At 33.5% G+C, this 72,089-nt stretch overlaps 4 protein-coding genes, 1 long non-coding RNA gene and 2 pseudogenes across 14 annotated transcripts; 5 read left to right on the top strand and 2 right to left on the bottom strand.

The window, feature by feature from the left end:
- The first annotated feature begins 9,258 nt into the window (after positions 1-9,258).
- On the top strand, positions 9,259-19,256 carry LOC121215530 (protein FAM91A1). 8 transcript variants are annotated; one of them, XR_005911436.1, is made up of 13 exons: positions 9,287-9,461; positions 9,563-9,719; positions 10,482-10,599; positions 11,336-11,432; positions 12,459-12,565; positions 13,221-13,343; positions 13,484-13,637; positions 14,732-14,792; positions 14,866-15,248; positions 15,966-17,598; positions 17,706-18,107; positions 18,570-18,634; positions 18,949-19,256. XR_005911436.1 is itself a non-coding variant. In XM_041090271.1 (11 exons), the coding sequence occupies exons 2-11, from the start codon at positions 9,592-9,594 to the stop codon at positions 17,950-17,952; spliced, it is 3,051 nt and encodes a 1,016-aa protein (XP_040946205.1). In that variant the 5' UTR covers positions 9,259-9,461; positions 9,563-9,591; the 3' UTR covers positions 17,953-19,256. The 8 variants fall into 8 exon arrangements, 3 of the variants coding, with proteins under 3 accessions (XP_040946205.1, XP_040946206.1, XP_040946207.1); XR_005911438.1 differs by having other exon boundaries at positions 18,555-18,634; XR_005911434.1 differs by lacking the exon at positions 18,570-18,634.
- Positions 19,257-35,380: 16,124 nt separating this feature from the next.
- Positions 35,381-39,219, bottom strand: LOC121203178 (serine/threonine-protein phosphatase PP1 isozyme 2-like; annotated as a pseudogene).
- Positions 39,220-41,192: 1,973 nt separating this feature from the next.
- On the top strand, positions 41,193-43,087 carry LOC121215529 (uncharacterized). The gene is made up of 2 exons (XR_005911433.1): positions 41,193-41,439; positions 41,612-43,087. It is a non-coding gene; the product is annotated as an uncharacterized lncRNA (long non-coding RNA).
- An 11,147-nt stretch (positions 43,088-54,234) lies between these two features.
- LOC121215528 (metal tolerance protein B) lies at positions 54,235-57,556 on the top strand. 2 transcript variants are annotated; one of them, XM_041090270.1, is made up of 3 exons: positions 54,235-54,525; positions 54,773-54,849; positions 56,246-57,556. In XM_041090270.1, exon 3 carries the CDS (start codon positions 56,250-56,252, stop codon positions 57,477-57,479), a length of 1,230 nt encoding a protein of 409 aa, XP_040946204.1. In that variant the 5' UTR covers positions 54,235-54,525; positions 54,773-54,849; positions 56,246-56,249; the 3' UTR covers positions 57,480-57,556. The 2 variants fall into 2 exon arrangements, with proteins under 2 accessions (XP_040946204.1, XP_040946203.1); XM_041090269.1 differs by having other exon boundaries at positions 54,333-54,849.
- Positions 57,557-58,909: 1,353 nt separating this feature from the next.
- On the bottom strand, positions 58,910-62,018 carry LOC107950240 (ras-related protein Rab11C). 2 transcript variants are annotated; one of them, XM_016885049.2, is made up of 3 exons: positions 61,715-62,018; positions 61,452-61,634; positions 58,910-59,755 (listed from the first exon to the last, which is right to left on the bottom strand). In XM_016885049.2, exons 2-3 carry the CDS (start codon positions 61,614-61,616, stop codon positions 59,270-59,272), a joined length of 651 nt encoding a protein of 216 aa, XP_016740538.1. In that variant the 5' UTR covers positions 61,617-61,634; positions 61,715-62,018; the 3' UTR covers positions 58,910-59,269. The 2 variants fall into 2 exon arrangements, with proteins under 2 accessions (XP_016740538.1, XP_016740539.1); XM_016885050.2 differs by having other exon boundaries at positions 61,409-61,634; positions 61,715-61,936.
- Positions 62,019-65,185: 3,167 nt separating this feature from the next.
- On the top strand, positions 65,186-65,996 carry LOC121215527 (copper transporter 6). The gene has a single exon (XM_041090268.1). It carries the CDS (start codon positions 65,355-65,357, stop codon positions 65,832-65,834), a length of 480 nt encoding a protein of 159 aa, XP_040946202.1. The 5' UTR covers positions 65,186-65,354; the 3' UTR covers positions 65,835-65,996.
- A 2,753-nt stretch (positions 65,997-68,749) lies between these two features.
- LOC107950238 (elongin-C-like) lies at positions 68,750-70,435 on the top strand (annotated as a pseudogene).
- The last annotated feature ends 1,654 nt before the right edge of the window (positions 70,436-72,089 follow it).

Here is a 72,089-nt window from a genome sequence, read left to right as displayed (position 1 = left end):
TCCCAAGCCAACATTGCCCAACCCATGTCTTTGCCATTGTTGGACCACCGATATCTACGAATAGCACCAACGATGTCATCAATAATGCAATTAAACAACATAAAAGGTACTTTAGGTATAAGTGAAAGATCTTGAATGATAGATTTTTAAAAATCTCTTTCCCCCTTTTTATAAGAGCTACTTAGATTAGTCTTGGCCTTTGCTTTGCATTTGATCCATGATAATTTTGAAAACATTCTTCTTGCTCTTACCAACCACCAATGAGAGTCCCAAGTAAGGCCCGATTCTTTCACCACTCAAACGTCTAAAATGTTACTCAAAATGCTTATTTGCCTTAATCTTTGTATTAGGACGAAAGTGGAGCAAAGACTTGTCCAAGTTTACTTTTTGGCCTGAGCTCCTTTCAAAAGCTTCCAACAAGTGCTTATCGCTTCAGCCTCATACCTTTTATCGTAGATGAACATGATACTATCATTTGCAAAAAAAGAGGTGATTCATCCTCGGTTTGTTTTGGCTGACAAATGTGCCTTTCGCTTTAACCTCCTCTGTTACCTTTAACAACATCGTTGACAATCCCTACATGCATAATAGAAATAAATATAATGATAGAGTAAGATCAGAGGCGATTCTAGGGGGCTGGCATGGGCCTTAACCCCCCTAAAATGAAAAATTGCCATTTAGGCTCTCTATTTTTTTTAAATGTTAAATTAGTAAAGGTAAAATGGCACTTTGGCCTCCTTTAAAATTATAAAAATTCGATTTAATCCTTTAAAAATTATAAAGATATAAACTATAAAAAATTAAAATTTCATTCGACCCCCCTAAAAAATTGTTCTGGCTTCGCCCCTCAGTAAGATATTGCCTAACTATACAAAAATACCAAGGTATATATACATTACAATATTTAAAACATATATTAACTTATTTGATTGAATTAGTAAAAAGATGTTGACTTAGGAATACAAATTTCGAAAAAGCAAAAGGATTAAAAATATCAAATTGTAATAAAGAAAAGAGATGTACCAAAAGAAAAAAAAATAAAGAAAAGAGAATAAATTTATAAAAGGAAAACATAGTACAGGGACCTTATGTAAAAATTTACCATTCGTTTCCTATTCTATTTATTCGGACCATTTTACCAATAAAGGTCCATTTCTAACTTTATTTACGGAAATGGGTCATTTTTTTCATTATTTACCGGAATAGGCCGAAAACACCCGAACGTATCCACGTAGGAGCATTTTAGGGGAAAATTCCAGCAAACATGTCCTTGAGAGAGCGATTTTGCCATGTCAGCACAAAACGCGCTGACGCGGATGTGCTTTGCTAAAGTGGCAAAATCGCTCCCTCAGGGGTGCATTTTATCCCGTGTTTTTCTAGGGTTAGGGCTATTTGCATGTTTAGTGCCTAGGGTTTGTGGGTTTAGGGTTTGTGGGTTGTAGTATTAGTGTTTTGTTAAAATAATTTAGGGTTTATTTATTTAGAGTTTAAATTTTTTTTAAAAAAGCAGGGTTTAGAGTTTTTTAAATAATTAAATTAGGTTTTAGGGGTTTTAATTAAATTAATTAAATTAGGGTTTAGTTTTTTAAAAATAATTTTTGTATTTAGCTTTTAGGGTTTTTGTAAAAGGATTTAGATTAAGGGTTTAGAAAAAATTATATTGACAAGAAGGACTTTGTTTTTTTTTCTACAGTAGTTTCAGAAAAATTAATTTTAAGAAGACGGTTCTGAAAAGATAATGTCAAAAATATTTCAAGCAGGATGCACTGTCAACAAAATTACTGACAAAAGCTCCCATGTGGACGCTTTTTTTCTACAGTAGTTCTTGAAAAATAATTTTGAGAAGACGGTTCTAAAAAATAGTGTCAAAAACGCTTCAAGCAGGATGTACTGTCAGCAAAATTACTGAAAAAAGCTCCCACGTGGGCGCTCTTTTTCTATAGTAGTTCTTGAAAAAATAATTTTGAGAAGACAATTCTGAAAAATAGTGTAAAAAATGCTTCAAGCATGATGCACTGTCAGAAAAATTACTGAAAAAGCTCCCACATGGGTGCTCTTTTTCTATAGTAGTTCCTGCTTGGGCTATAAATGAGTCAAATTTCATTCTCATGTTGCATAAGTTACAACAAGAAAAATTAGAGAGGCTAAGCAGAATAGAAATTAAAGATAAGTGAACGTATTAGTGCTGTTATTTACTATGACGGTGAGGTCCGTGACACTGAGAACGGCATTATTTTTTTATCGGAGAATACAACGCGACTGGTTTTTAACCAAAACATGGATTTAACTGAGATTTCTTTCTTTCTAGGTTAAGGAGGCATGTCTTCCCTCAACCTGATATTTGCGTTATATCGGATCGGGGCACTAGAATACTAGCCGCAATTGAGCAATAGAGAAGCCTATGGGATCGCACACACTATCGGTATTGTCTAAGGCACGTTACGTCCAATAACTATGGGTAATATCGGTCTACCACTGAATGACGACAAGTGACCAACATGGGTATTTAATCTCTATTAATATAATTTTGTTTATAATAATCAATTTATTCTGAATGGAAGAGTGGTATGTAATTTTCACTATCAACTTATATTGACAGGGTACGAGATCAATAAGGATCGTTTTCATGAGATGTTGGCGATTTTGCGGTCAGTTAATGATCAAGGCGCAGACTACCTCTGTAACATACCTTTTGATCAGTGGACACAAGCATACGACAACGGCTTACGATATGATCATAATGTAATACCCCGAAAATCTTTACAGTAAGATATTATCTTTGATATAATAAAATAAGAAAATAAAGCGTCAAAAAGGGGAAATTTTGGAGTTATGTCAACATTGGGTCGTATATTATGACATATTAGTTCAAGAAAGGATTAAATCGTAAAAGTAAGAAAAGTTTTGTTGCCTAAGAGTAAATACTCAAAAATTAAGGGGTTAAAGTGTAAATATGAAAAGTTAAAGGACCAATGGTGTAAATATTTTAAGGGTGGAATAATCTAGAAACTAAGAAAAATGGATGGATTAGGACCAAATTGAGAAAGGTGAAGAAGTTTGAGGGACTAAATCACAATTTTACCAAATTAAGTGATGACTCAAGATGGAATTTTAAAAGATCATGAAGGGAAAAATGGTCAATTAGAAGAGAGAGAAATCTAGAAGATAATGATGATGTTGGAGATATTTTAGATTAATTAAATAAATAAATATTAGTTTATTAATATTTTGATTTGATTTTTAAATGATATGTTATTATTTTATTATTTTAATATTTAGTATATATATATGTGGAAAGAAAGATGAGAAGGATCCAACCCACCATCTTTTCCATGCAATTCACGTTAGAAGAGAAGAGAAGAAAGAAAGTTTTACTTTCTTTACAATTTAGTCCTTCCACCAAAAATTCATCATTTTTATCTAGAAATCAAAAGAATTTCCATATCCATCAAGAGAGAAAGATAACATGGAGACTATGGGGAGCTAGAATATCAAGTTAGATTCAAGAAATAGAAACTGGAGGAGAGATAAAATTAAGTTAAAGATTGAAATCAATATGACAAGGTAAGTACATCAAGATTTTAATATATTTTTAAGTTTGATATTATTGAAAAAGCATGGAAATGATGGTAATGTAAAGTTTTTGTATATATGGTACTATGTTCTTGATATGTTAGTGAAGAGAAAATAAGAGAAAGTGATAAGAAATAGTGTAGAGAAAGAAAATAAGGGTGTTATAAACATGTTAATAAACATCTTGCACTAAAATGGTTTTGGACAGTAACAGTGGGCTCACTTTGAAAAATCACCATAAATTATGAAATTGAATTAGAGTATGAATAAAATATGGAATTAAAGATTATTGAGTCTAGTTTCTCATAAAAGAAACGGTGTAAGTAATGGAATTGTAAATTATGAGATATAATAAATTTTGTGAGACAAGGTCAGAATGAATTCGGGTTCCCCTGTTCTGACTTGGAAAAATCATTAAAAATTGTACAAAAATAGTTATGGGTTAAAATTTATATGTTTAAAATCCTTAATGAGTATATTTTCAATAGAAATAAATTGGAACATCATCCGAATTCTGAAAAAAGAGATAATTAATTTTTAGTGAAGAAGGGTCGGAATTGTCAGACAGTAGAACAAAGGTGACTTTAAGAATAAACTGTACTTATTGGCTAAACCAAAAATTCTGAAAATTTTATGGTAATAAGGTATGTGAGTCTAGTTTCAGGTAAAATTAGCAGATCCTAATTTGGAGTTCCGTAGCTCAAGATAAAAATAATTTAGTGGCTATGACTCAAATGGACATCTTTGAATAAATTTACAAGTAAATTGTGAAATCATAGATAATGTTACTTATAAGCATGTATTATAAATTAAGGATGTGGAATGGAGAGGAGGAGGAGGAAAATATATATATGAATATTCAGTTAGCATGGATAACTTGCACGTTTTAGACTCAAGGACTAAATTGAATAAAAGTAAAACTTTAAGGGTAAATTTGTAAAAAGTCAAAAAGTGACCAAATTGCATGAAATGAATTGTTTTGTTACTTAAATTTGTAAATGGAATGAAATATTAATTTAGATCAAGATTGGGTGAAAATTTGAGAAAAATAGAAAACTTCCAAAATATCCCTGAATTTTGGTATTTCTGCAATTTAGTCTGGTAAGTCGAATGAGCTATATTCTGTAATAATTTTAATTGAAGTGAATGCTATTTGGTAATGAAAATTATATATATGTGTGTATTATTATTGGAATTAAATTATTATTGGTAATATGTATAATTATTTGATACATTTAGCTGATTATCGGAAGCTAAATTGAGTTGGAAGCTTGTTGGAGATAGATCACAGTATCCATTGGTTCTATCGATAATTTTGGATGATTTGATTCTGGTTATAATGGCATGTATAAGTTAAATTGGTTAACATTAGCTCATTAATGTATTGATTTTGATTGGTTATAAATATGAATGCTAGATAAAAATGAAATGTCTGAAAATTAATTAGTAAACTCTGGTAATGCCTCGTACCCTATTTTGGTGTCGAATACGGTAAGGGGTGTTACACATAATGACCTCAAACCTGGCTAAATGCATAAATTTTGTTCTAAAAGGAATGTGTCATTTGCTGATAACATCGGTTGTGCGAGAGACATATTTCTATTTGGTAGCACTATTTCCAAAGCGAGCAGCGAGTTATAAAGACCAAATGCAGGGAGGCTATGTATAGTGCCGGAAGGTATTGCAAGAAATTGACAAGGAGAAGGTGCGGGCCAACACCATACACATAGTGTGTCCCGATCGCGACAACCTATGGTTTCCTGTGACAGATTTCGACAGATCGAACCAAGGTATTACCGGCGGGCAATATCGTGTACACCTGAGAAATAGGACTTGCGACTATGGGACGTTTGACGTACTTTGTTATCCATGTGCTCATGCAATTGCATCTTGTCAGAATCTCCGTTTAGATCCCATGAGCTATGTCGACGAAGTGTACAAAATAAAATACATGTAAAATGTGTGGAGACACGTATTCCCACCGGTCCTAGATGAACGTAAGTGGCCGTCTGTATTGCTTGCTCCGTTTAAGTTGTTACTGGATAGAGAATTATGTCGTAAACCAAAATGTCGACCTTACTCGAGAAGAATACGTGATAATATGAATATCTGAGAAAGAACGAACCAATAGAAGCTGTGCGGATGGTGTAGGAACCTAGGTCATACAATTCAAACATGTCCAAATCGAAATAGTTGATAATTGCTTAAATGAAACTATGTTGCATTATTTCTATTGCCTTATTCAAAAGAACTTCTATTTTATTAAATAGGACAAAATATAAAAATAATTTACTACTAAAATATTCAAAAAACTTTTATTTTATTAAATGAAACAATATAAAAATAGTTTGTACAAATATATTAAAAAATTTAATGTATGTGCCTATCAGAATTAGTGCCACATGGGGGTGGTCGACGGTTACGCGCTGGATTCCTTCTTGGTTCAGCTTTCGGCGGGGATTGTGGTTGTTCTGGTTGTGGGTGTTAGGAGGATGACCCACATTGATAGAATAAAGAATGCAGAGGTGTTTGCATCACCCACGGCGGAGGTGTTTGAATCTCATAAGGCGATGAGGATTGGAAATGAGATGAGCTCCTCGACGGAGCCTCGTGCGATCCCTCCTGTGATGATGACCTATATATCGTCGGTTGAGTCGGAGTTATCGGGAAAGGAGATGCACCGGGCCATGCATTCCAACTTGGCATCGAACTGGGAAAAGGAAACATATAAAGGTTAGAATACATATAATGGCTAGGATACGCACCTAACATAATCTGAAGGGGATGTAATGTGGGTGTTATCGCTTGAGGTGTTGGGCCTGGTGATTGTGTGGCCGCTGTTGATGGGCCCGTTCCGTCATTCCTTCTCCTTAGATTTAAAGGGCCCCGTTGTTCTCTTTCGACACGAATTTGCCGACACCTCTATTTTTTTGAGAGCAAATATGGCTTGCCATGGATCCTAAACCATGGCATGTAATCCGACTGTTAGTCTAATAGAAGTCGTATATCTTCAAGAGCGGTAGGTATTCCAACATAACTCGCCGAATGGTTCCACCTAATTAAATAAATTTTTAGCATAAAATTATATTTTAAATCTATGTAATAATTGTAAAATCTAATATAAATTTTACCTCGTTATGACTGAGAATGTATATGGGTGGTTCACTCGAGGACGTAAAAATGGAAAGCGAAACTGAGCCCATGATTGTAATAGTGATAGACAACCTCCGATTTTAGCTTTATTTGGTTTTGTCGCCCCGCACATCTCCTGGTACAATGTTGCCAACATGGCAGACCCCCAACTAAGTTCGCCAGCTGCTCTAAAATCAACGAGTTTCAGCAACCACCTCAGATGTATGAGGTTTCGTGACAAGTCCGGCATCAGATAACCTCCAATGATCTTAAGGATGTATGCCCGAGCATATCGTATTCTTTCTACTTCAGTCGAATCATTCCTTGACTTCGGGAATGTGTTTCGTAACCAGCCCATCTCGATCCGACCTCCGTAAATATTATCTGGAATCACACCCAAAAGATTGTAGCATATGGCTCCCCAATCAGCAAATTGAACAGACCCGGTGAGTATGGACTCATCCACCGGCAATCCCAATTGTAACTGCACGTCCTCCAAAGTGATGGTACACTCTCCACATGGAAGATGAAATGTGTGCATCTCGGGTCTCCACCTCTTTTTGAACGCGCTATGAGTTTCGGGTCCAACTTGCACCCTCGGCCTATATCAGCCACGGGCCAAAAACCCACTTCTCTCAAGTAATTTTCTCTCAACGATGATGGAGGACCAGACATATTACGAATATAACATTGTAACACCCGATATACAGGCTGTTATAAAAAATTATAAAATAAAAATTAATTAAAATTATATAAATGAAAAAAAATATTAAATAATATTCAAAAATTGAAACTAACCCTTACCATTTTCATTTGTTCGACGGAGATATGTTTATGATTGAAACGAATTAATTCCCCAGCCATTGTTAACATGATCAAACATTTTTGAAATTATAAAAAAATAATACTAATTTAGAAAAAAAAATAAAGGAAATAATTAATTAAAGAGAGCTTTGAGAAATTTAGGGAGAAATTTGAGAGCTTTTTTGAGAATTTTGGAAGAAATGTTTGTGTGAAAAAAATAGGAGGGGGTTTTTATATATATATTTTTGACCGTTAGACCCCAACGGTCAAAATTTTAAATGACCGTTGGGGGTCAAAAACACTGGCTAAAATACGTCCCTGAGGGAGCGATTTTGCCACGTCAACAAAGTACGTCCATGTCAACGTGTTTTGTGCTGACATGGCAAAATCGCTCCCTCAAGGACACGTTTTGCTGGAATTTCCCCCTAAAATGTTTTTACGTGAACGCGTTTTGGTGTTTTTGACTCATTCCAATAAGTAATGAAAAAAAGTGACCCATTTCCGTAAATAAAATAAAAAATGGGGCAAATTACACATAAAAGCCTTATTTTTTTAAAATTTACCGAAATGGGCCCGATATTTTATTATTTACGGGAATGGATCATTTTCCCCGAAATCGCGTCCACGTCAGCGCGATGTCAGGGGACGTGTCAGCAAATCACGTCCACGTTAGCGCGATTACTTATGTGGAAGCAAATCGCGTTTACGTGAACGCGATTTGCGCCGCACGTGAACAGTACCCACCGGTCAAAAAATTGACCATTTATGCTTTTTAGCTTGGAAAACTTTGAAAGGCCATAACTTTTGGCTCGGTTGTCCAATTGAGACGATTTTTTTTATTTCGAATAACTTTTCGAGATCTACGCACTGAAAAACTGCCGAAGGCGGTTTGCCACAATTTTCGTAAAAAAAAAAATCCTTTTTTACCTCTAAATTTTGATTTTTTCGGTTTAAAATTGAATTTTGAAACATTCAAATCATTATTTTCCTTATTTATTTGAAGTAAACACCGGATTTTTTTACAGAATTGTTGTATTATTTTTCTGATTTAACACGTGTATGGAATAGGTCCGATAAATTGTTAGAACGTAAGTAATAAAATTAAGATAATAACAGTATTTTTATAATATGTCAATTAATTAGTTTAGTTTAGTTGGTTAAGATGCTTGCTCTTTTCCCTTAGTACCTTGGTTCAAATCTTGTTGGTAATAATTTTGAATCTTTTTTGTAGTTGTTGCATTTATTTTTTTAATCAATTAAATCTTTAATATTACATTAATATATATTATTAGTACAATAGTATAGACGGATTGACAATTTGAGCTACAATATTATGAATATTAATTACAATACATAATTTGAGCTACATATTACAGTAATACATATTAGGGTAAAATACCAAAAAAGCCCTATTTTTTTAAAAATTTACCGAAATGGGCCCGGTATTTTATTATTTACCGGAATGAGCCATTTTCCTCGAAATCGCGTCCACGTCAGGGCGATGTGTCAGCAAATCGAGTCCTCGTAGGCGCGATTTGTGTCCACGTAAGCAAAGCGCTCTGACGTGGACGCGATTTGCTGACACGTCTCCTGACATCGTGCTGACGTGGATACGATTTCGGGAAAAATGACCCATTCCAGTAAATAATAAAATATCGAACCTATTTTAATAAATTTTCAAAAAATAGAGCTTTTTTTGATATTTTATCCTAAAAATGTACCTTTATCGGTGAAATGCTCATTTAATTTGACTATTTATTTTTCCAACTTCCAGTTTTGGACATTTACACGCAAAGGGGCCACAGTAGTAGCAGCAAATTCCAACATTTTTGCATTTCTGAATTTTCAATTGTTTAGATTTTAGATCTCCTTTTACCGCGAATTATCAAAACCCTAGCTGGATCCGCCATCGCCACCGTGACCACAGCTCCGTTTTATTCTCTCTCTTTCAGGTTCGATCCACGCTAATGCTCATTTTGTCCTGCGAAATTTATTTTGCCAACCATTTAGGCATTTACCATTACGCTAGCTTGATTGATTTATCTATGTGCAGAGGGGGAGGTGATCGAGTGATCTATAAAAATGCAACACATTCCGTCTACGGTCGAGGAACAGTTGTTTTTGAAAGCAATCAAGGAAGAAAGTCCGTGGGAGAATTTGCCTAAACGGCTTCAAGCCAATCTTAATTCTAAAGAAGAATGGCACAGAAAGTTAGTTTGGATTCTGATGCTCACTTTTTGTTTTATTTTATTTAATTTTTTAAAACTGCAGTTATTAGGATCATTTGGTTTTTAACTTTGAAGAAGTTCATTGTCTTGTTTTAGAGGACGGTTTAGGATCAATTTGACAAACAGAGCAGATTTTAACGGTTACTTTGAAGAGGAAATACTTATTTTATGCTTAATATATGGATATGCTTAAATGGGTTAGGTAACGGGGGCTTCTGTGAAATAGTTCAGTGAAGCTAAGTAGAAATTTGAGCAGGCATTGCTCTTCTATATACATTGCAAGAAAAACATAATTGCAACTCGCGCAGATTAGAACTTGTGCATCTATGGTTTGGTTAATTGCTTTTATAGATCTTCCGAGCATAAAGGTGTTACCATGTTAGTAAAGAACTTGTTTTGTAATATTCATCTGTAATTTGGATGCTTTCTGGTATTTCTTTAAATAAAATTAAATTGGTTTGGGATGCTGACATGAAGTACCTCTACAGAATCTTAATTCATTGCTGTTTTCTCAGTTTTCACTTTCTATTTTGCAAATATCACTTCATTTTCTTTGTTAAGCTTGGTTGTAATGGTTTTTGGTCAGTTCTAAAAAACATTTTTAGTTTTAGCCCCAGGTTGAGCTGAAGTGCATTCTTTTTTATCCTGATTAGTCTTTAAATGCTCATTTATTTATGTGCTTTTGGGATTAGTTTTCTATTGCTGGATCATACCCAATTTTTTTCTTTTCATAACTCCATTTAGGATCATTGAGCATTGTATCAAGAAAAGGCTCCAATGGAACACTTCTTTTGCTCGCAAAGTATGTAAAGAAGGCGAATATTATGAGGACATGATGCGTTACTTGCGAAGGAATCTAGCGGTTCGTGCTAAAGAATGTATTTCGAACTTTTTTATTTCACTTTGTATGATTTATTCGTTATGTTTTTGGAATTTTTTTTCATATGGTCAGTTATTCTTGTTTCTCAATGATAAAGGAATACGTTTTTCAACTCTTGGTTTCAATCTCGAATAAAATTACCCTTTTGAAGTAGAAGCAAAACTATCTGATGTGGTTTAGGGGAGAAAACTGCAGTAAATAAATGAAACAAATAGGAAATAAGATGGAACTCTAGAAAACTTAGGGTTATAGAAAACCTCAGTTTTTTCTATTAATTCGAAGAAAATAATAAGAATAATAATATGGCTGCAAATATTTTACAGCCTATTTATACTAAAACTCTAACAATCCTATTAACCTTCTAGCAGACTATTTAAACACTAAGAGTCCTATCCTAATCACATAGAGTCTTAACCCATTCACATAGCTCATTAAATATTTAATATAATACAAATATAAGTAAATAATTAAACTAATTTAGATGCTCCTGCATCACAATCGTAGCAAGAAACTGCCTTTTAGTGCATTAGAGCAATACTAGCTACATTTCTTGTCATGCCGAATGGGTTTCATTGCTTGACTGCTTGAATACGTAATAAAAACTATTTCCCTAAGTTGCAGTTTGTACAAGATGTTGCATGACTCTGTGGTTCAGAATTTCCCCCTGATACATTTCTAGTGGTTCTTTGCGGCTCACTTTTTGAATTTCTAATTGTAGTTATTCCCTTACCACCTTGCGGAGTATGTTTGCCGTGTCATGAGGGTCTCTCCTTTCCGATATTACTGTGATATGATATTTGAGGTTATGAAAAATGGTAATTGCTCCCTCCTATTTGGTTTTCTCCCACAACCTCCTTTTTATGTGGTGTATCATTGATAATGGACAAAAAGAAGTTTGGTTTTCAAAGATTTCATTTCATAATAAGCTTATCATGAAATTATTGAATCCCATTATTGAAGTGATAATTCCTAAATTCCTATATTCTTATAGTTTATGTAAGGATGGGTCTATTTTTATTGGCATAGAAGTTTATTATGTGCAAAAGACTGATCTCTAGGGTGCTAAGGGGGCAAGAGACAAGATGGTGCAACTGTAAAACTATCCTATATTGTTGTGTAATTGAGCTTTATTTACTAGGTAACTGGAAATTTATAGATAGCATCAACTGTTTAGTACAGATTTCTTGGGTGGTTGAAAGTTGAAACTCAAAGCCATGCACTGATTACTGATGAAACAGTAGCAACTTAAAATCTGGACATGAATTAATTGCTGGACAAAACGCTACTCATGATGAAATGATTGCTTGAAGAATTGATCAGCTAGAGATGATTTAAATAAATTACATATGTAGTTGTCTCTTCTCTTCTCTTTGCCTCCAATTTTTATCCTTGTAGAAAGTAGCACCTAATTAAGAATGATAGTGGCTATTAATTTGACCACATGTTTTTGACAGCTCTTGAAAGATTCCTTGTAATCTCAAAGAAGAAAAATATTAATATATGGCAGTTTGCAGTGTTGATTTATGCAATCTGTCTATAGGTTTCTTTTTAAATTAAATTATATATTTAAATTCGTGTCTAATATGTCAACCTTGATTTTTAGTGTATCGATTTACTATTTATAATATGTTTGATTTGTTCTTTTTGAAGTTTTATTTGATTGGTTGACCAATCCTATGGTATTGAGTGTTTACATTTTGTATTGTATACAAATATGTGTGCATTTGGGCCAATTTTGTGCAGCATTGACCTTTCAGCAATGGTTACTACTTTGTGGATCGATGTTGGCTTCATATTTAGATAGGTACTGACCATCGGCAGGCATTTCTTATTGTTGACAGAGCAACCTTATGACAGTATACCAAATTTCAGTGCTGCTGATGCCTTGAGACTTACTGGAATAGGAAGAAATGAATTTATTGATATCATGAACAAATGCCGGTCTAAGGTACTTGATCAGATTTTTTTTCTTACCAATTAATGTGTTTAACAGTGTTCCAGTGAGCACCATTGTGATTGTTTCTGCTTTTCCTTGCTCCTTTATCATATGCATGCATAAGTGATCCAAGTCAAATTGCATGCACGGATACAATGATTAATTCTCATCATAAAGCTTTGATAATTGGCAGTTGTAACATGAGTCATTCTTTATTCTTCTTTTTGTAGGCAGATTTGCAAATAAATTTTTTTGGGCTGCATTGTTTCATTAACTTTATGTTTAAAGCAAAACTAGATTAAAGAATAGAACTTGAACCTCTTTCATTACTCTTTACTTGAAAGCAACTGAGGCAATAATAACATTATCTTAAGCAGTGAACTGCTGCCTGATTAAGTAAAAAATAGAGTTGTTCTGCAAACTGTTCAAGCTCCAATAATTCCCCTGTATATTTGGTTGTAGTTACGTTTGATTAACTTTTCATTATTTTGGTCAAGTTGAGAGAAACCATTCTAATAGAAAAAATAATTTAAGTTGCTTATGTTTACCTTGTAAACTCTTGATGGTACCATTTCCTCCACATTATGCAAACTGATCATACTTATAAATCCAGTATAGTACCTTTGTTATCATCTTACCTATTGTTTACCTCTCTGGAGCTATCCAGAAAATTATGTGGAAGCTCAACAAGTCGATTGCAAAAGAGTTGTTACCTACCCAACCTGTGGACTTCCAAATTGAACCTTGGTGGGGAATTTGTCTTGTTAACTTTACTCTAGAAGAGTTTAAGGTAAGGTTTCTGACGACCCTTTGTCTTATTATCTAAAGAGTGTCATTAGATTAGCTCGATATTGTACCCTGTTCAGATGCTTCTACTTGTCTTTTTCTTGGTATAATTTGCATCCTCACAGTTCTTTGTTTCTTGTATAGAAACTTTCAGAAGAAGAAATGGCAACAATAGATAAAATCTGCAAAGAAGAAGCTAATGCATTTATCCTGTTTGATCCTGACATTGTAAAAGGTCTTTATCGACGGGGGTTGGTCTATTTTGATGTTCCTGTCTATCCAGATGACCGGTTTAAAGGTTAGCTTTTTGCTTTAAGACTTTCTTATAAACTAGAAACTCTAAATTCATTGATCTTTACCTCTTCACTAAACTAATCAAAATTTCCCCGTGCTTTCTGCTGCAACCAGTAAAAATAGATTTACTCTTCTGCTAATTTCTCAAAGTTTATCATTTATGCATGAGCATTAGTAACATACATGAGTATTTTCTTTTTGAATTAATATTCTCTGAAGCATGGAGTAGGTGACTGACCATTGAAGTTGGCTTTTCTTTTACAATCACAAACTATTTACATCAATTGTGAGAATCTTCTTCCTGTCCCAAAAAAAAAAAAAAAAAAAAACTTCTCTTCTTTGAAACTGCACTTGGTTCAGGAAGATATACTTAGTGCCATTACTCCTTGTCTTTATAATTTAGGATTGCTCTGACAAGTCCGTTTATCACCTTTTTCCCCAACAGTTTTCATTTGATGTTAAAATCTCTTCGTGTTTGGTTTTCATACTGGTATCTTTGTGAGTGTTAGCTGGTGCTAACACTGAAGTATGCATTGTTTGGGCCAGAAGAACTGAAGTATACTCAGTACTCTGCCTTATTTTATTGATTGACCTTATCGAAAAGGAATATCCTACCTAACTTTCAGGTTAAATTCTACTCCCCCCCCCCAAAAAAAAAAAAAAAATTGCACAAGCAGAGCAGTCCTCATGTGCTTGTTCCCCCTTCTTCCTTAATCTTTACCATGGCAAGTATTTTTGAGATAATAAAGAATTTCTATTGGAATAGAAAGAAGGAAGAAGAAGAAAGAGACACCCTTGGCAAACCCTAACCACTTGAAAATTCATTTCCATATGTACTTCCATTCTGAGTCAATAGATAGATTATTTGACACATACTATTGCAGGATTAGCAGTGTTCATTTTTAATCTCTTTTTCTTTAAGATGCTCTGTCTAGTTAGTTGTTTACATAGCAAGCTCTCTAGTGTTTATTTTTTATGGATCTTCCTGTCGCTTAAATGTGTTCTGAATTTGGTGATTGAATGATAAGGTACTTGACCACCTCTGTTTGAGTCCTTTTTGGGTTTGTAAATCAAGTTATTAATACTATTTTAATTCAGTTTCTAAGCTAGAAGGATTCATTTCAAACAAGGAGCAGTCCTATGAGGATCCTATTGAGGAGTAAGTTATATTTTCAATGTCCGTTATTAGCAGTGTAACTTGGAATTTTAATGCTAGTAACTGCACTCGTCAGGTTGCTCTATGCAGTTTTTGTTGTATCAAGTGAGAATGCTACTGTTGCTGAACTGGCATCAACCTTACAAGCGGATCTTAGTCAACTGCAGGCTGCTGCATCTTTTGTTTGTCGCTTGGGATGGGCTACAAAAGTAATTGATCCTTCATCTGTGCTTCAAGAAAATACAAGCGTACCTCCCCATGGTGTCAGCCTTGCAGATGAAGAAGAAACTTCTCACCGTAGTTCAACCTCTGCAAATGTGTCCACCGATGGTGAGGCTGCTCAACAAGGAGATGTTTGGGGGACAGAAAACCACGGGCCTCGTTCTAGCGATACTAGGGTTGCTTTTGTTGTTGATGCTAATATAACATCTTATCTTATGATGGGCTCTGTTTCACCAGGTTAGTTTCTTTTTTCTCTTTACTCTTTTGAATGTCTAGTTTATATGTCCCAGTCCCAGATATAATTTTTCTATTGGACATCCTAACCATAAATGCAGACTAAGAATGTTCTAAATAAACTCAATTTTCTAACCTTTATTGAAGGATTATTGTATTTATTTATTTTTTGTTTTAAACGGCCCATCATCTATCTAGAGTAGAGAAGGTGCTCCAAGATAGGCCAAAAGAAACTAACTGTTATTCCATAGTGGTAGCATTAGGGGGAAGGAACTAGACATACTCCAGTGATTCTAGTTTGCACTGAAAATAAAACAGCCCAACATCTAGAGTAGAGAAGGTAATCCAAGGTAGGGCGGGAGGCACTACTGTTAATCCATGGCTTGGCATTAAGGGGGATGAATTGACATATTCCAGTAATTCTAGTTTGCCTGTGATGATGTTTATTGAAACTAGTTTTCCTTTTTTAAATAACCCAACATCTATTTAGAGTAGAGAAGGTGCTCCAAGCTAGGCCAAGAGGAACTAACTGTTATTCCATGGTGATGGCATTAGGGGGGAGGAATGGACACATTCCTGTTATTCTAGTTTTTATGCGATGATGATTAGACAAGTTACAGTATTTGTCTTTTATGTTTTTTAGTCATTCTAGATTGAATATGCTTACTGTTTCCTCTTCTTTGACGTAATTTGTATGCCCTCTTACTGGGTTTTTTGCAGGATTGAAATCTCACGCTGTGACGCTATATGAAGCTGGGAAATTAGGCCATGCTAGCATCGCGGATCTTTGCAAAGACTTGAGCACATTGGAGGGAGCAAAATTTGAGGGGGAGTTGCAGGAATTTGCTAACCATGCATTTAGTCTTCGTTGTGTCCTGGAGTGTCTACTATCAGGTGGTGTTGCCACTGATAATAGATTTGTGAAAATGGCTGATAGAATGGGAGTGTCAGCTTCAGGTTATGATGAGTCTACCATGATAGTCGACACTTCACTGATGGATGTATCAGATCAATCTGCTGCTAATGAAACTGAAGTAAACATTAACGGTACCGATAATTTAGAATCATCACAGGAAGATTCTGTTCTGGATGACTCTGTTGTACCTGAAACTGCTGGTGATGACAGATCTGTTACCATATCAGAAGATGGCAAGCCCTCGAGTGAGGTTTCCAAGTCAGATCAGAATGTCCAGAATGATGAGAAAATGATACGGATGGAAGTGACTGACATGGGAAAAGGAACTTTCAGGAAGAAAAAGAAATACCGATTGGATATCCTCCGCTGTGAAAGCTTGGCTGCTTTGCCAAAGGCAACCTTAGATCGGTTATTTCTTCGTGACTATGATATTATTGTGTCTATGATTCCTCTTCCACATTCATCTGTTCTTCCTGGACGAACAGGTCCTATTCATTTTGGTCCTCCCTCTCACTCATCTATGACACCATGGATGAAATTGGTGCTATATTCAACGGTGGCCAGTGGACCCGTATCAGTTGTTCTGATGAAAGGACAATGTCTACGCTTGTTGCCTGCACCATTAGCTGGTTGTGAGAAAGCCCTTGTATGGTCTTGGGATGATTCAACAATTGGAGGCTTAGGTGGAAAGTTTGAAGGAAATTTAGTTAAGGGAAGCGTACTTTTACACTGTTTGAATTCTCTTCTCAAATATTCTGCTGTTATAGTGCAGCCCTTCAGCAGATATGATCTTGATGGTTCTGGAAAAGTTGTTACACTTGACATACCCTTGCCCCTTAAGAATTCTGATGGTTCAGTTGCTCATGTGAGGGATGAGCTAGGACTATGTGTGGTGGAACGTTCAAAATTAAATGATCTATTAACTAATTTGGCTGACCAGATACAGTTGTGGACAGTCGGTTACATTCGAGTGCTAAGACTATTTAAAGAAAGAGATATGGATCATTTTGGCCCGGATAAAGAGATATATGAATGGGTTCCATTGACTGTTGAATTTGGGATGCCACTTTTCAACCCTAAGTTATGCAAGAGTATATGTGAAAGGATTGTCTCGTCTGAGTTACTTCAATCAGACTCACTTACTGAGCATCATGATTCAATGCAAAGCATACGTAGAATGTTGCGTGAGGTTTGTGCAGAGTATCAGGCAACAGGTCTTGCGGCAAAACTTTTGTACCAAAAGGAGCAGCAAAAGGATCATCCGAAGGACACAAAACAATCAAAGAAACTCATGAACTATGCTAGTGGGAAGTGGAACCCACTGCTAGATCCTTCTTCTCCCATTTCTGGAATGTCTAGTGAGCGTCAAAGATTAAAACTTGCCAGTCGCCAGCGTTGTCGGACTGAAGTTTTGAGCTTTGATGGTAGCATTCTTAGGTCTGCCAAATCAGTCTACTTGCCTTTTTTTTCTGTTGTAATATTTTATTCTCATTTTAGTTTTTGGTTGTGCATTCTTTATTCATATTGTTAAATGATATTTGCAGAGCATATGCCCTAGCCCCTGCATATGAAGTTGCCACAAGACCTGTTGAAGATTCCACCTCAGCAACCACAACAAAAGTTGATTCTGATGAAACTGACAGCAACGAAGTAATCCTTCCTGGCGTGAACCTTATTTTTGATGGTGCTGAGTTGCATCCCTTTGATATAGCTGCTTGCCTGCAGGCTCGCCAGCCAATTTCCTTAATCGCAGAGGCAGCTGCAGCCTCCTCATCTTTTGCAGTTAAATAGGTCTTATGAATATGAGAAGTGTGGATTGAATATCTTGTCGGTATATTGACAAATGGAAGTTATTTTGTCCTTCATACTGCATTATTCTGGTTATCGCTTCATCTGCGTCATCTTTGATATCATTCTATGGATCTGAGCTGGCAGTTCAATCTAAGGTAATATCATGGTCTTTTTCCCCTTGATAACATCATACATATTTGTTTCATTGCTTTCATATGTTTCTAGTTATATTTTCAATTATCTGGTACAATATTAGCAGCCCCTTAGCTGTCTGAGGACTGCTATTGGTTTGGTGTAGAATGCGAAGCAGCTAATTGAGGGTTAACTCGTTACCTTGTAGTATCTACAGGGCTTCATTATAATAGTTTATATATTTAGGGTTTATTTGGTATTTTAAATTTATATCAGGGTTTAGGATCTTAGTTTTTATGTCTTGTTTTGAGTTCAATTCTTTTAGGATGAGCAATGACTTGCATGGAATCTTACATAAATCAATTAACTCTTTCTACCGTGATAGGGAATATAATATTTTAGCGCTGTTGCTATTGTCAACTTTTTGATGCTTAGATTTCAAATTTAAAACTGTGCCCCATCTGCTTCAGTTGATGTTATTGTAGGGCAGGGTAGTGTTATAAAGCCAATGAGGCCCTGGCTTAGTAGCAATGAAGAGGCCTTCCCAAACGTGAGATTCCAAGTTCAAATTACAATTCAAATTTATTCTGGTGAATTAATTGTTGAGTTAATTATTCAATTTAGTGCTTAAATCATATATTCTAATAGTTGTAACTTAAAAAAAAACCCACCCTTAAAGAGTGGCTGTTCGAAGGTAAAGGAACCCTAGGTATGAAGTTTAGGTATATTTCCTTTATACAAGTTTTCCCCATTTCCTTGACTATGAATCCTAGTGGCAGTTCGTAGCTGTTGCTGCCCTACATCAATGAAATAAGATCCAACAAGTGCCTGATTATTATTTTATGTTTACTGGCATAAATGCAGATACTAAATCTACATTGCTTGAAGGCTGCTTCCAGATTGCTTTTTTTTTTTGGGGGGGGGGGGTTAAGTGCATGTATTGTGAAAGAAAAGAGAATGCTTGTTTGTGATATGTGAGTTGATTACTTAAATGTAAACCCCTTTTTTATTGTTGCTTATTGGGTGCAGTAAGAGATAGAAACTATATTTTACATGATATACTTTACTTATATAAATATAGGAATACAATATAAGTTTGTTTTCTGTATTGAGAATTGTAAACAGTTTCAGTTTTCTGTCAGTTAATACATTTCAATATTTTTATTTCAAAATTCTCTCTTGCTTCGAACTATATATATCTCACGCTGAATCTTTCTTTTCTTTTTAATTTTTTCTCTGTTTTAGATGTGTGAATATTTTCTTTTAAAAAGGAAAATGCATTTTCTTCTTTCTTTCTTTCTTTTTTTTATGCTTTGGTTTTTTATGGTTTAAGTTTTGTGTTGCGAATTTCCAGAAGAAAATTTAAGAAAAGAGAGAAATTTCAAAAGGGAACAAGAAGAAGAATAGTGAATTCTCCAATTTCATAACTGTCTCATCGTCCTTGTTCTCCACCTACTAAATGAGAGAATAACAACCCTTAACAGCCTGGCAACGGTTACTTAAAATGGTGCGCTTTGTGCGAACAAACTAAACCAGAACGTGCCGTTTCATTAAACGATTCCAACCCATCCCTTAACGAAGCGTTTCGTTATTACAATTAAAACAAAAATTAAATTGAATAATGAGCATAACAGCCATGCAAAACCATGCAACCCACGTAAGTAACAGGAGCAAAAATGATCCATAACAAGTATCCCCCCTCGGAAGAAGATCCTTGTCCTCAAGGACCAAAGTGCGGATAACGGCGGAGAAGATCATTCCAATCCTTCCAGCTCGCATCTTTGTGAAAGTGTCTACCCATGCCACAAGAACTTCAGTAGCAACAACATTACCCCTTTTGATCATCCGTCGATCCAAAATTCAAACTGGTTCCTTGAGGAGGGAACCATCAGCATGAGTGATTGGAAGAAGGGACAAGGTCACCGCAGTTCCAACATGTTTCTTGAGTTGGGAGACGTGGAAGGTAGAATGAATTCGAGCAGTGACAGGTAAGGTTAACTTGTAAGCAACAGTGCCAACATGAGCTTCCATTGGAAAGGGTCCAAAATAGGGAGGACTCAGCTTCTGATTCTTAAAACGTTTTAACGAGTGCTGGCGATAGGGCTACAGTTTCACATATACCAAGTCACCAACAGCAAATTCATGGTCGGAACGTTTCTGATCAGCAATCTATTTCATTTGATCTTGTGTGCACTTTAAATGAAAACGAAGGAGCTCATGAATACCCTCTCTGTTCAAAAGGCACTTATCCTGTAACAGCCCGATTTTGGGTCTAGTCGGAACAGTGGTTTCGAGACCACAAATTCGACGAGGAAAAAAATGTAATGGCCTGAATTTTCAAAGGTGTCGGAATGGTGATTCGAGATCACTAAATTCGACAAATGAGTAGAAAATATTATTAATTTAGTGAGTATAAGTTAAATGTGAAGTTAGGAAAAATTTTGAAATAGTGAATAGTGCACTAGAAATAAATATTAAAATAATTAGAATAAAAAACGAGGTATTGAGACCTCAGAGATTTTAAACCGAGCCATAAATATTTTTATAAATATTTATGGAGTGTTAAAAAGTTAGTATTAAAGTTTCGTCAAGAAATTTTAAAGTTCTGATAATTAATTGAACAAAAAGTACTAAATTGTAACAAATGCAAAATTATAGGAAATGATTATATAGCTTAAATGATAAAAGGAAGTGGGCTTAAAAGGTAAATAGACCCAAGGTCTATTTGGGCTGGATGGCAAAGGCAGAAAATCAGGAGAATTAAGGGCAAAATTGGAATATTGCAAAATTTACTTAATAAAGTTAGGACCAAAGTGGAATTATCTAGATTTTTCTTCATTTTTCTGCATTCTCATCAGCTAAAACACCATGGAAGGGTTTCTTCAAGCTGGTTCTTCATATTTTTACTGCAATTAAGTTCAATTCTTGATCATTTCTTGAAATTTTTGTATTTTTATGACTTTTACAACTAGACCCACTTGTTGAATTCATTAGTTTTTGATTTTATAAAAGAAGTTGAAAGTTGATATGAATATGTGCTGGAAGTATATGATGATTTAGCATGAAATTAGAGTTTTAAATTGTTCATATGCTGATTTTATTGAAAGAATTGAATAGAAAGTGAATGTTTGGGACCTAATAGTAAAAGAGTTTGAAGTTAGAGCTATATGTGGAAATTCTGAATTTCAATAGTTGTGAAATAATTTATAATGTCTAGGTAAAGTATTAATTGAGAGAATTAGATCAATTGAGGGGTTAATTGAGAAAGGACTGAATTGTATAAACTGTGAAATTTGGGGCAAAATGGAAATCAACATTTTGCACTAAAACAGTTTTGGACAGCAGCAGTAGTCTAATTTTGAAAAATCACCAAAAATTGTATAGATTGAATTAGAGGATTAATAAAATATGAAATTAAAGCTTATTGAGTCTAGTTTCTTATAAAAGAAACGGAGTAGGCAATGGAATTGTAAATCATGAGATATAATGAATTTTGTGAGATAAGGTCAGAATGAATTCGGGTTCCCCTGTTCTGACTTTGGAAAATCATTAAAAATTGTACAAAAATTATTATGAGTTATAATTTATATGGTTAGAATCTTTAATGAGTCTATTTTCATAAGAAATAAACGGAAACATCATCTGAATTCTGTACAGTGAGACAATTAATTTTTAGTGAAGAGCGGTCGGAACTGTCAGACAGCGAAATATGGGAAACTTTAAAGAATAAACTGTACTATTTTGCTAAACCAAAAATTATGAAATTTCTATGGTAAGAAGATATGTGAATCTAGTTTCGGGAAAAATTTATGGATCTTAATTTGGAGCTCTGTAGCTCCAGATAAAAATAATTTAGTGACTCTGACTCAGATAAACAACTTTGAATATACATGTGAGTGAATAGTGAAAATTATAGTTAATGATGTTTAAGTGCATTATACACATTAAGGATGTGGAATGGAGAGGAGGAGGAGGAAAATTGAGAAATGTATGAATGATTTGTGTATAATTGGTCATATGCTTGATTATAATTGATAAACGATAAAATAGAAATGATGCTTATATTTGTGCATTATTGGACATGGTTTAAGCTCATGTGTGAAAATAAAGTTTCATAGTACGTGTGAATAGTATATTTGGTATATGATTGGGCATGAAGTAATGTCATGAATGGTTTATGAATTAACATCTGTTGGTAAATGTGGCACATTAATAAATGTTGTGCTCATCCATACTTATAATGCTTATGTTATATGTGTATTTGGCTAGCATATTTGGTATACATGCTTAGGCTTTGGCCAAGTAGTGGCTGAATTATGTCACGTTAAATTTATAAGTTATGCATTGAAATGTGATTATTGAATAGAAATTGAAATGGTTTGAATTGAATTATTGAATTAAACTGGAATATTGAAATTGGTGATTGATATGGATTTTATTGGAATTGAAACTGAGAAAGTGGAAATTGATATCTGAGACTGATACTGAACTGAATTACGGAATACTGAATATTGTTATTTATACTGCATTGAACTGTGAAAATACTGAAATAATGAATTACTGCAATACTGTGAAACTGATTGAAATAAGAAATTATAATTGATACTGAACTAAGATGGAAATTTATACTGGAAAGTGAATTAAATACCCTATTAACTAGTCGGGCTAGTCGGATATAGTTGGCATGCCATAGGATATGGAAGAGTACGGGGTATTTGCCGGCTTACTGATTAGGCACTTATGTGCCGACTACTGTTACTGTTACTGATTCGGCACTTTGTGTGTCGAATACTGTTACTGTTACTGTTACCAACTCGGCACTTTGTGTGTCGAATACTGTTACCGACTCGGCACTTTGTGTGTCGAATACTGTTACCGTTACTGTTACAGATTCAGCACTTTGTGTGTTGAATACTGTTACTGCTACCGTTACTGATTACTGTATACTGGTGTGTTTGGTTGGAATCCGTGTATCCGTCGAGTCCGAGTCAAGTTAATAGGGGCAAATGAAATAAAGTTACAGATAAAACTAAATCTGAATGATAAGACATATGTGAAAAGTGAAATTTGAAATAAAGAAATAAGAATGATAGTTATATATAATTAGTTGATAATATTAAAAGATTGAATTGTTTATTAGTAGTGATAATTGTAATGAAAAGTATGTGTGTGATTTAATGTCACATAATGATAAATTTTATGAAATAGATTTTGATAATATAAAATGATGTAAAAATGAGAAGTGAAAATGAAATAATTTGAAATAGTGAAATAATATTTGAATTTAATTGAATACAAGTTATTGAAAAATATTTATGGATTTAATGTATAAATTGAGTGTTAAAAGATTATAAGTGTAAAATTGATTATAACTGAGCGAATCGAATTGAAAGATAGTTATTATTATTAATGTTGTTGAAACAAGTTTATTTTTATTAAATGTTTATTGAAAGATTAATGATATAAATTGATGATGGATAAATTATTAAAATGGAATGGGAAATTGAAATGAATGTGAAATAATTACTGAAAAACTAATGTTGTAAGGTTTAGATATGAAATAGAATAAGTTATTGAATTGAGAATTTCATAAATGTGTTAATGAATGGTATAGTCAATAAACATTGAATTAAATGGTAATTACGTATTAGTGTTAAACTTAGTGGCATTGAATTGTACGTGAATTAAATGGAAAATTGCTAGTGATATGATTTAAATTATGAGCATGAGAAATTGCAAATTGAATGAAATGGAAATGAAACATTGACTTGCATGAGTATGTATCGGGTCTCATAGGCCATATTTATTAAGATTATAATATTTTGAGGATATATTGTGAAAAGTTATAAAATCATGTTAATAATTTTGAAGTTTTCAATTTAGATGAAATTTTATAACTCGGTTAAATACATTTACAAGTGTATGTGTTCTGGTAATGCCTCGTACCCTATTCCGGTGTTGGATACGGGTAAGGGGTGTTACATATCCACCGCAGCAACTCGAGAGACCCCGACAAGATAAGGTAGATAGATGGGTGGCTCCTATCCATAGAAAACCTCATACGGAGTCATATGTATGGCAGTCTGATAGGTGGTATTATACCACAATTCAGCCAAGGGAAGCCAAGTAGCCCACTCAGAGGGTTTCTCACCAAACATACAGTGCAAATAGACCTCCAAATATTTGTTTAGAGCCTCAGCCTGATAGGCTGTAGAAAGACACAATTGAGTACCCAAGTGTTTGAACAGTTCCTGCCAGAAGTTACTTAGGAAGACCTTGTCACGATCGAAAACGATCGACTTAGGAGGCCCATGAAGCTTGTAAATGTGCTGCAAAAACTCAAAGGCGATAGAAGCAGCAATAAAGGGATGACTTAATGCAAGGAAGTAACCATATTTGATCAAGCGATCCACCACCACAAATATAGTAGTCTTCCCCTTGGAAAGTGGTAACCCCTCTACAAAGTCCAAACTAATATCAGCCCAGGCTTTCTCAGGTATCGGTAATGGTTGCAACAACCCAGGGTAAGCTGAATTGTCCTCCTTGTAAGTTTGACAAACCCCACATTCACGGGTCCATCAGCGTACATCATTGGAAAGACTTTTCCAATACACAATATTAGACAAGCGATGACAAGTGGCCTGCACCCCCGAGTGGCCTCCAATGGTGCCCCCATGGAAAAGGTCAAATAATGTCTTGCGAAGAGTGGGATTACTACCCACAACAAGCTATCCTTTCTGGTGAAGGAGTGCACCATCCCAGGTATAGTGAGGATGGGAGTGAGATTGTTGGGCGAGATCTTGACAAAACTGTTGTACTCGAGAGTCCTGAGCATAAGACTCCAAAATTTGAGCCCATATATCGAACTAGGTAAGGTGAGTCTGACCAGTACACTGAAACAGCAAAGCTTCCTGCATATGGGGTCTGCGAGACAAGGCATCCGCGACAGTATTATGGACCCCCTTTCTATAGGCAATCGAAAAATCATAGCCTAGCATTTTAGTGACCCACTTTTGCTGATAGGGAGTAATGGCTTGTTGGTCAGTGAAAAATTTGAGGCTTTGATGATCGATTTTAATCAAAAAATGGTGACCCATAATATCGGGATGCCATTTCTTAACGACCATAATCACAGCCATCATTTCCTTGTCGTATATGGACAAAACCTGTTGTTTGACACCAATGGCCTTACTGAAGAAAGCTACAGGTCAGCCGTCTTGTTGCAAAACAACACCCACTCATTGTCCACAGGCATCGGTTTCCATACAAAATTCTTTTGTAAAATCAGGAAGGACCAACACCAGTTCCTGACAAATAGCTTACTTAAGTTGTTGGAAGGCTGAATGAGCAGCATATGTCCACTACCAAGGAACCCCTTTCTTAAGAAGACGTGTAAGAGAAGCAATCATAATGCCATAACCCTTGATAAAACGTCGATAATAGCTAGATAGGCCAAGAAAGCCGCGCAGATCCCGTACAGACTGAGGAATAAGCCACGTGAGTCCCAAAACTACACTTGGACTGCTTAGCAAATAGTTGATGATCTCGCAACTGTTGAAGAACGTCCCTTAGATGCCTCAAATGGTCCTCCCAATCCTTAGAATACGCAAGTATGTCATCAAAGAAAATGAGCACAAATTTCCTAAGGAACGACTTAAAAACCTGGTTCATCAAAGCTTGGAAACTAGGAGCATTGGTCAAGCCAAAAGGCATGACCAAAAATTCATAGTGTCTTTTATGGGTTCGGAAGGCAGTTTTAGAAATGTCCTACTCCCACATCCGAACTTGATAATATCCAGATCATAGATTTAGTTTAAAAAAAAATGTGCCCCTCCTAACTCGTCCAAAAGCTCTTCAATCACTAGAATGGGAAAACTATATCTAATGGTGAGCTAGTTAAGTTACTTTCATCTTTTTTCTTGACCATAACAATAGGAGAAGCAAAAGGGCTATTGTTGTCCCGAATCACTCCCACATGTAACATTTCTTGAACTAATTTCTCAATTTTAATTTTTTGGATAGCAAGATATCAATAAGGTTTCACCCTCACAAACTTGCTCTTATCCTGTAAGGGAATACGATGATCATGTGGCCGCTGCGAAGGAAGACCAATAGGAGCTTGAAATACGTCATCAAATTGCAACAACAAACTTTGTAAATCGGGTTGATCAATGCGAGCTATCAATCGCATAGTCTAATGGCCTTGAGTACCTTGTAGTGTGTGCAAGGAAAGAACTGGAAAAAGGCATCACTGACTCGTCCACAACCAACTGGTCAGGACAGTCCATAAACTCATCACTATTTATCATTAGAAACGAATCCCCAGTGTCATCCAAAGGATTAATCACCAACTAGTAAAGTTGTGCCTTATCACACCTGTGACCGGGAGTATACTTAGCAGAACACCAGATATAGAGGCCCTTTGTTAGAACATTGGCAGCAGCAAAAGAAGAGAACAGAGAGCACAGAACAATGAAGCAAGATGCAAGAAATATTTTTACTTGCTCACAAATGTGCAGCAAGAGAACTTATGGCTGATAGCTCATTTTGCTCATTCATTCAACTAGAAAAACAATACATTTATAGTCAAATACATCACCAAATACTACCTACTACTACTAAGTAGCCTAGTAACTTGATAAACATTGCTTGTACACATAAACAAGCCACCTAAACTAGTCATTCAACACCTAATGCATCAAGTTGTCATCATCTTGTTCATTTTCAACTAGTTTGATTAGAATGAAACTAAACAAAAAAACCTTGTTGTTACAGCAAGCATACGTGCTGCAGCATGTCATCAAGCTACATGCACTTCAACCAAAAAATGTAACAGCAGCATGGTTGGCCAATTTCCAACACTTCTCCTTGGACTCCATGCTGCAAATACAAATCATTCATCAAGTTTTTTGAACTTGGCAATCCTTAGATGCTTTGTTTCAAGCTGGCTCTGCTCAAGCAATTCATTTTCAACCTTGGCTTCATTCTCAACCAAATTCTGACTTACAAACTTGACTCTAGTCTTTTGTGCCAAAGATTTGTTCATCAAATGGAGTCTTCTCCTCCTTCACAGCATTGGTTGACAACTTGCCTTCAAACACATCTTTTCTTTATTGCTTTATTTCTTCGTTCATTACAGTCCTGTTTCTTCTTTGCACAAACAATTCATGTGTATAGTTTGCCTGCCTTCAGTCTGCCATTTTAGCTTGCCCCTACTTGAGCTTGCATTTAAATCGTTCGCCACTTCGCCTTGCAATTCGACAGGCTTACACTTTGACAGGCTCGCACTTTGCTTACTGTCTTCAACAGGCTCGCAACTTTACAACTCGCATTGAGCTTCCACATGTTGCTGACCTCACACCTTTGACACTCACATCTTTGCATACTGTCTTCAACAAGTTCACAACTATACAGGGCTCTCATTGCTGAGCTCATAGCTCGCACTTCTCGCTAAGCTTGCAGCTTTGACATCTTGCTAAGCTTGCACATTTTTACTGCGCTTGCAGCTTGCATATTGGAAAGCTCACATACTTTCCTTAAAACTCCTCCTTCAACTTATTCAAGCTTGTTTGGGGGTCTCATAAGGTTGAGCTGATGCTGTCTTCTCTACAAGCAGTCCTTAATGACTGGCTTGTGCTTTGACAGCTTCTTTCTTTTTAACAAGCAGCAGAAGCAAAATCAATGGTCCCTTAAGACTTAGGTTCATGATACCAATTGTTGGGTTTTTGACAGCAGCAAAAGAAGAGAACAGAGAGCACAGAACAATGAAGCAAGATGCAAGAAATATTTTTACTTGCTGGCTGATAGCTCATTTTGCTCATTCATTCAACTAGAAAAACAATACATTTATAGTCAAATACATCACCAAATACTACCTACTACCACTAAGTAGCCTAGTAACTTGATAAACATTGCTTGTACATATAAACAAGCCACCTAAACTAGTCATTCAACACCTAATGCATCAAGTTGTCATCAACTTGTTCATTTTCAACTAGTTTGATTAGAATGAAACTAAACAAAAAACCTTGCTGTTACAGCAAGCATACGTGCTGCAGCATGTCATCAAGTTGCATACACTTTAACCAAAAAATGTAACAGCAGCATGGTTGGCCAATTTCCAACACCCTTTTTCATTCGATCATCCATTTCAGCCTGAGAAAGAAACTTGGACGGAAGTTTAGAACTAGCAATAGACCCCCCTAGTCGTTGGTAAACCAACATATAAACCAAGGGACTTAGGCCATTGAAAACTCGGTTTAGAATAACATGTACCTGCACCATAAGAACTAGGAAATAGTGTTTTCAGATACCCCGATCCTTCATTGATGACTATACTCTTTCGAGGATTTCCCTTCAAAATGGTCTCTACCTGTTGTGCTACTAGATAACCATCAACCAAATTTGAGGGTTTAAACAACTTAAGGTATTGACTAACCTCCGGACACAAATTGTTAATAAAGATGCTTAAAGCATGTCGTTCAGGAAGTTGGATCTGGTTGAGAAGACTTACAAAGCGGTCATGGAATTGATCCACAGTTCCTTGTTGCTTCAAGGAAACCAACTCCTCCATAGGATCCTGATAAATATTCGATCCAAACCAAGCCTGCAAACATCGAACATAGCCTTCCCAAAGAAGCTGATGCAACCCCTAGTGCCTTTGTGTGAAAAAATGATGCCAGTCCAATGCCTTACCCTCTAGATGCAACATAACTGTCCAGACCTTATCATGATCTGTAGTTCCATTTGCTTCAAAGAACTGCTCTAACTTGGACCACCAACTACGAAAATTCTCACCATTAAAACAGGGACACTCCCATTTGAGTTGATTGATCTTAGGTTTATCAGTCGGGAACTGCGAAAACGGAGTTGTAAGTCATAGTTTTGACTTTGGGTACAGGACCAATGATTCACGAGGAGGAGATCTAGGAGGTGACTCTCCTAAAAGACCTTTTCCTTTACCATGACCCGAGCTTCCCACTCTAAGATGTTGAGGCTGGCCTAAGAATTGCTCAAGTAGTGAATATAGCTCAACCCGCATGTCTCCCTTAAATCCATCCTGAAACTCCTTAAATCGTGTATCTATTTTAGCGTTAAGTTAACTCAAAGCTGAGACATTCCTGCTGAAGTTGACCAATCTCTTTCTGCAATCTGATAATAACTCCATCAATATCCATAGATCGTGTTGGGGCTCTGATACCCTTGTTGTGCTTCGAATTTCCAGAAGAAAATTTAAGAAGAGAATAGAGAAATTTTAGAAAGGAATAAGAAGAAGAAGAACTGTGAATTCTCCAATTTCATAACGGTCTCATGTCCTTGTTCTCCATCTAATAAAAGAGAGAATAACAACCCTTAATAGCCTGACAACGGTCACTTAAAGGCCAAAATGCGCCGTTTCATTAAACGATTCCAACCCATCGCTAAATGCAGCGTTTCGTTATTACAATTAAAATAAAAATTAAAATGAACAATGAACACAACAACCATGCAAAACCATGCAACCCGTGTAAGTAACAGGAGCAAAAACGATCCATAACATTTTGTGAATAATCTTTGGAAGGAAAGGACGGGAGAAGGGGTAGAATGTAATGAACCTGAACATGTTTGCTTTTGATAAAATATCTAAATTTTGATTTAAAGTGAAATGTGATTTATGAATCCTGATTTGATAATCCATATAAAATTTTGATTTTGATTTACTTGTGCAAAAAAAAAAATACATACATATAATATCAATAACAATATTAGTAATTTTTGAAAACTATTCATTATTATATTGACTCTAACTTTAGTTTCAAATAACCCAAAATGATGCGTTAACTCTTCGGCTATGGATTCTTGATGACATTAAATTTCATACGTGATCCATTTCCAAATTAAACCTTTTCGAGGTTGAAATGCAAGAAATCAATTTAAGGCAATTATTCATTTTAATACGAGCTTAGAAATTCCAGAAAAATAAGCATAGAAAAGGAAGAAGAAAATCGGAGAGGAGAGAAATTTCAGGAGGTTGAGAATACTGTTTTCATTCATAACTTCTACCTCGGTTTCAAATTAGTTTGACAAGTGGTAGTGACAGCTGTGTACATAATACGTTATGTTCCAATTAAGAAACACGGATGCAAAACGCATCGTTTTGGCTCATTAAAACAGTATCGTTTCACTAGACCAAAACCCTGTAAAAAAATGCACCGTTTGAAGAAATAACAAATCAAAGTAACGAACATAACAAAAATTCAATTTCATGACCGTTGAAACTTTTCACCCATATCAATTACCCCCATTTGCAAATGATCCTTGTCCTCAAGGATCAAATTGGGGATCAAGCTGTTGGAACTTGTGAAAGTCTTCCCAAGTAGCATCCTTAAGGAACGTGTTTGCCCATTTAACCAGTATTTCTGTAGCAACATGACTTCTTCGCTTCACCATTCTTTGATCTAATATATTTGAATTGGTACTTTCTGAAGAGTGTCATCTGACCCAGCTAAAGGCAAATGCTGCTGTGTGAGAACAAGACCAACATGTTTCTTGAGCTGAGAAACATGAAATGTATGATGAATTTGAGAGCCTTCAAGTAGTGTCTACTTGTAAACAACTTCCCCCACTACTGCTACCACTGGGAAGGGTTCAAAATATCGAGGGGAAAGTTTTTGGTTCGAGTGCTTCCTCAATGACTATTGGCAATATGGTTGCAATTTCAAGTAAACATAATCACCAACTCGAAACACCCTTTTCACTCCTCCTGCGGCCTGCTAACTGTTTCATACGGTTTTGTGCTCTTCTAAGGTGAAATTTAAAAAGCTTCCTGGTTGTTTCTCTTTGCTGGAGGCTACGATCCACTACTGCCACTGCAGAGTTGCCAACTAAGTACGGTAAGTGGTGAGGGGGATCCTGCCCGTACAAGGCCTCGTAGGGAGTCGTTCGAATGACTGAATGGTAGGTGGTGTTGTACCACTATACAGAAACAAGCGACTAGAGGGACTAATCTTGAGGCATTTCTCCAATCATGCAACACAAATAAGCTTCTAGGCAACGGTTAAGCACTTCAGTTTGGCCATCCGTTTGGGGATGGCAGTCTATAGACATGTGGATATAAGTGCTAAGGCGTTTGAAAAGCTCCCTCCAAAACTTGCTAACAAAGACCCGATCCCTATCTGAGACAATGGTGCAGGGAGGGCCATGTAGTTTGTAAATATGATCTAAATATGCTTGGGCCACTGTAATTGCTAAAAATGGGTGAGTGAGCCACAAAGTGGTCATACTTAGTCAGTTGATCGACCACAACTAGAATATTGTCTTTCCCTTTTGAGTTGGGGAGGCCCTCGATAAAATCTAAACTCATTGCAAACCATGCTCAATCGGGTATAGGTAAGGGCTAAAACAGGCAAGGAGAAGCAGCCTGGTCAAACTTGCAAGCTTGGCAAATGGGGCACTCCTTCACCCATTGCTTAACATCATTGGAAAGGCCCTTCCACTTGAGTAAACTGGTTATGCAATATTTTGTAGTATGGACTCCGAAATGCCCTCCAGCTACCCCTATTGAAATGGTTGAAGAGGTCCTTCATGAGAGTGTCACAATTTCCCACTAAAATTTTACCTTTCCTTCTCAAAACTTGCTAATCCCGCAAGTACTTAGGATGAAAGTGTGGTTGCTGCTAAACCTCTAAGCAGAGCTGGTGTAGTATAGGATCTACCGGTGAGGAAGTTAAAATTCTAGACCACATTTGAGACCAAATGATACTGCCAGTACATTGCAGGAACTGCCCTTCTTCTGTTTGTGGTTTTCAAGACATCTACTATAACATTTTGAGTTTCTCTCCTGTAGGTCACCAAGTAATCGTAGCCAAGCATTTTGGCAACCCAGTTTTATTGGTTAAGGGTAATATAGCGTGGCCATCAGTCAAAAAATTCAAACTCTGTTGATTTGTAAGTATGTGAAACCTTCTTCCCACAAGGTAAGGGTGCCACTTTTTAACTACTAACAGTACGACATCTCTTTGTCATATATGGACAAGGCTTGATGCTTATTCCCCAAGGCTTTACTGAAATAAGTTAGAGGTTGTCCCTTCTGCTGCAAGATTGCCCCAATACCTTGACCACCGGCATCTGTGTCAATGCAAAATTCAGTGTTAAAATCAGGCAGGGATAGAACGGGTGCCTGACACATTGCTGACTTAAGTTGTTGGAAAGCTGCTTCAACTTCAGAAGACTAATGCCACTTGAAATCTTTTTTTAACAAATTGGTTAGGGGGCGAGCTACAATGCCATAGTTCTTTATAAGCTGTCTATAATAACCAGAAAGTCCAAGAAACCCTCGAAGCTCCTTACGACAAGTAGGGGTTGGCCAAGTAAGTATTGTTTCCACCTTAGTGGCATCCATGGCCACTGATCCTCTGGAAATGATGTGGCCCAGGTATTCGATTTCAATTGTGCCAAAAGTGCATTTGGACCCCTTAGCATATAACTGATGTTGCCTTAGGAGTTGTAGGATTGTTCGAAGATGCTCCAAATATAATGGCCAATTGTCCGAGTACACAAGAATGTCATTAAAAAAATACTAAGATAAACTTCCTCAACAAAGGCCTGAAGACAGAGTTCATCAACAATTGAAAGTTGGAGGGGGCATTGATTAAGCCAAAGGGCATAACCAGAAATTCGTAATGGCCTTCGTGGGTTCTAAAAGCAGTTTTGTGAATGTCTTTATCTCACATGCAAATCTAATGGTACCTAGATCGTAAATCAAGCTTGGAAAAATAGGTAGCAGTCCCTAGTTCATCAGGTAATTCTTCTATAACAGGAATAGGGAAAGTATCATTGATGGTATGTTGATTTAGCTGCCTATAGTCCACACAAATACACCAACTACCATCCTTTTTTTACCAAAACAATGGGTGATACAAAGGGGCTACAATTGTCTCGGATGACCCCAACTTCAAACATTTCCTTTATGAGCCTTTCTATTTCACTCTTCTGTACAATAGGGTATCAATACGACCTGACCTTCACTACCACATTTTCATCATTGAGGGGAATACGGTGTTTTTGCAATATGTGAAGTGAAAGTTCCTTTGGAGACTGGCACACATCTTCAAATTCTGCCAATACCAATTACAGACCCTCATTATCAACCAAGCTTGACATGTGTAAGAGGGTGAACTTGCTCGATATGATGACAATGGCCAATGACTCTGACCAGTCTGATGCACCATTTTGGTGCTTTGAGTACCACCCATCATCTGAATAGTTCTTGGAAGTATTCCCTGCAAAGTACAACATTGATCATTGTATTCAAACTGCAAAGTAAGATAACTGAATTTCCAAACAATGGGCCCCAAATTAGTTAACCATTGAATACCGAGAACCAAGTCACATCCTTGAGAGCTAAGACTAATAAATTTGTTACAAATTGCTGACCTTGTGCCTACCACTGTACAAATATAAACACATTCTGAGTAGACATGATACCCCCATCAGCAATAATGACTTGCAGCTTAGTAGAGAGTTCCACAGGAAGGTTCGACTGTCGAGCCAACTTGGCATCCATAAAATTATGGGTGCTTCCTAAATCCACTAGTATAGTACATTGGAATTCCCTATTTGTGCAACCACCCTCATGGTTCTTGGTCTTTGCGACCCTTGTAAGGCATGCAAAGATATAGTCAATAGTGTACATGTCTCCTCCTCTTAGTCATTAGGTTCAAATTGATCCGGACAGTCTTAATACTCTTCAGATTGGAGACTCTTGACTTCACTTTCCATATCAGATTGAGGCTCTACAACCAACTGATACAATTGAGACTTAGTACACTTATGGCTAGGAGTGTACTTAGCTGCACACCAAAAGCACAACACCTTCTTTCTCCTATCTTCCATCTCACTTTGAGAAGAGACTTAACAAGTCCCTTGTGACCACTTGTAGCAGATGTAGGTCCACCCTATCCTACAGTAGATCCAATCGATGGCAGCATTTTAGGTGTAGAAAACAAGGTTGGGGGTTTGCTAGTACTTGACTAAAGAAACTTCTTTGATTGTTGGTTATGTAGCATAATATTCTCCACTTGTCGAGCAGCGAGGAAGCCCTCTACTAATGATTTAGGCTTGAAGAGCTGCAAATACTGGCTTATGTCTCTCTGCAAGTTACTGAGAGCATAATTTTTAGGCAAATGTAATTGGTTCAACAAGCTTACAAAGGCAACACGGTATCATGCTACTGGTCAACAGTACCCTGTTGCTTGAGTGAAATCAGCTCTGCCATGGGGTCCAAAAATGAACTGGACCCAAATCTCTCCTTCAAGCCTTGTGCATATACATATTAGGTAAGTACATGAAGGCCCCCTATGAGCAAAAAAATGGTGTCAATCTAGAGCCTTACTTTGACATGATCCAAGACTCCTTCAGCCTCAAAAAATTGCTCCAGCTTCGACCACCAGCCCCTGAAGTCGGTCCATCAAAACGTGGACAGTCAAACTTGAATGGCTTTGGTAGTGTCTCAATACTACTCATTCGTGAATAGCTCCTGTGTAAATCAACTCAGGTGTTGGAGAAACTGCCAAGGTGTCTTTAGGAGGGAACCATGGTGATGGTGTGCCTAGAATGCCTTTCCCTTTGTCTGGTGTTGACCCAAAAACTGCCCCCGGATGATTGGCCAAAATATCTCTCGAACAAATATTGCAACTCACTATTAATCTCACACTTGAACTCTTCTCTAATCTCCTTCAATCGTGTCTCAAGCTTACCATCCATTTGAGAAAAATCAATTTGCAGTTGGGCAATCTCCTTTTGTAAGTGACCCATTTCTTTCTGCAATCGAGTGGTGATACCTTCGTTGGCCATGGAGGATCGATGGCTCTGATACCTTCGATACAAGCTTAGAAATTTCAAAAAAAAAAAAGCATAGAAAAGGAAAAAGAAAATCAAAGAGAACAGAGAAATTTCAAGAGGTTGAGAATACTATTTTCATCCATAACTTCCTAACCCTTCGTCAACAACTTAAAAGGGTAGAATAACGGTTTCAAATTAGTTTGACAGCTGGTAGTGACAACTGTGTACATAATACACTTCGTTTCAATTAAGAAACACGATGCAAAACGCATCGTTTCGACTCATGAAAACAGCATCGTTTCACTAGACTAAACCTTGTAAAAAAATGCACCAATTGAAGAAATAAAAATCAAAGTAACAAATATAACAAAAATTCAATTTCATGACTGTTGAAACATTTCAACAAATATTGACCATAATCCACCTAGATTTAAGCATAAACAACATTTCGAAAGAAAGGAACAAAATTCAAAGCTTAGCTCAATTAGTTTGGATTCAAATATCAACATTTATGTGAGTCCTTTGCTTATATCCCTAAATTACAATCTCTTTTGTAACCTAAAAGAAAAAAAGAAAAACTCATCGCTAGCAATTGTTGCCATCCAAAAATTCAAGAATGAAACTCTAGGTGCCAAATATATTTAACAAAACCAATGAAAATATCAAAATACCCTTATCACTACAAAATTGGGGAAAATAAAAATCGAAGATATCACTTGTCACACATTGGTTGTACCCAATGTGAACCAATCATTCCTTGTCTTTCAATTTCATATACTTTAAAACAAATAATCTGTACCCTTAAAATGAGGAAATGGTGATATTGCATATCCCATATCTTCAAAAAGCCTCCAACGCTGGCGTCTGAAAATCATAGAAACTTTCATCTCGAATCACAACTGTATTTTGCGAAAAATATGTTAAAACCAACAAAGGCAAAGAAAAAACTTGGGAAAACTTTAAAGTTAATGACATGCTATAAACAGGCAAACAACATAAAAATAGGTTCAGAGTTTTACGAGAACTTTCATTATGAACATGAGAAATGATGGTTGATGATAACAAATCAAAATGGACAGTTGCAATACATGTACGTAAATACGACGTGTAGTTATTATTAGTGCTCAAATGCTCTCAACATGTCCATAACTAGAAAATAAATGATTCTAAACCACAAATCACCAAAATGAAAATAAGAGTTCAGAATCTAACCTACCAACATAAATAGTAACATTTCATATTCTCGAAAATAGATCATTAACTTCATGGTATAGGTTGAAACTTACATCAGCAATTCCGTGTAGGAACAGAGGCAGACGTCGGTAGTGTCCCTCAACTGAACCTGGGTCTTTTATCAGCAGGCTTAAGAATTTGGAAAGAACACATTAGGCTTTCATCAACACTCATCATTGCACCAGCATTATCAAATTCACCACAGTAGTTGGGAGCAGAAAATATTGTAACAAGCTGTCTGTCAGCAAAGAACTCATAACCATCTTCAACAACCTATGGGCACGGTAAATGAGGTCCAGATCATTTTTCATTAAGTCAGAGACTCTATCTGGGCCAAATGTGAACGAGACTCCTCGATCACTCATGCCCCAGCCTTTGATATCCCTACCAGGATCTGACCAAAGTAAATCACAAAGCAAACCAGTATCAGGAACATCAGTTGGACGGGTTAAGGCCCTTATCTGATCCAAATTTGTTAGATCAGGGGAAAGGCCACCATGCATACACAAAATTTTGTCATCTATTAGAGCAGCCACAGGAAGACAGTTAAAACACTCGGTAAAGATTCTCCAAACTTTCACATTGAACCTTCGTTTGCATTCATCATAAAATCCATAAATCCGATTAATAGAAGCACATTCATGATTCCCTCGCAAAAGAAACAAGTTATCAGGATATTTGATCTTATAGGCCAGCAAAAGGCATATAGTTTCTAGACTCTGCTTGCCACGATCAACATAGTCCCCCAGGAATAAATAATTAACACTGGGAGGGAAACCCCCATACTCAAAAATCCGCAGAAGATCAACATACTGCCCGTGAATGTCACCTGACACAAGAAAAAAAAAACAACACGACACAAATTATTGAAACTTCTAAAAAAAGACACAATAAATTGTCAGAATTAAGAAGACAGTCATCCAGAACTACGGTCGAACTAGCATATGAAATATTGAGCTCCATTTCATGTTTCACTTAACCATTTTGATATAGTTTCCACCTATAGTTCAATTAAAACTATGAAAAGTTCCAGTATGTGAAACTAATAAGCAGCTTTACAATATTTGTTCTGGCTGCATTGCTTACCTATTCATTTTCGAAACTACCAAGTTGCACCAAACAAGAACTATCTCATCATTTTTTGGTGCAATGTAGGAAGCAATCTTTTAAAGATAAGATAAAAATGAATTCAAAGATATGAGCATTGAGCAATCGTTTAGTCCTATTTACTTATAATTGGAAGTTTTCACAACAGTATGAAGGATTCCTCACCATTGATTTTCATTAAAATTGGTTTAGCTTTCTAACAATACTTAAGAACTTTGAGGTTGCTCACGTAATCACCCAATAATAGTTTTCCCATAGAACCCCCATGCATATAACATAGAGAAATACAATGCAACAGACTGTAACAGAAAATATGTAAAGCTAACTTTGGAGGATATTTGCATTATTGCATAGACTTGACAATCTCCAAAACACAGAATTTATGTGCAGATACGACCAAAATGATTTTTATACCATGGTTGGAGAGAGAATCAGCTCATAAATGTCATTTTATAAGGTGCTTGCTTACAATTAGTTATTTTAACTCAATTGAAGGACATGAATTAATAAAACCTGGAAAATATCATGTTTATCGGATAGATCTTTTCCCTCCCAACAAAAGCGATTCCTGCAGAACACGCATTGACATAACTTTTCTCTTCTTAACCTCATAATTACCGAAGTCAAAGACAAACATTTCTACTAATAAATGGTTTCTACTTTAACATTCAACAAATCTTAGAGAAGTCATAGAGGATTAACATAAATATCCTGCCTTCCCCATCCATTGCTCTTCAATAGCTGACCTTTCTCAACCTCAGAGACTTCCCTGCCTACACAAGGCATCCTCGAGTAACTAAGATAAAAAGAAGCAGACCAAGTTTAAAGACCCTCATACCTAGGCCGTAGCTTCCCTCTCTTCCTCCTATGGCATTAAATTCCAGAGAAAGCTAAAACAAGGATGCAATGCACCAAGACGGTGATAAGTTCGCACCATCCATATCTCTCATCTAATTCAGATTATGTTCATGGCAGAGTTGATTAATAGCTAAGAAAAAACGTACTCAACCTCATTTGCAATTATTCTAAAGATTAAACTACAATTAATCTCCCTACTTCCATTTTACATCAATTAGCAAGCAGGCTAAGAAACAAATCATACCAAGAACAACATCAAAAAGTAAATAATTTTCAGTTAACGCAATTTAAATAAGAAATCAAGTATTATCTCAATGCAGCTCCTAAGCACTTACATAACCATTCAGGAACACACACACATTTCCTTAATTCCTTCAAATGCATTCAACTTTTCCCTTAATAACATTTCTTCAAAGTTTTCAACTTTTCCCTTAACCAGTCAAAATTAGGAGCACCCAAATCCTAAAACTAGAATACCCAAAGAACCAAAACATGAATTTCCACCATTTTTCAAATGGAAAATCCAAAAAAGAAAATTTGAATTAAAAAGCTAATATATATTGAAAAAAGAACATAAAGGCGTACCACATATCTTAATGGGAGCTTCAAGTTCAAGAAGAGTAGGCTGCTGAATCAATATTTCCCCTGCAACAGTGCAAAGCTGATGGATCTCACCTTCCATCAGCTGCACTTGCTTGCCCCCTGTCCTTCCCTGCTTAAACTCCAATAAACGACATATTATATTATCCAAAACGGCAGGGTCCATTGTAACAGATCCCATAATTTGAGAAAAATAATAATAAAGAAATCTGTCCAAAAAAGTAATAAAAAAAACTGTCTTTGTTTTTCTGTTCTGGGTTTTTCAACTTCGTTTCATTTTCTGGTGTTATTTGAAAAAGAAGAGGCGAGGAAGAATGTGGCCTAGCTTGCCTGTGGGGATTAATAAAAGTAATACTAAAGAAGAAAAATTAAAAGAAAAGTGGTGGTGAATGCAACTCCGGAACGGCGGAGAAGCCTAATTTCTGTATGCAAGTATTAAACTACGTCGGAGTCGATGATATAAGGTTTGGCAACTAGCCATTGATGGTTATAAATTTTCAAAAGAACCCCTATTTGCTTCCCTAATATTAGGGTAATATTGTGATAATTGCGAAATTAAATATTCAAATTTTGAAGTAATATTATTTATTTATAAAATCAAATAAATCAGTTAGTAACATAACACCACTAAAATAACCCAATTTGGGCAGCTTGCTTGTTTTACCCTTATCGTTTACATGTTTTCGACTGCCCATTATATTAGCAATTTATTTTATCATTCAGTGGTTTATCCCTTCTGATTGAAATTAGTGGTGAATATTTTAATTATTATAAAAAATATTTTTTTAAAATAGGATAAATATGAACTATGATTCAATGCAAAATTATATATATGAATTTTGATTAATTCAATATTGTAAATTATTAACACAATTATCGATATAATATAAATTTATATTTATATATTGCATACATAAATACTTCTGGTATAAAAATAAATTGATTTATTTATTTCTTTAAATGTGTGTGATTAAATCAAAATTAAAGTTTTAAATATATATTTGAACTAAAATTAGAGTTTCACTGTATAATTGCACCAAATTAAAATTCATGTATACAATTACACATTAAATCAAAATTCACGTATAATTTGAAGATTTATCCCTTTAAAAAATATTGTGAGTTTTAGATTATCTAAAAGGATAAGTTACGCACTTCATCACTTAATCTTTATAAATTTTTATTTTGGGTATCAAAAATAAAAAGTTTGCAATATGGGCAGTATTGTTACAAAGTTTTCTCATTTTAGTCGTCTGCCGTTAATTTATTATTACATACATTTATTTTAGTCACCCAATTTTAATAATTTCTCATTTTGCAAACTCATTTTATCTTTTGATTTTTTATTTTTGGAAATTATTTTTTTCATAAAAGAGACAAATTTGGGAAAGAAAAAATAGTTTATCTTTTTAATTTCCTTTATTTTTTCCCTTTTTAGAATTAATTTCATTTTTCTAAATTATTTTCCTTTTATGTTTTAAAATTCTTTTATTATTTTTAATTTTTTTCAATAAAAGGAAAAAAATTCATGTTTTTACAAGGAATTACTTGGGTTTTTATAGAGAAAAACCTTAGTTTATACATTGAATTGAGTTATAAATGAAAAACTTGGGTTTCATGAATAGCATGCTGACATGAAGCAACAGAAACTGCCCGAGCCATGCAGTTGCGGCTGAAGTTCAAGCTGCTGTTTTGTTTTTGTTACTTTCAAATTGGTGTTTTGTAACTTAGTTAAAATCAAACCAAGTTGTACTTGATGATTAGGTACTGATAAATCAGCTTACCTATGTGTATGTGTGCAAGTCATGTTTTGTAAGTTACAATGTTATTAGTGGAGTTAGGAAGGGTTTAGGTGATGATTTTGTTTGTACTGACCAGCTCATGTCTGGTATTTGTATTGGCACTATGCCATTGTTCAAATTAATCAAAATTCATCAAGAATTCTTCATCTATACTCTCTCAATCTTAGTTTTCATCTGGTTTTTAAATGCTTGATTCTGGTATTGTTTGTGCTGCAAGTCTTGAGCCTTCAAGCTCAAGAAACTGTTTTGTTTCTTTTATCTTTGCTCATTGTTCCAACAAAAACTTAGTTTTTTGGGGAAAAGATTAGTTCTAAAAGTTAAAATGAGTGATCAAAGTAAAAATTTACTAAAGTTGAGTGACTAAAATGAGTGTATGTAATAATAAATTAACGATAAATGACTAAAATGATAAAAATACGTAACAATAATACTTATATTATAAACGTTTTTATTTTTGATGTTTAAAATGAAAATTTATGAAAGTTCAGTGTCTAACTATATAGTAATACTCTATTTAAAAAGATATGGTAGTTTTTAGCACATAATTTTCCCCCTAAAAGTAGCCTCTTATACGGCGATTCCAAAATAGAAAAAAAAAATGCTTTTTTCCTAAAATAGCCAGGTTGGGAGCAATTTTAGACCCTTACCCAACAGTCAATAAAAGCATTCATTGTTTCAAAAAAAATAAATAAATAAATAAAAGCATTCATTGGAAAAAAATAAATCAAATTTTAAAAAAAAAATTTATCTTGCTCTACTCTCTTCAGTCCATCAAACCCCAATCTCCAACAACATCAAGCCTCGTGACGTTTTAAATTTTTTTTTTCTGAAATCACCAAGTTAGGTGGTGGTTTCAGACTTAGAGACTTCAACGCATGCTATATAAATTTTTTTCCATTTCTCTGGTAGAAAATTTCTCACAATTCTTCCATTTGTAAGCTACTCTCCCTTTTGCAGAAATAAGATTTATTTTCTTAGTTGTACTTTTTTTTAATTATTTCTTTAATTTAGTAATTTGCACTATCATTTTTATCAAAAAAGTCGGAGTCGATAATGTTGTTTGTATGCAATTATTATATTGTTTTGTTATTTTTCTGAATGTGCAGGTTGGTTTAAGAGCATCAAAATAGAGGAATTGAAGGCAAAAATTAGTAGGAAAACTGTCGGTCATTGTGGGAAGGTAGTGTCCACTCTATTTTAGACTTTTGACATATTCGATGAATTAGCTGAAGATGATGATGTTGAAACTATGATCGCAACATATTCCTCATCCGGGAATAATGTAGTGAAGCTTTATGCACAGTTGAGTGATGTTGAGTAGGGGAAAGCGTTTCCCGATATTCCATCTTCATCTAGTCTTGTTGTAGATATGTTTGGAGCATTATATCTTCAATGTGATCCTGCTAATATATGCCAGTATACTGCACTTGTTAGAGGACGATCTTATGTACACAAGTTGAAATTTTATTTGAATTTAGTCTAAAATATCCATACCAGTATGCAGCACCATCAACATCCGCACCTCCTCCATATGAAGATCCATTTTCCTACATTAAAAAGGGAACTTCCATGATGATACAACCTTCAGTATCCAAGTTCGTATCGGGTTATATTGAAGAAGAGGAAGAGGATAGGGATACTGACACAAACACGATAGAATTTAGTGATCCAGACCATGATGAAGAAGTGGAAGCCGCTGAACAAGAATGCGATATTTGCGTCGATGCAGACTTCCCTGGCACAAGTGCATTACTGGATCTTCCACCAAATGAACCTTCCTCTCATATGCACCTAATCGATGAAGATGCAATGGGTGCGTTGGAATTTCCCAAATATCCTGATATGTTGCTGACTTACATGCTAATTTCAACTTTATATTTCGAGGGCCTACCTATTGGGACATAATTTCCATCGAAGGAGGTTGTACAAGCAGCCGTGAAGCACTAAAACATTAAAATGTCTTACTATTATAAAACGGTGGAGTCAACCCTAATTAACCATATTTGTTAATAAGTGCATTAAATTTGGTGGTGGGTGCAATTGGTGGATCATGGCCTCCCTTTTAAAAAAGTAGATTTAGGACATACGAAAGCATAATGGTCCACATACATACACTGTTCGATGGTTAATGAACGATCATCATAAATTGGATTCCAAAATCATATGTTAACGTATGACGTCGATGGGGTAACAATATCTGATGATTTTAGTCTCAGTGCTAATCGTTGACCTCCAAAGTCAATATAACTACACTGTCTCATATCGCAAGGCATAGTACGTGAAACAAAAGGCAATGGAAGAATTGTTTGGTGATTGGGATGAATCTCATACTAAGTTTCCAGCAGGTTTGATGGCAATGCATCAGTTTGTTCCTGGTATCATGGTTAAATTGGAAGTGCTCCTTGTATACAACAATGTTGGAAAACAAGTTCAGAGTAAGCGTATATTCCATAGATTATTTTGGATGTTTAAGCCATGCATTAAAGGATTTCCACAAATAGACGATACTTGGTTATATGACAAATATAAGCAGACACTGTTGTTGGTAGTGGCACAAGATGGTAACCGAAACATTTCTCCAATTGCATTTGTCATTGTTGATAAGGAGCCAATATACTTGTGTGATTTTTTTTCCTCAAAAACCTATGTCAGTAAGTTGTCAAATAGAAAGGGATAAGCTTGATATCAAACCATGCCACCTCCATCAAATCTACCATCTACCATCCGAGTAGCTTTTGGACTCTTCCGAATGCATATACTTGCTATTGCATTAAATATATTGTGTCCAATTTCCATGCCGAGTTTCACAATAAAGAGTTATGAAAACAAGTTGTTAACATGAATATGTATTTCAAATTTTGCTTATATTTTGGATTAAGTATTTAAAACCTTGTTTATCCTATATTAGTAGTAAAGTGTATGAGCTAGTAAGAGCCCGGTTCCATGAAAGGTTAGAAAATCTCTGAGCCGTAAATAAATGTGTTGTAGAATGGTTTGATGATGTCAGGTTAGAAAGGTGGACCCCAAGCATATGATGGAAGGAAATGTTGCAACACTCTATACTTGACCCGATCAATAGGTCCAGGTACCGGATGTCACAAACAACCCAAATATCTTAACAAAATTTCTGTCTACTTTTACTATGTACTTAGATAACCCAACTTTTCCAACAACTAACTACTGCAAAGACTCATTTCATCTAAAAATAAATTCCTACAGCTTTGTATATGAGTAAATTAATGATCATGACAGTTATTTAAAAATTTTAAATTAATGATCAAATTACAAACACAATCATTTTAGACCCTAAGGCGTGACCTCTAAGGGTGGCCCTCTATGTATATGAGTAAGCTACCATGCCCAACTCTTAACTCTGGCAGAGACTGGCTTGGTCCCTCCAGTTGATTTCCAAGTCTTTATCTACCTTGCATCCAAGTAATAAAATTTTATAAGTTTAAAAGTACTTAGTGAGGTATGTTCATACAAAATTATAAAAGACTACTTAAATTCTAAGAAAAAGAGATTCTATGCACAGAGTTAAACTCCTTGGATTTCGTGGGGGAAATCTGCGAACTTAGTTGGCGTAGCCAATGCTTCAATTACTCTAAGCCGAATGTCGGCATGTATAATCCTTGGGCTGGTCATTTAACACCCCTAACCCGTGTTCATCGCCAGAATAGGGTTATAGAGCATTATTAGAGTTTACAAATTAATTTATAGACATTTCATTTCATCAAGCATTCATATTTATAACCAATCAAAATCAAAACATTAATGAGCTAACATTGGCCAATTTAACTTATACATGCCATTAAAACCAGAATCAAGTCATCCAAAATTGTCGATAGAACAAAATGGATAGTGTGATATATCTCTGACAAGCTTCCAACCCAATTGAGCTTCCGATAATCATTTCAATGCATCTAATAATTATACATATTACCAATAATAATTCAGTTCCAATAATAAAACACATATTTATATAATATTCATCACCAAATAACATTCACTTTAATTAAAATTATGCAGAATATAGTTCATACGAACTTACCAGGCTAAATTGCAGAAATACCAAAATTCCGGGACATTTTGGTAATTTTTTATTTTCCTCTAATTTCCACCCAATTTTGATTTAAATTAATATTTCATTCAATTTATTAATTTAAATAATAAAAAATTCATTTCATGCAATTTGGTCACTTTTTGATATTTTTACAAAATTACCCTTAAAATTTTACTTTTATTCAATTTAATCCTTGAACCTAAAACATGCAAATTAGCCATTTTTAATGAAAACTCATGCTAGTTGAATAATCATATATTTTCCCCCTCCTCCTCTCCATTCCACATCCTTAATGTATATAACATGCTTATATGTCACATTATCTATAATTTCACTATTTATTTATATGTTCATTCAAAGTTGTCCACTTGAGTCATAGTCACTAAATTATTTATATCTTGAGCTACAGAACTCTGAATTAAGTTCTGCTAAATTTATATGAAACTAGACTCACATATCTTCTTACCATAAAATTTTCAGAATTTATGATTTTGCCAATAAGTATAGTTTATCCTTTACAATCATCCCTATTCTGTTGTTTGACAGTTTCAACTCTTCTTCACTAAAAATTAATTATCTCCTAGTATGAAATTCGGATGATGTTTCGGTTTATTTCTATTGAAAATAGACTCATTAATAATTTTAAACATATAAATTCTAACCCACAATTATTTTTATACAATTTTTAATGATTTTCCAAAGTCAGAACAGGGGAACCCGAATTCATTCTGACCTTGTCTCACAAAATTTATTATATCTCATGATTTACAATTCCATTACTTACACCGTTTCTTCTATGAGAAACTAGACTCAATAAGATTTAATTCCATATTTTGTTAATCCTCTAATTCGATCTCCACAATTTATGGTGATTTTTCAAAGTTAGTCTTCTGCTGCTGTCCAAAACTATTTTAGTGCAAGATGTTGATTACTAAGTTTATAACTCCCTATTTCCCTTTCTCTATAATATTTCTCATCACTTTTACACTTATTTCTCTTCACTAATATATAAAAAATATAAGACCTTATATAAGAAAACTCTACTATAACATCATTTCCATGCTTTTTCAATAATATCAAACTTAAAAATATATTGAAATCTTGATGTTCTTACCTTATCCTATTAGTTTCAAACTTTAACTTGATTTTCTCTCTCCTCCAACTTCTATTTCTTAAATCTAACTTGATATTTTAGCTTCCCATAGTCTCCTTGTTATCTTTCTCTCTTGATGGATGTGGAAATTCTTTTGATTTCTAAGTGAAAATGGTGAGTATTTGATGAAATGACCAAATTGTAAGGAAAAGAAAACTTTCTTTCTTTCTTCTTCTTCTCATGTTGGGGCTTGGGAAAGATGATCATAATTCTTCATCTTTCTCTCCTTATATATTAAATACAATAACAATAAAATAATAAAATATCTCATTAAAATATTAATAAACTAATATTTATTTATTTAATTAATCTAAAATATCACCAACATCATCATTGCCTTCTAGATTTCTCTCTCTTCTAATTGACCATTTTGCCCTTTATAATCTTTAAAAATTTCATCCTTGAGTCATCACTTAATTTGATAAAATTACGATTTAGTCCCTTAAAATTCTTGACCTTTTCAATTTGGTCACAATTCATCCATTTTTCTTAGTTTCTAGATTATTCCAACCTTAAAATATTTGCACTATTGGTCCTTCAACTTTTTCATATTTACACTTTACCCCTCAAATTTTGAGTATTTACTCTTGGTCAAAAAAAATTTCTCACTTTTGCGATTTAATCATTTCTTGAATTAATATATCATAATATACTTCCCAATGTTGCCATAACTCAAAATTTCCCTTTTTGTCACTTTATTTCCTTATTTTACTATATCAAGGATACCTACTTTCTTACTGTAGTAATTTTTAGGGTATTACAGGTCATAACCATGTTCTATTTAAATATATTCTCATAAGGGTCTTACCCCACTATTTATTGTTTCAACTTTCATTGTACCCTTCCAGATATGCTTCAATGCTGTCCCATATTCTCCATTGCGAACCAATGACAACTATTTGTGGTTATTCAATTAACCGCCTTGACTGCGGGTCCTTAACTTCATCATTTTTCCTGAATAATGTCTCTTCTTGATACCCTATTTTATCAAACTCAACTATAGTGTGTGGCTGAATAACACCCTCTTTCCATAATGGACTTGTGCCCCCAATATAACCTCATAGTACTTATTCTTTTAGTTAATTCCTTTAAGATACTCCAATAGACAGGTAATTTCTTATGTACTATCTCCTACTCAGGTATTCTATGAAGGTTTCCACCCTTGGTAGACCAACAAGATTTTTCTGTGCCTCATGATTTTGATTATAACAACCCATTTTCAGTGATATTGAAACACTAGTTTCAGGACCACAATTTCGACGAGCAAATTATTATTATTTATTATTTTAATATCTATGGGAACATATTAAGGTCGTATTAAAACTTTGTTAAGAAATTTTGATGTTTAAGTAGTTAATTAAGTGAAAAGGACTACATCATCAAAGGTGAAAAAGTTGAGTTTTATTAGTTAAAAGGGTCAAATGGATATGAAAATTTAAACTAAGGGACTTGAATGGTAAATAGGCCAATTAAAACGATAGTGGATGTGCATGGACAAGGTTTTGTTGTAAATTTTAATAAGTAATAAGGTTAAAATGATAATTAGATAATTAAAAAGAAAATTAGGTAAAGAAAAGATGAAGCAATGTTGTCATATTTTCATTTCTTCTTCTTGCTTGGTCAAATACACCATTGAAGGGGGAGAGAGATTTGTTTTGAATATTACTTGCATGGTATGATTTTCAAGCCCTGTTTTTAATGATTTTTATATTTTTTTGAGTTCATTTTAGCTTAATCTAGCTAGCCCGGGGGTCAATTTGTAAAATTTGTTAAAGGTTGAGGGTTATGACATGAATGTTCTTGAATGCTTTTTGATGTTAATTGATAGATTATGTGTAACATCCCGTTTTTAGTGAAATCGGAGCAGTGGTTTCGAGACCACAAATCTGAGGTCAGAATAAATTTTATTTTAATATTATTTTATGGTCTATAGTATAATAGAAATATCGTATGAAAATTTCGTTAAGAAATTTTATCGTTTACATGTCTAATTTGATGAAAAGGACCAAATTGCATAAAGTGAAAAAGTTAAATTCTAGTAGCTAAAGGTACCAAATAGCTATGAAATTTAAAATTGGAGGTCCTTATATGGAAAATAGACCATTTAGTATAGTTAGTAGATAAGAATGATTATTTATCATTAGAATTTAGTAAATTAGTAAGGTTAATTTTGGAAAGTAAATGATAAAATGACGATAAATGAATTAAATAATTAAATTGTTATCATTTTCATCATCTTTCCTAAAATAAAAACATGTAAACCCTAGCCATGGAAGCTTAAAGATAGACAAGCTTATTTTGCTTAATTAGGTGAGTATTCTTGTCATGTTTTTAATGATTTTTATGTTTCCAAGAACGTAATAGCTTAATATAGCTATCTCGGGGATTAATTTGTAAAACTATTAAAGTGTTAAGATTTTTCCATGGATGAGTATAGTTGAATTATGAATTTTTATGGTAGAAAATGAAAGGTTGTTGATAGATAAACAACTTTTGTAAAGAGAATTTTGATGAAATTATGATTTAGTGACTAAATCAAAAAGATGAAAAATTTATGGAAAATTTATGAATTTTGTGAAATACATGGGCTGCTATGGATTTGTATGAAAACTAGTTAGGCTTGAAATAATGATTAAATTGTATGAATTTTATTTTCCAAGCCTAGAGACTAAATCGTAATTGATTAAAAGTATAATGGCAAAATAGTAATTTTTCCAAAGATGTGTATTGGGCTGAATTGAATATGAATTATATTAAATTGAGTTAAATTCATTCGTATAGATCCGGATAGACCTAATACGGAGTTAGATCGAAGAAAAGAAAAAGTATCGGATTAGTAGCCTACAAATTTATGTACACTTGTCGAGGTAAGTTTGTGTAACTAAATTGTATATTTGTATGATTTGAATTGAATATTGTTGTGTGTGTGATTTGTATAAAATGCCATGTATATTATTGATCACATATCCGACAAGTACAGAATCCCATTTGAACCTTAGAAATTCAATGGATACAAATGACATGTCATTAGGGTTCCCGGATTGGTTGTGGTCCTACATGTGTTGCGGAAACATCACAGCTCTTATGGGCATCCCGATATTTGGCTCTCATGAGCTTCCCGATTAATTGCTCTCTTGAGCTTCCCGATAATTGGTTCGCATGAGCTTTCTGATAATTGGCTCGCATGAGCTTTCCGATATACAGCTCGATTGAGCTTTCCGTTATATAGCTCACATGAGCTTCCCGTTACATGGTTCGAGAGAGCTTCCTGTTTACATGCTCGCAAGGGCATACCTGTATATGAATTAACAGATTATAGATTTTTACACCTCGTGTGTACTACCCGTGTATCCAACGATATTTTAAATGGTTCAACGGGCTAAGTTTTGATATGAGACATTATGAGTTCGAAACGAACTATTACCGATATATACTTAGAAGTACATGGAAATGATATTACATGATTTATTGAAACATGAGAGGGATGATACATGTATGTGAAACTTGCCTAGTGATTATGTACATCCATGTTTATTGGTTATTGAAAGTGTTACATGACTAACATGTTGAAGATATGTGTTTAGGCTTTTGGCCAAAATAATTTGGATAAGTTTTGAATGCTTACCTTAAATGCAATTGAATGGTAAGTTAATTTCCATGTTATACGAACTTACTAAGATTAAATGCTTACTCTATTTTATTTTCCCTGTTTTATAGTAACTCGGAAGCTCGTTTTGGTTAGAAGCTGGTCAGAGTTGATTCACACTATCCATTAGCCTTTTCGGTGCATATAGTAAACTAATTTTGGTTATAATGGCATGTATAGGTTAATTTAGCTAATGCTGGCATATAAACATTTTGTTGAGATTAGTCATTTGTATGGCTTGTATTTGGTATAAATTTGCATATATAAGTATTTGGTCAATTTGGTAAGTATGGATTCTGAGATATATGTGGTGTTATGTCATGTATAAAATTTGGTTTTGGCTCGGTTGATTGCATTGATATAGATTGTCGATGTCCAAAAATGTTTGATTAGGTTGTTGGCAAATTGGGTAATAAATGTGGCTTGGAAATGGCCTATTTTTTGTCAACACGGGCGTGTGTCTTAGCCGTGTGTGACACACGGCCAGATGACACGGCCATGTGTCCCCTATATCTTATTAAAATTGCAAGTCAATATGCTCACATGGCCTAACACACAGGCGTGTGGCTTGGTCGTGTGACCCAAGCCAAAGAGTTACACGGGTATAGACATGGGCTGGGACACGACCGTGTACCCCTATTTCGAATAACCACACGGCCTGAGACACGGGCGTGTCTCTTGACCTTGTGAGCTACACGGCCTGGCCACACGAGCGTGTGTCCCCTGCACCTTTGAAAAATTTTAATGTTTTTCGAAAAATTCTTTGAGTACCCGGTTTAGTCTCGATTTATCTCTAATATGTATTTTGGGCCTTGATGGCTCACATAAGGGACAATATGATTGATTTTAATTTGTTTCTGATATGAATGCTAGTTAATATGAAATGTCTATTATTTGATCTGTAAATTCTGGTAATGCTTCGTAACCCTGTTTTGACAACGGATATGGGTTAGGGGTATTACATTATGAATCTTTGTTGAGAAATAAATAAGTTTTGTAAAGTGATTTTTGCTGAAATTTGCATTTAGGGATTGGTTTGTGAAAATAGTAAAAATTCATGTTAAATTTATGACATGATGGTTTATTTGGGTTGATATAAGTCCTTAAAAAATTCAGCAGCTTTAATGGAGGATTAAAATGATTAGATTTCAATTTATGAGCTTAAGGACTAAATTGTAAAAAGTTAAAATGTTAAGGACAAAATAGTAATTTTGCATAAATATGAAATGTGGATTAAATTGAATACTAGAAGTATTAAATTGATTGAAATTGTCTAGAAGTATTCTTTGCACACATGTTTGGTTGCTCCAGTATCAATCAATAATGCATTATCATCTTGTGCCATTTTAATTTCAGATATCATTGCAACAAACGTTTCGTTATTATCAGCCTTAGAAGACGATTTCTTCTTTAAAACCGACATTCATTCTTGAAATGTCTTCGCTTACCACAATGATAGAATAAGCCATTTTGTTTCTTTTTGAACTTAGGTGCTCTATCAGTCTGTTTGAACTCTCTTGAATGTTTAGTAGTCTGTACTTCCTCTGTAACATGCACTTTTGCATTTTCACAATTTAGCTTATGATCTTGCTTTCGATATTCTTCTTCATTACGAAAATGATTTACCGAAGCCTCAAGAGATATTTCCTCTTTCTTATGTTTTAGAATTCTTTTAAAGTCTTTCCAAGATAGAGGAAGTTTGTCTATTATAGAGGATACAACAATCATTTCATCCATTTTCATATCATATTGCTTAAATTGATTCAACATTTTTTCAATATCATGAAATTGTTCCATAACAGAACAACCATCAACCATCAACCATCAACCATTTGATAATTATTGAAACGACTGACAAGAAATTTCTTACTTGTAGCATCTTCGGTCATGTATCTTGTCTCCAATTTGTCTCATAATTCCTTAGCATTTCACTTTCATGTGTTGTGGTAGTCATCATGAAATATAACCTTAAAATTGTTAGTATAAATCTTCGATGAGGAAAATCTCGAACACATGAACGAAACTGGAATAGAAAAAGAAGAAATAGGACAAGGCTCAAATGCGTGTACCAAGCCACTATCTTTAAGGTTATATCCGCCCCCACCTATCTTCAGTGTGCAAAAGAGTTTCAAGCAAATTAACCTCGAGGATACAATGAAGCCAATGACTATTTGCGTTTTGCACTGATGAGAATAGTCCACTAAGCACTGAATAATGTATAACAAGAAACTCAATTTCTACAAAGGATTTCTGCAATAATACTGTATAGAATAATATAATAATATTAGAAAATAAAGGAAGGAAAGAAAGAATTTTAGAATTTGTTGGTGTGGTTTCCAATGAAATCTCATCCTATTTATAGGAATTTTCATGTCTCTTCATAAAGACATCTTTCAATAGGTGTCTTTCTGAATAAATAAAATAATAATTATTCATCTAATTGTTTGACTATTCAAGTAATATTGTTTGAATAATTATAATTCTTTTTCAAAAATCAAATGATATAACTTTTAATCAATGACAAAAAAATTTATCTTTTGATTAATTACACCCATTCATTTATAGTTATTGAAACACTATAAATATTTAAAAATGTTCCAACAATCTCCCTCCATTTTTAAATATTTGAAAATATTCCAACAATCATTAAGTTTTTAATTAAATATTTTGAAGTTCAAGCATTTGTGAAACCCCTCAACTCCTCACAACAGAATATCGTTTTAAATAAAAGGGCCTTAAATACTTGTTTTACGATTCAAACAACTTTAAATATGTTTTCAAATGTTAAAATTGATATGGTTAAGTTATAATACCTCATGAAATGAATGTTTTCATAAAAGAAAAAATTTTGTACAAAGCATGACAGTTCTCTAGTAATGTCTCCTAGTCTTGTCATACATTGGGATGAGTGAGGAGTGTTACAGTGTTCTACGAACAGTTTATGACTAGTTTGATTTTTACTTGTTTATTAAGCAAAATAAACGAACATAAACAAGATTTTAAGACTCGTTGATCAAATGAATTGAACATGAATAATATGTGCTCAATTCATTTATGTTCATGAACAATACATACTCGTTTATATTCGTTTAAAACTCATTTAATAAATTGTTTAAATCTTGTTTATAGTTCGATTATTATATATCAATAAAAACATTATTTTTTGTCTACTTATTACATTTGTTTATAATATAGTTATTAATATTTATTTGTGATTGTTTTATTTCTAAAAAAAAGATATATGTTTATTCCTTTGTTATTTGTTTATTATTCATGAACATGTTCAATTATATGTTCACGAATATGTTTGTTCAACTTAAATGAACGAATACAAACATATATAATTTTAAATAAATGAACACGAACACAATTTTAAAAGTATTACTAAACACGAATAAAACTTAAATATAAACAAATGAACATAGACAGAAGTTTGTTTGTTCAAGCTTAGTTCGTTTACAACCTTACTGGTAGTCTTGTAAGTGTTGGTTGTGATGTTGGCCTTGAAGGTGTTGAAGTTTAAGAGATAAGGATTGCTAGTTGTGATGATGTTGTTGATTGTTGATACAAAGTAAACATACCAAAATCCTCATTAAACAAGGGAGATGAATACATTAAAACAATATAAAATGAAAATATAAGGTTAGCAACCTCATGTACTAGAGTATGTGTGGTTGATGATGCTAACAACATTTTTCATCACAACCTACAAAAAGATAACAACAATCAATTAACAATTTAAACAATATTTGTCTAAGTTAAATGTTTAAGATAACTTCTTACATTTTCTATATTAAGTGCAAATTTAGAAATTAGTAATTTTACTAATTTTGTCACTTTACATTTTTTATATTTCAAAATTTAAGTTTAATAATAAATATTATTAAAAATTTTCTATTAAATTTATTTTTTAGATAAAAAAAATATTCACTTGATAATGGTAAAAGTATCATGAAAGCCCTTGTACTAGGAGTCAGATTGCATTTTGCCTGCTATACTTAAAAAAAGGAGCAAATTACTCCTTGTACGTTAGATGAAAAATCTAGTCCGATTGAGTAGAGGGGACAAAATGCACTCTGACTCTTAGTATAAGGGCCTCCATGATATTTTTACCCTTGATGACCATATAACAAAACAAGTAATATTGTAATAAACCCAAATTTAATAAAAAAAATTCGGCTTAATATAACATTTGTTACTTGAACTTGACATTTGTTTTCTAATTTGGTACCTAAACTTTTTTTGGCCCAAATTGGTACCTGAACTTGACACTTTTTTCTAATTTGGTACCTGAACTTGGTTTTTTTCCTAATTTGATACCTAAGCTTTTTTTAGGTTCAATTTGGTACCTAAATTTATTAAATGTTATTTGAATTATGCAAAACACCAACGATTGTTAAATTTTTTCTTGCTATGCTACAAAAAATATTGTCAGTATTAGAGGAAATTCATGTTAAAAAATAAGTATTGAGCTATGCTTAACGAATTAATATTAAATAAGAAAAAAAAGTCTTAAAAACCCAAATGAAAAGAAATTCATTATTTTCAATTAATAAAAATAATTAATTAATTAATTAAAAATAAAAGTAATTGAACATATAAAATACAAAAAAATATCATATCATTTGTCAAATGTCATACATTGATTATTTTTGCTACCTCATAAAAAAATAACATTGTTAGTATATTGGAGTAATTTATAAAACGTTTGACAAGTTGAAGTACCAAATAGAACAAAAAAAAGATTAAGTGCCAAATTAGGAAAAAGAGTTAAGTTCAGGTACCAAATTGGATCCAAAAAAATTAAGTATCAACTTAGAAAAAAGTATCAAGTTTAGGTATTAAATTAAGAAAAAATATCAAGTTCGGGTATCAAATTGGACCAATGTACCAAAATAGGAAAAATATCAAGATGAGAAAATTTTAATAGAAGTTAATTGTGGCAAGTAATTTAATATTTACGAGAGTGAGGGTGTGAAATGATTGAAGTGTTAGCAGAGGCATACTTCCAAATTAGAATTCTCACAAGAAAGAAGCTAAAATTATTTGTTGGAACTGTTGGATTTTGTTTCACAGGTGACAGCACTTTGCTCACCAAATTTCCATTTCAATCGCCTTCAAAACTAAATTCTCCTCCATTTTCTGCGGAACCCAAAAGGTAAAATCTCTTTAAATTTGTAATTTAAACGAATTAAATTAATCGATACACACTTTTTTTTATAGGATTTTTTTCCTTCTATCAAAGACGGCCCTCAAAATCTGCCGTCTAATGAGATAGAAATTTTTTATTAAAATTATACGTGGAAACTTGTAATACTCATTAATTTTAAATATTTCCATGTCTGGGTAGCTGATTCTCACATCCGATCTTTCCTTTTTTTTAAATAATTTTTTATCTCCCCCAGTTCATGGCATAAGAATTGTCTTCATTCAGATTCGGGCACCTGCTCTCTTTCCCCCTTCCTTCAGCTCTGGTTCTCTGGTAAATTTATCACACTTTTTACTTGTTTATTCTGTTGTTTTTATGTGTTTTGGGTTTCTATTGCAATTTTCTGAAATGGGTATTTGATTTTTTTTTGTTCAAATTTGATGTTTTTTTTTCTTACAACTGTGATTCAAACCCAAGCTATTCTTGAGAAAATGAATACCCGATCAATAGGTCACAACCGGTGATTCTTGATGCTTTCTCTTGAATTTTAGCTACGATCATAGCTTTTTTTTCTGGAATAAGAAAGGGGAAATTTTATTAATAGGGATGAAGTATTAATTCCAAATTCGCATATATAGAGATATAGATATAGATATACCAAATTCATCACTATGTAGGCATTTAAATTTGATAAAGTATTACATTTAGATTTGTTCTATCACAATTATGTTATTTTAAAATCCTAATTATTATTATTTTTGTGTGCTTGTATATGGATTTTAAATCTTGTGGCCAATACTTGCCTAGCTAGGGTTTGTGTTTATATGCTGAAATTGTCAACTTCTTTTTTTCGAATATATGAAATTGTCAACTTTGAATGAACCAACTTAGTGCCTTAGATGTATCAATTTCATACTTGGGGTTTTATGCATTGACTTGGGGGAGATAGTGAAGTTAAGGAACAGGAAGAAACCGAAAAAGAAAAAGCCTTAATAAATGATTGCTGTTGAAAAGTAAAAGTTGACTGCATATGCATTTATGATTATAATGCCTCAATTTACCTTTGAAATTTTGTTTAGCTTGGCACAAAGAGGGTAAAAGATAAGTCCACTCCATAGTGGTTCTATTATATTGAGTTGAGAAGTTGAAAAGAGCAATGTTTTAGCTAATGGGAAGATGGATGTATAAATAAAGGATTAAAGGCTTCTTTTGGTGATATTGGCATGTTATGATACTTCGAAAAGTGACTCAAGAAGTAACTGAAGGGTGAAAACTGATTTTCCTGTCTGATCCTTTATGCCCTTGTAGAGGTGGATATCAATATGCATTGGTTTTCTGGTTTAGTTTGTGAGCTATATTGTATAAGGGGATATATGCCTTTTACATTTAATTTAAAAGGCATAGAGTTTAGTTTGTGTGAGCTATATTGTGTTTAATGTGATATGCGTAGGTTTTTCAGCTTAGGGATAATGTGTATATTGATAATTCTTTGATTGTTCAGTCCTGTTTATATAAAAGTTTTGACTGTGCGTGAAGCTCAGAAAAATTTTCCATTTAGTTAAAATCGTGAAACATGTAGGAGTCAGTCGATTCCTCTGAGACTCTGTTGATGCAAGTTATTTAATCACAAATGGATTTAGCAGTTCTGAAATTACAGTTCCTGTGTAAGGGGTCTTATTTTCATCTTCTTCTTTATTTGTTTGACTCAATTCATGTTCCTGTTGTGCAGGAGGATGGATCATGAAAGGGCCCCCATTTTGAGATCTAAGGATCAAAAGAAAATTGAGATGCCGTTGGCGTTGGTGTCTGAAGAAAGTAATATCATTTTAATTCCAGCAGAGTTGAAATGCTTCTCTGTTTCTACTTCCAGGCAAGAAAACATAACTTTGGAATCAAAGGAACGACAGAAGTCGGCATCCCAACTTTCTGGGCTTATCATTTTCTATCTTGTGGTTATGTTAGTAGAGATTGTCGGTGGAATGAAAGCCAATAGCCTTGCAGTTTTGACAGATGCGGCCCACTTGCTCACAGATGTTGCCGGATTCTCCATATCTCTTTTCACTGTCTGGGCTTCAGCATGGAAGGCAACATCAAATCATTCTTTTGGATTCAGCCGTCTTGAGGTCTTGGGTGCTCTTATATCCGTGCAGCTTATATGGCTAGTATCTGCACTCTTAATTTATGAAGCGCTCAACAGACTTCTCCATGACAAGCAGAAGGTAGATGGGGCACTCATGTTTGCTATTGCTGCATTTGGATTTTTTATCAACTTGATTATAGTCCTTTGGCTGGGTCATGATCACAGTCACCATGTTTTCGGAAACAATCACCACCACCACCACCACGTACACTTGCATGACCACCACCACCACCACGAACACCTGCATGACCACCACCACCACCACGAACACCTGCATGACCACCACCACCACCACGAACATCATGACCATGAGGGTGGTAAACCATGCGATTTAACCGAGGAAGATGAAACTAGTCTAGTAACAAGTACTCCGAAGACAAAGATATTGAACATAAATCTCCAAGGAGCTTACTTGCATGTCATGGCCGACCTAATTCAATCTGTCGGGGTGATGATTGCGGGAGCTGTTATTTGGCTAAAACCAAATTGGCTAATTGTTGATCTTCTCTGCACCCTCATTTTCTCCACCTTTGCACTAAGTACCACCCTCCCCATGCTTAGAGATGTTTTCGATATATTGATGGGAAGGACGCCGAGAGACATTAATATTGATATGGTGGAAGACGGTATCAAGGGTATCAATGGGGTCGAAAGCGTTCACGACCTCCATGTATGGGCAATAACTGTTGGGAAACTTGTATTGTCCTGCCATGTAGTCGCAAAGCCAGGGGTCGAGTCTAAAGAGATGATTAGCAAGATCAGGGATTACTGTGAAAGTACATATAAAATTCATCACATAACCGTACAAATCGAGCAGTTATAGGAGATTGTAAATTTAAATCAGTGAATGACTTTGGAAAGATCTGATGTTATGAGATGATGCTTCTAGGTTTATGCTTATCAACTAGATTATTTTCCCCATTAGAAGCTCAAATGGACCGAGATGGTTAATGCCTATTTGTTACCATCTTCCCGGTTGCAATTCCTTGCACATCATTCTTGTCTTTCTTGACCTAATTTTATTTCCATTTGAACTAGTCAACGACCTGCAACTGAATTCTGTCAAAGCTCTATTTGAACTGCAACTGGATTCAGTCAAAGGTCTATATGAACCTTTCTAATTCTTAACTAGTCAATATTGACATGAACCCAGATATTCAATTTCATTAACTCAAAATATTAACAAAAACGTCATCCAATTTGAATACTAGAATTTGTTCAATCTAAACTACAAGTGTTCATGGTCGGACATAAGCATAAGCATGATATTAACGCATTTTATGCTTATTCAAGTCTGCTCATATTTGTAAATGATTAATTTAAGCCCATTTAAGTCCGCATGTATATATATTTTAAATTAAAAGTATATTTATATTATTTTAATTTTATAATTTAATATTTTTTTGTTTATTAAACTTTGATATATAATTTTTTAATATTTACATTATAGTAGTATTATATATTACTTATAAATTACATAATATATAAAAATAACATAATATAAAATATTATAGACTTAAAAACAGACGGAATCAAGTTTGGACTTTGAATGTTCAATTCTAACTCATATTTTAAACGGTTTAATTTTTTTACTCAAACTCATTTTTGGGCTTAATATTTTTGCTCTAACTTTTGAATGAGCAGCCCAGCTCATGAACAAGTCTAATCTAAACCAATCAAATCCTTTCAAAATGCAAAGATGATATTAGTTCGGTTTGATCAAAATTTTTAAACTTTTTGAATTGTTTATCATAGTTCAATTTATGAGCTTTGTTTTTATGGCTTGAATATTGTTTGGCAAAGTTTCAAAACTTTTTTAATGAATATTTTTAAAAAATAATAATTTTTTAAATAAATAAAAAATAATCAACTATTATATAATATTTAGAAAAAAAAAACATTTTTATGTAGAATTTTAAAATTATTTTTCACTATTTTATAAAATATTTATTTTTATACCATAAAAATAAAATTATTATAAATCAAATAAAATTTAGATCAGTTTAACAACAAATTTTTTAACTTGCATAAACTATCCAAACACCTTGAATCGAGCCGGTTTTTAATTTTTCCTTCTCAAATGACTCAAGCTCAAAGCAAACTTAAAAAACGACCCAATCTCAAAATAATCTAAATGAATAACATAAAATGATCTTAACTTATCAACCTATCAAATTTGGATGACAAGGTACTCATAACAAAAAGCGCAACCGACAAATCAAATGACTAAAACTAAAAATCATCCTGACTAAATTTACCCGATCTGGAACTGAGATACTCACAATTATGAAAGTTGAAATATAGAAAATGTCTACAAGGAGACGCACCGATCAAATAAAGCCAATTACGCTTCTTTGTTTCTAATAGTAACTTCCCACCCAATCTTCCAACTTCCACTTTTGAGGAGAGTACATGTTGAGAAAAAGAGCATAGTGTATAAGCCGGCATTTCCATGCTACTACCAAACAACATGGTTGTTTTGAAACAAAAGCTATGTATTCTACATGCTTCTTCTCTCAGCCAAAAGATGATAATAAAAATATTAATAAATAAAAAAAATGGCCTGCTTGCTAGTAAATATTTTTCACTTCCCTTTTCTTTTCTTTCTTTTTTTTATGTAGAACAGCATACTTTCTTAGTGCTCCCTGACGCATCCGTGACATTAATGGTGGTTCCTTGGCTCGGAACCGACGTACTCGCGGCTGCTTCTTGGGCTGCCAATGCTTTTTTGCTAATGATATGGTAGATCTCATTCAATACAGTTTGGAATGCCTTCTCGATGTTGGTTGCTTCCAGCGCCGACGTCTCAAGAAATGAAAGGCCTTCCCTCTCAGCCAGAGCTTGACCATCCTCCTCAGAAACCGCTCTGAGATGAGTCAAGTCGGATTTGTTTCCAGCCATCATGATGACAATGTTAGAATCTGCATGGTCCCTCAACTCCCGCAACCACCTTTGAACATTATCAAAGGTTTGCCTCTTAGTTATGTCATAGACAAGAAGAGCGCCAACAGCTCCTCTATAGTAAGCACTAGTGATAGCTCGATATCTCTCTTGACCTGCCGTATCCCAAATCTGGGCCTTAACAGTCTTCCCCTCAACCTAAATCATGAAAATTAATAGAAATTTATTACATAACACAAACAAAGCCAATTAGTTACAAAATTGCATTACCATGATACTAATTAACAAGTGCAAATGGTTCATGCACCTGAAAGTTTTGGGATCATATGACAGGGTTCTAATAAATCTAAAATGACAAGCTAGCCAACAAAAGAAAGTTTGGTCTTTTCATGAATCAAATACTCAATTATATCATGAGCACATATAATATATTCCCTATTATTATTGAGATAACAGGGAATAAAACAGGGTCAAATTTTACAATTAGTCTTTGTACTATGTGTAAACTATGAATTTAGTTACTGTACTCTTAACTTGATTATTTTTAATCATATACTAATCGAATTTTGAAACTTCAATTCTGACCAAGCGGTAGCTGTTAAATCCATTTAAGCTAAATTTTGCTATTTTCAAAATCTTAAGTGGCCAATATATCATCCTATGCGTATATGTTAGCTTGTTATTTTGACATAATACTCACAAATAAGCCATGTCAATTTAGTTAATGGATTTAATGACTATTAGAAATTTCAAAATACAAAAAGTAAAGAAACTAAAAATGATCAAATTGAAAAACATAAACTAAATTCACAACTTATGCATAGTACATGATTAATAGTAAAATTTAACCTAACGAATTTAACAGCTACTGTTTGGGACACGATTGAAATTTTAGAACACGAAACGAACAATGACTAAAATTTACTAAATTAGAGTACAATGGTTAAATCAGCAACTTAAACATAGTATAAGGACTAATAGCAAAATTTAACCAATAAACAGCGTGATAACAGCTTGGGTTAATATAATAACTTAATTTTCTATTAAGAAAAAATAGTCTGACAACAGGGGGAGAGAGAGTTGTTTTATCACTAACAAAAAAGAAAAATCATCTAGCTCTTCCAATTTTTGGTAGCATGACAAATAAAATAGGAAAATGAACCCTCTGAACTTATTGAACTTGTTACAAAAATTTAGTTTTAGTCATTCGTGTTATAATCGTATTTGAGTTAGTAATGTGTTATAAAAATTTTGACAGGTACGTGTATTCCTATAGTGTTTATGTTTTTTTTTCCATGTGTTCTTCGTATCATTTTTTTAATTATTATTTTTTATATTGTATTCGTGTTACTGTGATTATATCCTCTATTACCGGGTCTACTAAAAACACACATGAATCGAACCCCTGAACTCAACTACAACGCTAAAGCGCCCTCGATGATCATCACTATCTGATTATCTTTTTTCTTAGATAGCTACATCACATTCAAAATGAACTTCTAAATTTACATCACATTCAAAATGAACTTCTAAATTTTGTATTAAAAAAATGAACTTTCAAATTTATTATCAGAGTCCAAGAGAAGGCAATCGGATTTGTCATGAAATTTTACTGAAATAACTTTTTAAGATACTAATTATGCAATTTTAAAAAAAAAGACTAATAATGCAATTAATTAACATAAAGTTCACAGTCAACTTAATCATGCAAAATTTTCCGAAATTAAATCAGTCAATCAGATATCAACAAGTTAATTATCCCTTTAAAGAAAACAAGATAATTATCAGTCGAAATTCTAGAAACTTCCTGAACAATTAATTTTCAGCAGGAAAAAGAAAAGGATAACATACATGAAGATGAATGAAAGATGAGTTGATTGATACTATGATAAACCTGGAGGGTTCTGGTAGCGAACTCGACGCCGATAGTGGATTTAGAATCCAAACAGAACTCATTCCTTGTGAACCTAGAGAGAATATTCGACTTTCCAACTCCAGAATCGCCGATTAACACGATCTTGAAAAGGTAATCGTACTCGTGATCTACTCTATGCGCCATTTCTCTTCTCTCTCAAACCTGCAAGATCCAAAAATCAATTAATCAAAAAACTGAGAAAAAGAAGAAGACGATAGAGATCCGGAAGCGATTGAACTTACCAGGAGTGGATAGATCAAGGAGATAAAATTCTCAACAAAAAAAAACAATGATAATTGTGGAGAAATTATACTGAAGTTTTTTTAAAAATGAAAATTAAGAAAAAAGACGAATTATCGAATGAAAGGAAACGGAAAAAACGAAGACCATTTGAGAGATGGTGGAAAATGGGACCAGGACCCGGGGGGGGTTGATTTTGATTTTTGAAATTATATATACGTGTGTGTACATACAGAGGTAGATACGGTTTTTGCCTTTTGGTGAGGGAATGAGGGTGGAACGGTGCCGTTTAAGTGGCAATTATGTGAAAAAGGCCAAATTTGAATAGAATCAGGCTAGCATGGCTGCTGTTATGCTGCGGCAGTGGATGGATGACACCCAAAATATCTGCCTAGGCTTCTACACAGATTGGGCAGCCAACCGCTTCATTTTATTTTTTTTTATTTAAGGATAAATATATGAATTTTAATAATATTTTGTAGTATTATATATTATTTTGATTTGATGTATTTTTATTTATGTGGTATAATTTTTCGGGAAAAGTACCAAAAAAAACTCTATTTTTTAAAAATTTATCGAAATGGGCCTGGTATTTTATTATTTACCGGAATGGGCCATTTTTCTCGAAATCGTGTTCATGTCAACGCGCTTTGCTTACGTAGACACAAATCGCGCCTACGAGGACGCGATTTGCTGACGTGGATGAACAGTTTATATTTTTTAGCTTAGAAAACTTTGAAAGGCCATAACTTTTGGCTCGGTTGTCCGATTGAGACGATTTTTTTTTATTTCGAATAACTTTTCTAGATCTACGCGCTGACAAACGCCGAAGGCGGTTGGCCACAGTTTTCATCGAAAAAGATCCTTTATTGCCCCTAAATTTTGATTTTGTGATTTAAAATTGAATTTTGAAACATTCAAATCATTATTTTCCTTATTTATTTGAAGTAAACACCGGATTTTTTTTACAGAATTGTTGTATTATTTTTTTTGATTTGACACGTGTATGGAATAGGTCCGATAAATCATTAGAACGTAAGTAATATAATTAAGATAATAACAATATTTCTATAATATGTCAATTAATTAGTTTAGCTTAGTTGGTTAAGATGCTTGCTCTTTTCACTTAGTACATTGGTTAAAATCTTGTTGGTAACAATTTTGAATCTTTTTTTGTACTTGTTGCTATTGATGTAATATTGAAGAGGTAATTAAAAAAATAAATACAAGTACAAAAAGATTCAAAATTTATTTTTTCAAAATACCAAAAAAGCCCTATATTTTTAAAATTTATCGAAATGAGCCCGATATTTTATTTTTTGACCGTTGGGTACTGTTCCCGCGCGGGCCAAAATCGCGTCCACGTTAGCATCTCGCGCTGACGTGGACGCGATTTCTTGACGCGTACCCTGACATCGCGCTGACGTGGACGCGATTTCCCGGAAAAAGGACCATTCCGGTAAATAATTAAAAAATAGGCCCATTTCGGTAATTTTTGAAAAAAAAGGTTTTTATTGGTAAATTGCCCTAATTTTTCGTTAAATAATGTACAAATTATTGACATGGTATTTTAATATATTTAAAAACAAACAAATAAATTTAAATTATCTCAGCCTTAATTAGAAAAATAAAAACAGGGTTTCTTATTTCCCATTAAGAAACTTATTTTTTTAATCTAAATGAAAATAATTTAAATTTATTTATATATTTTAACCTGATAAAATGTCATTTTAATAATCTCCACATGACGAAAAATTGTGCCACATAAATAACAAGATTAGTAAAACGTGAAAATTGAACCAAAAATAAAATTTGATGTCTATACAAATACATAAAATTAAAGCTGATGTATAACATTGCAAATGATATAAAAGTTTATGTACAATTTTAGTATTTATTCTTTTTATATTTGGAATAAATCTCAAAATTATACATGAACTTTGATTTAATGTATAATTGTATACATGAATTTTAATTTGGTGCAATTATATACGTGAAACTCTAATTGTGGTTCAAATATATACTTGAAACTTTAATTTTTATTTAATCATACACACCTAAAGAAATAAATACATAAATTTATTTTTATATTGAATGCAATATATAAACATAAGATGATGTTATATCAATAATTGTGTTAATAATTTACAAAAGTTGGATCAAATCAAAATTTCATGTATAAAATTGCATAAAATCAAAATTCATGTATAATTTTGATATTTATCCCTTTATATTTTGAGTGAAGTTTAGTCCAAATTTAATTTAAATAATTTAAAATTTTTAATTTTAATTTAAATATAAAATATATATGTTTTAATTTTTTTTATTTTTGAATAGTAAAATAGGTTTATGGACCAAATCAATAACATAAGCTAAATTAATAGGTGAAACTACATGGCAATTTCCTTTATCATAGAAAGATGATGAAATTAATCCTTTTAATAGTAAATGTTTTTATTTAATGTTATACTATTAAAAAATTAAATAAGGTTAAATTTTATCAAAATTAACATTTATTTTATAATAAAGTTAATATTTTTAAAGTTTTTATAATTATTTTTATTTAAAGTTAAATTGCAAATGAAAATAAATTGTTTATAATTATTTTATTTAAAGTTAAACTGCAAATGAAAATGAATTGACGTCATTTTATAAATAGCAAATTTTAACTCTATTAAAATTTAATATTTTATTATATTAATAATAAAAATTTAATTTATACATTTAATAATATATAGACTAATTTAATCTAATCTATATCATATAAGACTTGGAAATTACTTTCATAAAAATATATATGCCTACAAAACATTATCTTATCATATATAATTTAATAAGCAAAGTGTCAATTGAGTTTTAGCTCGGTTTGTGTTGACATTGTTACTAATGCATGCAGAAGGACTTGAGTTCGATCATGCTGAAATGTGATTATAGAATTGATCATCAATGCTACGCCAACATAAAGTAACAGTGTTAGTGTAGAGATACCAACATTGGTGACAAAATACAAATTCAAATATCACTTAAATATTATAAAACAAAATTGGTACCAACTAAATGTTTTGTTGGAGACTTATGTTTTACTTCAATTTAAAAGATTAAAAATATTAAAGATAATTAGCAAAAATTGAATTAAATTGAAACAAGGTAGGTAGAGATGTATGCATCCAACATCTATAGATAGTGGTAATAATTTTTAATATTATACATTTATAGTGGAGTCGAGTGAGAGGTGGAACAAAACGTTCTAACTATGGAGTAGTGATAGATTTAGCAATATTGACCCTTACTTTCACTGCTCCATTACTATCCCCTAAACATTATGACCAATATAAGAGAACACAAATTTATATTAGCCCCCATTCTCACCATTCCATTATTATCCTTAAAGATTATTGTCGATATAGAACAACACGATTTCAAACGAATTTAATGAATCAAACGTTGTAAAAAAAATCTAAAACTAAATTTAACCTGAATTAACTTATGTACTACTAATGAAAAACATGAAAACGTGTAATGTACTATCAGTTTACGTAACAGCATGTATAAACCGAGCAAATTTATAAGAGATTCTACCATCTCACTAAAACCTTAACACACTTCCCTACTCCCAGGTATCCAGGCTTAAAAGTAACATCCATGGAGAAGTTGATTGATGATCATACGCATGGCATGATGATGCACAACTCATCAGACGGCGGCATGACGATGATGAACCACCGTAAGATGATGATGCATATGACCTTCTTTTGGGGCAGCAACACCCAAATTCTCTTCTCCGGTTGGCCCGGAACCAGAACCGGCATGTATGTCTTGGCCCTCATAGCTGTCTTCATGCTTGCTTTCATGGTGGAGGGGATTTCTCACTCTCGGCTGACGAAATCCGGTTCGATCCACCACGTGACCGCCGGTCTGGTTCAGACTTTGTTGCATGCTCTGAGGGTTGGACTTGCGTATTTCGTGATGTTGGCCATCATGTCTTTCAACGGTGGCGTTTTCTTGGCCGCCGTGGCTGGCCATTCTCTGGGTTTTTTCTTGTTTGGCAGTCGAGTTTTTAACAAAAACCCCACCACCGTCCCCGCCGCCAAAACTTCCGATCTTACTCCTATGAGTTGTTGAATATTAGGGTTTATTTCTTTTGGGTTATGTTCTTAAACCCATTCTCACTAAGAGAATTGATGTTTTTATGCTTTTACATTTCTCTTTATCATTAGTCTATGCTTTGCTCTGTATTTATTTTTAATTTGGTAAAAATGAAATTCATACAATGCTTAAGAAACACTAATTGCTTTATTAATTGGGTTTAAATTTATGTTAAAATTTTAATATATATGAAATATGGCACTAATTATTTTGATTCTCGTTCTACTATTGATATAATCTGATATAATGATTATACTTTCCATAAATGTTAGATACGTTTACCTTCAGTTTCGTCTAACCTCAATTTTTATCTTTTTCATACTTATATATAATAAAAAAATAATAATTTTATATAACGAGAAGGGTGAGACAAATAACATAATTCATCCATATTCGTTGTCTAAAAAATTTGATTTACCTACAAATTTCTCAAAACAGAATCACTTTATTCGAAATAAATCGATTTGATTCATAATTTATCCAACTGTTTACTGTCTCTATTTATTTTGTGCGAGTAATAAGTGTGGACAAGGACACCTTGTTTTCGTGCACAAATATAGCACACATCCAGCTACACAATGAGCATGCATGCTCGTACTAGTACTGATTAATAATTTTTTGATCTTTTCATCTTTAATATCTTTAGTTTTTTTTTTTCAAAAAAAAAGGTAAATTACAAAATTAGTTATTTTTATTTGGCTTAGATTACATTTTAATCATTTATGTTTGAAATATTACGTTTTAGTCACTTACATTATCGTTTTGTTACAAAGTGGTCACTTCACTGTTAAACTCCATTCTCTCCCTAATGACAATCCAACGTGACAGTCCAAATAAGTTTTAAATGCCAACTTGAATGTCCAGTTGCTGGGATAAAAATATATTTTTAATTAAATAAATTTAATCTTAAGCAAACAAAATAATTTACCCAAAAATTAAACTTATAAAAAATGTAAATTTCAGCAGAAGAAACGTAATGAACTTCTACCTTATTATCCACGCTTCCTATGAGCATACATGCAAAGGGCATGGTCAAGGATTAAAAAAAAATGAATAAAAAAATATAATTTTTATCTACTTCAAATGACCAAAAAGGTAGTAGAAAAAAGCCTATCAAATTAAAGCAACTTTCGTAAATACGGTTTATAAAAACAAAACAAAAAACCATGTTATTTGTTTATATATTCTTTCTAGTTTGTATACTCTTGCAATGTACAGAAAAATATAATATATAAAAATTAAAGAATATAATTATTTCTTCTAAATGTATAAATAATAAAATAATAAATAATATTTAAAACTATACGGTGAGGTGTTAGTCATGTATTACATGTGCTGAGCAACTCAGTTGGGCAAGGTTTGTATTTTGTAATTAAAATTTATTTATTTTATCATATTTTTAAACAGTAAAATAAGCTTTTTGAGCAGGTTGAACTCGAGTATCAAAATTTTGTGGAATTGATTCGAAAACACCTCTAATATTTAGTAACTATATTTACCTTTAATCAAAGGTAAACAATTTTTTTAGAAAAAAATAAGTAGTAAATTATAATGATGGTTAAAAATAAGTAGTAAAAAAACGTAGGTAATATCATTTTTGAAAAACGAGAAGTAAATGATAATACTTTTGTAATCAATGATATGAAATTTGTAAAATTATTTTTAGATAATTTAGTAGTAATTAAGCATGTTTAAAATTGGAATCTCAAAGTTTATAATTCGAGACTATATCAATTATCGTAATGTTCATGTTGCTGTTCTTGAAATGCCAATGATAGAAGTAAATTGTTACTTATATATATATATAAAAAGTATTACATAATTTTGTTTTGTTTTAATGTGATTCTTGAATTTGATAAAAAAATATTTTTTAATATAAGTAATAGACTTAAAATTTTAGTGTTTAATTCGAGTTTTAAAGTTAATTTGATGAACTACAAAAATATCTTATAATAATATTTATTAATCATAAAAAATATAGTTTTTTTTGTATTTTTTATTGACATTTATTTTCTTTATATACCATACTTAACTATCAATAATCTCTTTAACCCTTATTCGTTCACATTAGGAGCGATTTAAGGGTGTTGGTAGGGGTCTGCCACCTAAATTTTGATAAATTTCAATTTAATACTTTTAAGTTTTAAATTTTTTTATTTTGACCATATAAAATGCTTAAAAATAGGATAAATTTATGTTTGGCCCCTCAAATTTTTTTTAAATTTGATAGATTTTATAGTTTTTTATGATAAATTTAGTAACATTTTTTTGTTTAATTTGATAAACTAATACATACCATGTATATTGCTTAAATAGTTACAATATTTAATATAAATTGAGTATTTGACTTATTTTATTTTTCTAAATGTTAATTTTGATGATCAAGATTATCGTGAACTTAAAAATTACACATGTCTATTTTATATAAATATTTCATCCCTCAATATTTTTAGCTTCACAGTATGAATATATTTCAACGCACTCAAATTTATATCTTTTAGTATTTGTAACATTACCGATGCAAATTAAATTAATATTGACCAAACAATTCATTCACATGATTAAATAATGAAATAAATAATATAGATGCTATAATTAATTATGATAATGAGGAAGACAACGGTTTATCCTAATCCTAATTTCACTAATTCAGGTACAAGTAAATCATATCAGTCAAAAACACGTGCGCATTCTGAAGTTCCCTAAAACCCGATATTTTAGTAAAAAAGTTTACACAAGAATAAAAAAGGCTTAATTCACAATTTAATCCTTAAAGAATACTTATTTTTACAATTTGATATTTAATTTTTTTGTCTATTTTGGTACTTAAATTATCAATTTTTTCTATTTTATCTCCTGTCAAAAAAAAAATAAAATAAACTGTAATTTGTCTTAGTTTACCCTAAAATGCTCTATGCCAATTAATCAGAACGTGATATATGGATACTTTTTTAAGTAAACAAAGACAAAATGATAGGTTAACTATCAAGGTGGATACCAAACTGAAAAAATGATATAATTGAAGGGTTAGATTATGAATAAACCAAGAAAAGAAACCCGGAAACGGAAGTTTGTTTTCCCGAGCAAGTCATCATCGGCCCCAAAAACAATAACCCAAAATCTGGAATAACCGGAAATTTACTGACGATTAAAGAACCCTCTCCCGATCTCATTACACTGCATTTAAATCGGAGAGAGAGAAAGAGAAAACAACATGAAGAGAAAAGATACAGTCAAACTCATCAGCGCTGACGAGATGGAATTTGTTATTGACAAGGACGCTGCCATGGTTTCTCAGACCATCCGTAACATGCTTACATCACCAGGTCCCATTGAAAATTGGGTTTTTCTGGGTTCTTTGTTGTTTTTCGGTTTGAAAGGTCTAATTTCTTTTTCTTTTTTTTTGGTGGTGATGGTGAAGGTGGTTTTGCGGAGACGGAGCTTGGAGAAGTGACTTCCGGAGATAAGCGCTGTGATTCTTGAGAAGATCTGTCAATATTTTTATTGGGCTCTTCAATATTCAAGGTTTGTGTTTTTGTATCAATGTTTGGTTTGTGTCAATGCTGTGGATATATTGAATGGCTAACTTAAATTATAAGCTTTGAATATGTTGATAAAACTTATATGGGAACGGATTTGGTTGTTTTTTTTTTTTTTTTGCACTTGGGAGAGCTCTGCCATATGATCATGTTGAAGGTGGATTGTCAAATTATACATGACGATGCCTTAATTGTACTAGGCTCGAAACAAATATTAGTGTTTTTCAATGGTTTCTTTGACTAATGACTAATTTCATTTATTTCTCCTTCTGTAAACGAGCCACCTTGCATTTCTTATGAAATATTCTAGTGCTTTGGAAATTTGGATTTCGATTTCATTTGGTGCATGAACTGTGTGAATCGAATGCGTGAATATGATTATGTATAAATTGGTTAAGATTGAAAATGATTATATATTTGGAAAGTATAAAAACATGAATTTCAAATTCGTGAATATCTATTGAAATTTCAATTTCATCACTAATAGGACATCTGACAAATCCATAATCTGAAAAAAGAATCATGAATGTTTCATTTTCGTTTTTACATTGATAAAAGAGTTGGTATTTGATCAGGGGTAAAGAGACTGAGTTTCACATTGAACCCGAACTGACTTTGGAGCTGATGATGGCTGCTAATTATCTCCATACATAGCTGATTGCTTTTTCTTTGATTCTTACGTAAGATGTTCTGTAGCAATTAACCAATAACTTTGTTATTTTCTTACAAGTGTCATTGACAGGTAATTGTCTTTTCTCATTAATATCTATCTTGCATAATTACTCCGGGGATAGTATTCATGCCTAAGAGGAGAATCTGCGACGTGCATTTTAGGTCTGCTGCATTGCATAATGGTGTACTTACAGTTATCTTATGTGATTGTTTTGACTTAGAAAGCAGACTTATATAGGTAAATGAATGCAGTAACTACACTATGTATGATTGCTGCTATATAATAAAACAACAGCAGTACAATCGTGAAACTCGACTGTATATAGACTAATTGTAATGTATGCAAAATTGGATTTGTTTCCTTAACACTATTATGACCTTGTATCTCTTCCATAAGATATCAAGACTTGTTACATTGGAGAGGTCCTTATTATGGAGTAATGGACAATAATAAAAGGTTTTAAGGCACTCCTAGCTTAAAGAAGTTCTAGGAAGTACATGCCGCACAGATCACAAACTGTACTGTAGGGGTATGTTGCATTAGGCTCGTGACACTAGCCTTGGCCATAGCAAGGCTAGCAATGTGATTATGATATAATTAGCTTTGATTAATCGATTCAGAGAATTGTAGGTAGAACCACCTTCTCTGATATGGAGTTCAATCATCTCTAAAATTTTAGCCCTCCACCTTAGTTTATCCACATGATATCTCTTTGTATCTCTCCTCTTTCAAATACATTCTCCAATTGTAACCTGAGTTTCCATGCATGAATGACATACCTTGGATCATTGGATCCCAGTCTGATATGCTTTTCGTTGTTCCGTTCCAGCCTCAATGTGTGCAAATCCTCCCTCAATCCCATGTGATAATACCTCTTTTTGAGGTTCTCATTTTATATTTCTTGTACAGCTTTTATAAACCGCTCAGGCAACAACTTCTTCCATTTCAGATCGTCAGCTGATCCAGGCCTAATAACCCACAAGAATGGCTCCTGGCCATTACACCTCGCTCATTCTTTTCTATAGATGCTAAACTGCTCAAACTTACATGAACTGGAATTCTGAATTTGCTTATCGAATCAAGTAATGCAGCTGGTGTCCTTTATTAAAGCTGCTTGGTGAGGCTGGAATGACTTTGCATGAAGGACCAATAGGGGAATATTCTTGTTTTTGAATCTTTTGCAGTGACTGTTTACACCATTTTTTGATAAAATGGGGTTCGACTTTAATTTTGAAAATGAAAATGAAAATGGGAGTCGCCACCAATCCTTTTTTTTTTAGGTGTGATCGGATCACCTCATAATTAAATCATTTTAATAAAAATTTAAATTTACTAAAACGATAATTTTTGGTCTTATAAAATCTAGAAAACGGGTTCGGAAATCGGTTACACACGAGGAAGGGTTAGCACCCTCGACACGCCCAAAATTGGTACATTGTTGATTAATTAGTGTCTTAATATAAAAAATGTGCAAAGATTTTAAAATACGATCCTTGTATTAAAAACTTGTATAAATTAAATTACCCGTTATGACCCTCTCATTTCGGAGAGAGAAAATGTCACACCCAATGAGTTAGGGTATGAGATTTCACCTCCTCAAAAATGAGCTTGTCCAAAAAAAACTTGTGGAATAAAATTTAAAAGGATATTTAATTGTTTAAATCAGATGAAGAAATCGCAGCCCAATATGTTAGGGCATAATTTCTCAAAATTCTAAACCTTGAATATTGCCTTTATTATTTTTTAGAAAAAATCCTCATCTCGAGAAAACAACGTGAAATATCCAATGCGTTAGGACACAACGTATTGAATTCTCGATAATGAGCTTTTTATTTATGTTTTTTAATTAAAGAGCATTCTCGATTATTTAAATTCAACGAAGAAAATTGGAACTCAATACGTTAGGACTCAATCCTCTCGAAGATCCCAAATACTAAGTATTGCCTTTATTTCTAAAATTTTCTTTTTTACGAATCTGGGTAAAAATTGATGTAATGGAATAACAATTATGATAATGTA

This window comes from Gossypium hirsutum, chromosome D03, assembly GCF_007990345.1.
Source record: "Gossypium hirsutum isolate 1008001.06 chromosome D03, Gossypium_hirsutum_v2.1, whole genome shotgun sequence".
In the NCBI taxonomy this organism is placed as follows: domain Eukaryota; kingdom Viridiplantae; phylum Streptophyta; class Magnoliopsida; order Malvales; family Malvaceae; genus Gossypium; species Gossypium hirsutum.
This window is presented reverse-complemented; position numbering and strand designations above follow the sequence as displayed.

Excerpts from the sequence above, each read along its gene's own strand:
- LOC121215527 (XM_041090268.1), top strand. The coding sequence starts at position 65,355 with ATGGAGAAGTTGATTGATGATCATACGCATGGCATGATGATGCACAAC.
- LOC121215530 (XM_041090271.1), top strand. The coding sequence starts at position 9,592 with ATGCAACACATTCCGTCTACGGTCGAGGAACAGTTGTTTTTGAAAGCA. Across the intron at positions 11,433-12,458 it reads ATTTGAGGTTATGAAAAATG|AGCAACCTTATGACAGTATA; the intron begins GTAATTGCTCCC and ends TATTGTTGACAG. Across the intron at positions 17,599-17,705 it reads TTTGATGGTAGCATTCTTAG|AGCATATGCCCTAGCCCCTG; the intron begins GTCTGCCAAATC and ends TGATATTTGCAG.
- LOC107950240 (XM_016885049.2), bottom strand. The coding sequence starts at position 61,616 with ATGGCGCATAGAGTAGATCACGAGTACGATTACCTTTTCAAGATCGTG. Across the intron at positions 59,756-61,451 it reads TCGCTACCAGAACCCTCCAG|GTTGAGGGGAAGACTGTTAA; the intron begins GTTTATCATAGT and ends TTCATGATTTAG.
- LOC121215528 (XM_041090270.1), top strand. The coding sequence starts at position 56,250 with ATGGATCATGAAAGGGCCCCCATTTTGAGATCTAAGGATCAAAAGAAA.